The sequence below is a fragment of the Arachis hypogaea genome, chromosome 4 (genome assembly GCF_003086295.3).
Source record: "Arachis hypogaea cultivar Tifrunner chromosome 4, arahy.Tifrunner.gnm2.J5K5, whole genome shotgun sequence".
Taxonomy (NCBI): domain Eukaryota; kingdom Viridiplantae; phylum Streptophyta; class Magnoliopsida; order Fabales; family Fabaceae; genus Arachis; species Arachis hypogaea.
The window spans coordinates 119115589-119187677 of record NC_092039.1 but is presented as its reverse complement, the minus strand read 5'-3'; the positions used below and the strand labels follow the sequence as shown (position 1 = coordinate 119187677).

The 72089-nt window shown below is 35.1% G+C and overlaps 5 protein-coding genes across 6 annotated transcripts; 4 read left to right on the top strand and 1 right to left on the bottom strand.

The window, feature by feature from the left end:
- Positions 1-10074: 10074 nt before the first annotated feature.
- On the top strand, positions 10075-15013 carry LOC112797569 (isopentenyl-diphosphate Delta-isomerase I). Its single transcript, XM_025840579.3, has 6 exons — positions 10075-10645; positions 12291-12346; positions 13132-13223; positions 13803-13905; positions 13994-14131; positions 14491-15013. Exons 1-6 carry the CDS (start codon positions 10350-10352, stop codon positions 14742-14744), a joined length of 939 nt encoding a protein of 312 aa, XP_025696364.1. The 5' UTR covers positions 10075-10349; the 3' UTR covers positions 14745-15013.
- A 1892-nt stretch (positions 15014-16905) lies between these two features.
- On the top strand, positions 16906-19339 carry LOC112797568 (putative 4-hydroxy-4-methyl-2-oxoglutarate aldolase 2). Its single transcript, XM_025840578.2, has 2 exons — positions 16906-17126; positions 18377-19339. Exon 2 carries the CDS (start codon positions 18390-18392, stop codon positions 18888-18890), a length of 501 nt encoding a protein of 166 aa, XP_025696363.1. The 5' UTR covers positions 16906-17126; positions 18377-18389; the 3' UTR covers positions 18891-19339.
- A 470-nt stretch (positions 19340-19809) lies between these two features.
- LOC112797566 (seipin-1) lies at positions 19810-22822 on the top strand. Of its 2 annotated transcripts, none has more exons than XM_025840576.3 (2): positions 19810-20469; positions 21821-22822. In XM_025840576.3, the coding sequence occupies exons 1-2, from the start codon at positions 19876-19878 to the stop codon at positions 22517-22519; spliced, it is 1293 nt and encodes a 430-aa protein (XP_025696361.1). In that variant the 5' UTR covers positions 19810-19875; the 3' UTR covers positions 22520-22822. The 2 variants fall into 2 exon arrangements, with proteins under 2 accessions (XP_025696361.1, XP_025696362.1); XM_025840577.3 differs by having other exon boundaries at positions 19811-20469; positions 21842-22822.
- Positions 22823-50384: 27562 nt separating this feature from the next.
- Positions 50385-54648, top strand: LOC112797564 (WRKY transcription factor SUSIBA2). Its single transcript, XM_025840574.3, has 5 exons — positions 50385-51066; positions 51212-51373; positions 51844-52727; positions 52825-52983; positions 53625-54648. Exons 1-5 carry the CDS (start codon positions 50707-50709, stop codon positions 54358-54360), a joined length of 2301 nt encoding a protein of 766 aa, XP_025696359.1. The 5' UTR covers positions 50385-50706; the 3' UTR covers positions 54361-54648.
- A 1512-nt stretch (positions 54649-56160) lies between these two features.
- Positions 56161-57010, bottom strand: LOC112797565 (protein METHYLENE BLUE SENSITIVITY 1). Its single transcript, XM_025840575.3, has one exon. The coding sequence runs from the start codon at positions 56812-56814 to the stop codon at positions 56500-56502; it is 315 nt and encodes a 104-aa protein (XP_025696360.1). The 5' UTR covers positions 56815-57010; the 3' UTR covers positions 56161-56499.
- Between the last annotated feature and the right edge of the window lie 15079 nt (positions 57011-72089).

Sequence of the window (72089 nt, the reverse complement as noted above, 5' to 3'; positions counted from 1 at the left end):
TACTTGATTAATTTAAAATTTTATTACTGCTTATTATATGGATTGATAAGAACATGAATAGTTCTAACTTCTAAGCAAGTTACCGATGTAACTAAAAGAAACAAAGGAAATGTTGGGTTAACCAAAATTCAAGTAAATAGCTCATTCGTTTGATTAGGTTTAGGTTGGTAAAATATTTTAAATATGTGTTTGTATTTTTTAAAAGTATAAATTTTTTACTTTTTATTTGATAAATAAAAAAAATTATATATTTGTATTTATAACTTTTAAAATATCGGAATTAGTTTTTATGAGCTATTTTAAAAAATAAAAATTTATCAAACTAATATCAAAACTGTGCCATTTTAATTTTTAGGTTTAATTATTGTGTCAGTGTCTATAATTTTACAAAATTTTTAATTAAGTCCATAGACAGCTTTTTGTCAAGGCCTAAAATGACATTAAAGCCTTTTTAAGGCTTCATCCTTTTAGAGTTTTGGGTATGTCAAACCACAACGAAAAACAATACCAAAAACAAAAGTGCATTACAATGAATAAATTTGAATGAGGCCTGGTCCATGGAGTATTTCAGACCCAAAAAGAAGAGTCAATGAGCACCAACAAAAACATGAGCTCTTGTTAGGCCCCTGTAGTTTTCTTCTTTTGGGTTTAGCCTCTCTTTAAATACAAACCAAAGCAAAAAAAAAAAAAAAATTTAGGACAGCAACTTTATTAAATTCTAGTCACCAACAAAAGAAAAGTGAGTAATTTTATACTATTAGATAAATTCTTACACCATTAAAAATATTATTGATAATTATTTGATAGCTATAAATCACAAAAGTTGATGCTCGTAGCACTCCTAAAAAAAATTATGTAAGTTGGCATAGATGAATAAAAATTTGTGTCTTTTAGTTTTAACCATTCCTTCCATATTCGAATCTTTCTAGAGGATGGAAATAAAACTTTATTACTTGGAAGAATTATCTACTTTGTGTCTCTGCAATACTCGAAAAATTATTGAACTTTCGGTCTGAAGAATACCCATGGGCCATGGTTTAAAAAGAGCTTCTAGTATAATATGCATGAGAGAGTGGGTGTATGTATTGTATATTTCTAGTGGTATATATGTATTCTTTACTGGAAAATGCATTGAATTTGAATCCTAGCTGTGACTATGAAATAGTTATATGAACCCGTGGAGAAGAGAATGTGTGTATTTTAATTTTTAAAGTTTAACTTGACCCAAAAAATGTGATTTTTTACTTCATTATACTTGTTTTTTTGGGATAGAAGATTAATGTTTATCAATCACAGTTTAACAAACTAAATTCGTATGACAGTAAATGTGTTAAACTCAATTTGATATTTTATATAATTTAATTTAATATTTCAACAAACTAAATGTTTAGAAGTAAATATATCAATTTAATTTATTAAAAAAACCAAAATGGAACTCATATTTTTATTGGAAGTCAACTAGTTAGGCTATCATGCTTACAAGGAAGTGCACCTATAAATATTTAACTAAATTGATAATGAAAGAACCAACTTAATTTATAATTATGAAACCGAGATCAAATTAAACATATTTAAACACAGAAATCAAAATAATTATCTTGGGAATCAAATTGAGCTTTCTCTCCCATTACATGGCATACTAAATATTAACGTAACAAGTTAAAATGCTGATATGATCAAATATATCATAATCAATATTTAAACCACTATATTAGTACTTAATAAAATAAACAATTAATTATGGACTAAAATATTTTTTTTAATTTTACTAAATCAAAACTAAATAAAACAATTTATAAAGAATAAAACTAAAAAAAAGAATTGAAAATTGATTGAAACCCGAAAAATTAAATGGTCTTCATTTTTTACGGATGATATGGGACTGAATGAAAGGAGACGTAAAAGAAAATGTTAATATTTAATACATCAAACTTCTCTAAAATAAAAAAATAAAATTTTAATTACCATTAAATTAAAGTAATGAAATTTATATATAAAATAAAAAGTATAACTTTAATAATAATTAATTTCTTATTACCATTTTATAATCCTCCTATTTTAAAAGATTTTTTCCTAACTTAAAAATATATTATTAGACCCTCTATAGCCTATTTCCTATACACAAGTTTATATCTCAATTCAAGTGTCCTAAAAAGTTCCCCAAACATTCTTAGAACTTTTCTTTTTATATATTGGATTGAAAATGATAAATCCTTTAAAGATGATTTAAACTATGTGTTATATGTTATTGTAGATTTTTACACAATATTAGCGACATTTTGTTCCTTTATAATTAAAATAATATTTTTTACAAAATGTTAACAACAGTTTATCTTTTATAATTAAAATAGTATTTTTTTTTATAAAACCTTAGTAACATTTTGTCTTTTCATAATTAAAATAATATTTTTTACAAAACATCAATCTTTTATAATTAAAATAATATTTTTTTTACAAAACGTCAATAATATGTTACCTCTTTTTAATTAAAATAATATTTTTTATAATTTATAATTAAAATATATTTTTATAAAATGTCAGTGACATTTTATTATCTTCTAATAATTAAAAAATATTTTTTATATTATCATCATAATAATAATATAAAATACTAAAATAATTAAAAAAATTATATTTTACACTGAAATTATCTATATTTAAAAATGTTAGCCACATTCTTAATGCTAAATTATTAAAATATTAAGAATGACATGCATTTAATTTCTATAAATAGAATTTTCAGCATTAAACAATAAAGTTAACCCTAATATTAATATTTTGACATAAAACAAAGAGGCTTTTTTCAGAGGAAAAAAAAGTTGGTAACAAAATACACCACGAGGCTTGGAGAACGAAGATCAATTGGATCCTCATTCCCCACGAGTTATAATTTAAACTATACTATATATTATATCTTCAAAGATTCAAAAGCATACCATATGAAAATAATCATTAAGAAATTGCACCCTCGTGTCACACGCACCCAAGCTACAAAGAGTGATTGCAATTTAGTGTGATTTTCTTTTGTTTTGTTCCATCGGCTTAAGAAATCATAAAATCAAATATAATCATTAAAAAAAACCTAATCAGTTTTTCTAGAATTTTTAGTAAAATATTTAAGGTCTCAATACTTAATAACTATTAGTCGCTAAGTATTTATTTCCAAACAGTTTTCCCATCAGATTATTTGTGTACATTGAGAGATTCATATGAAAATTTTAACTATTTTTAAAACATATTGTGTCTTTATCAATTAAATAACAATAAAAATTGATTTATCTAATAAAATAAAAAAAGTCAATGACCGATCTTATAATTAAAATGTCTTACTAAAATTTTTTAATAACTTATTTAGAATATTACTCAAAAAGAAGTTGTAAGAATTTTTAAGAGAATTTTATTAATTCGTTCCAGATTTAAATATTATTTAAAGGTTTATCGTTAGTCAATAAATTATTAAATGCACAACAACAAAAATATTTGATAATAAAAAAAATTATTTAAAATCAGCTAAAATTTATCTTATTTAACATTTTTTTTAAGAAAAAACTCAACACAACAAGGTGGAGCATATAAAATAATAAACAACAACCCGACAACTCAAGTGATGACAATCCCTAGTTATCTTCGGCCTTGTCATCAACAACCATAGGGTTCACCACTACTCTACTCATCGGAAAGTAAGAAGGATCTACTAATAATATCCACCATACGTGAACTTTGATTCCTGAAGATTCTATCATTCCGTTATAGCCAAATTGTCCAGATAACAGTAAATAAGTCAATCACCCACCTCCTCCTCTGACCTCTTCTTGCTGCAGCATTCGTCCAGCTTTCAAAGTGTTGTTTGAGTGTACCAAACATGGTCCATTGCCTTCCAATAGTGAATAGCCAAGCACACCACACCTGCCAGAAAATCTCACAACCAACAAACAAATGAAAAGCAAACTTCACAGACTTACCACATAAGACACATGTATGGTCATTTGGGTTAATTACACCTAGTCTACACAGTCTGTCCTTAGTATTCACCCTCCCCACCAACACAAACAAAGAGAATAACTCAATCCTTGGTGGAACGAAACCCTTCCAAATTGCACTTGTGAAGCTATAGCTTGTTATTTCTTCCGGGAGAACCGCTTCCTGCAACACCTGCACAAATGAGTTAGTCGAATAAATACCAGATCTATCAAATTTTCAGACCACTCTGTCCTCCCTCTCAGATGTTAGCTGAACAGACTGTAAAACCTGATGGAGTTGGTTTACTAGTGCCAACTCCCACTGAAAAAGCTATCTCCTCCATTGAAAATTCCATATCCACTCTAATCCATTCCAAAATTTGCAATCCCCAATAACAGAACCTTTGAGGTTTGAGACCTAGAAAAGCCTTGGAAACAACTCTTTAAGAACACCATGAGGTAACCAGATATCCTCCCAGAACCGTACTGTTCTGCCATTCCCTACATCCATATACAAATCTCTGATCATTTTTTCACTCACATGTGGCTCCCTGATTTATAACTGGCAAATATCATTTCAAGGACCCCCTTGTAGGTACAGGCTGACCACACAACATCTCATTCGGATTCAAGTTATTACAGGAGCAGACGACTTTCTTTCACAGGGGACAATCCTCTTTCGAGAACCTCCACCAGTACTTAAAGAGCAAAGTTGTATTCCGAATTACTGCATCTCTAATTCCCAAACCGCCTGCCTTTTTTGGAGCCATCACCACTTCCCATTTTACTAATGGTATCCCATTTTTTCCATTCTCTTTACTCCACAAGAAGCACCTTTGGAGTAAGATCAACTTCTCCGCTACCGCCTTCGGCATCTTGTATAGGCTAAGATAGTAGATAGGCAAACTATTCAGAACAGACTTAATAAGAACCAACTTACCCGCTTTGTTTAGGGTATTTGCTTTCCACAAACTTAACTTGTCTTCCACCTTATCAATCACCAGTTTTCAAGTCTTCACAAGCCTCGCGTTTGGTCCAAGAAAAATGCCAAGATATCGGATTGGTAGAGATTCCTCCTTGCATCCCAGCAACTGACACATCTTACGCGCCCAATGCTGATCACTGTTAACCGGAATGAAGCTAGACTTCTCAAAATTGATACTCAACCCCGACATCAGCTCAGAGCAACGTAACAATCGCTTGTAGTTCCTGATAGTCTCTTTCTCAGTAGGACAGAAGAGAAAGGTATCATCTGCAAACTGTAAGTGCGACAGCTCAATGTTATCCCTTCCAACCAAAAGTGGATAGATGCGGTCATTTCTCACTGCCTCCCTAATCATCCTATGTAGCACATCAACAACTAGCACAAACAGAAATGGCGATAAAGGGTCTCCTTGTCGTAGTCCCCTTTCCATCTTGAAAGGCTTAGTAGGGGATCCATTTATCAAAACCGACATAGACATAGAGCAGACACACTCCTTAATCCACCCCTTCCATATATGGCCGAAGCCCATCTTCTGCAAAACAATATCCATAAAGCTCCATTTGACCCGGTCATATGCCTTTTGAAAATCAAGTTTAATAATCGCAGCACTCTTCTTCCTAGCCTTCAACCACTGCACAGTCTCACAGGCTATCAATGTCCCATCATGAATTTTTCTGCCCTTCACAAACGCACTCTATGTCTCTCCTACTAACCCTGGCATGACCTTCCTCATTCTCCGAACCAATACCTAAGATATGACCTTATATACACAACCCACCATACTAATCGGCCTGAGGTCTTTTATTTCTTTAGCCCCAACAAACTTCGGCGCCGCGCCACCCAAATGATATTCGAATCTTTAGGTAACCTAGAAGACCGAAAAAAATCCAAGACTTCTCCAGTAAACTCCTGCCCAACTTCTTCCCAACATTTCTTGATGAAATTCATATTATATCCGTCACTTCCTAGTGCTTTTGTTGACTCGCAATCCCATACTGCCTCCTTTATCTCTTCAACAGATGGCATCAACTCCAGTTCTGTTGCCTCTTCCACATCTATCTGCATTATTAACCCATCTCGAAAGCCTACGTTAGGTGACACCTCCTGTTGGTACAAGTCCTTGTAGAAATCTCTTATAGCCACCTTAATCCTGGCTTGATTCCTCACTACTCTTCCATGAATCATTAGAGCATCAATACAGTTGTTCCTCATTTGAGCTGAGGCTAAATTATGAAAGTACTGAGTATTTTTGTCCATATTCTTTGCATGCCTAGATCTTGACATCTGCTTCCAATGTACCTCCTTCCTGATATACCACCTCTTACAAGAGCTGACCAGTGCCTTCCTTCTTGCTTCCAAGGTTCCATCATGCACTCTATTACTGACCATATCATCTACTTTCTTGATCTCCTCCTCCAACTTTTTAATCCTCATGTCTATAGACCCAAAATTCTCTCTATGCCATCTGCCCAAAAGAATCGTCATGGCCTTTAACTTGTTCAGGAACCGCACCTCTCCTAGGCTTCTCCACTCCTCTTTCACCATCCTCAAGAACCCTTCATGAGTGAACCATGAATCAAGACTTCGAAAAGGTCTCGGGCCCCTTCCGACCCTTGCAGCTTCCATCACCACTGGGCAATGATCCGATAACCCTCTTGGACCACCTCGTAGCCTTATATCGGGAAACTCTTCTAGCCATTCCAAAGTAACCAACATTCTATCGATGCGGCTACAAGATTGGCTCTTAAACCAGGTAAACAGGCGGTCAGATAAGTCTAAGTCCACTAGTTCCATATCCTGAATCCAAGATTTGAAGTCTGCTGCCGACCCCGTCAAAGTAGTAGCCCCTTTTCGCTCTTCCACTTTAACAACCTCATTAAAGTCTCCCATAAAGCAAAAAGGTACTTGGCATAACCCAGATAAAAAGCTCAGTTCTTCCCACAAAACCAGCTTTTCATTCCTAGTATGCGCACCATACACTAAACAAATAGCACAACAAAAACTACGCTTGATCAGCTCCCCCTCCACGCACAACCATCTATCTCCTTTATAACAGTTGCCTATCTTAAAAATCGTTTCATCCCACATTAACAATAGACCGCCTGAAGCACCTTCCGCCCCGACATACTCCCATCCTACCGCATCATTTCTCCACAGTTGCACAACATCAAATTTAGTTACTACCTCTCTTTTAGTTTCTATCAGGCCTAGCATATGTATATTAAAATTTCGCCTAAAGGTTTTCACCATACTCAATTTTCCAACTCCTGCCAACCCCCTAACATTTCAAGAGCTAAAAATCATTTAAAACCAGCTATACACACCTTACTCTGATTTTTTGGGCGACTTCTTCTAGCTTTCTCCTTTTACTTTGTTGCAATAATTAATAAATGCTAAATAAGGTAAGTTGTGGTTGTTTTTTTTTTGTTTCCCTAATATTATCACACAAAAACATATTCAAACTTTAATATTTGTTTAAGCAGATAAATGAACTGACTACGACTAATTCAAATTGATTATTATTTTTTCTTAATCTAAATGCATGGCAATTAATTTTAAAATACCCAACCATAGTTTTAGGTTTAAAGAAAGATAATAGATTAGATTGTAATATGCCTTTTATCTGAAATTCTGAATACTAGCCTTTTATATACATTGTTCTTTTGAACAAACTAACATACTAATTAGTATATAAGCTATTATAGGAACCGAAAGTTTATATTATAACAAAAATAATTTTAAAAGATATAAATGTAAATAAATCTCTAAAAATTTTAAAATTATGAAACAAATAATTAGATATTAGAAGTATATTCTTAAAAAGGTTCTAAAAAATATATTTTTTAGGTATTATTAAAAAATAAAATATTTTTATTTTTAAAATTAATAATATGACATCATATGATATTTTCTTATTTTTTTTATGTGAATCACCAAAATCTTTTCAAAAGAAATAAAAAATATAAAAATTAAATTTTGCTCCAATTTTTATATACATCTTCTAAATAGTTATCTAAATATTTTTTTAACAATTCAGGTAAAATACCCAAGTCATTTTTTAAGTACAAAATCTATTTTTCACTTATAAAAGAAAATGAAAAATATTAAGGCTAATACCTTTAATGCAAAAAGGAGATCATTGACTAATATTAATTCAAATATAAAGTAAAAATAAATAAAAAATATTAATCACCTATTATTTTAAAAAATATTATCATTTGAGAATTTATTTATCATTTATATTTTTAGAAATTATTTTTTATCATTATTATATATTTTTAAATATCATTTTAATAATTTATCCTTAATTAGACATAAATCTACATTTTAGTATAAAAACTCAAATCAGAATCTACGATAAATTTAAAAGTATTCACATCGTCAAATTAAATCTACCATTTTCCTAAAAGGGCTATCTCAAATACAATCCAAATTATATCACATCAATAAGATCTGTTAATTTATTTTTCGTGGATAAGTTACACATTTTAAGTAATAATTTTTATTTTTATGGCTCTAGTAGTATCGTACGTTAAAAAAATAAAAGGAAAAAGATGAAAACTATTAGAAGCAATTAAAATTTGTCTGATTAAGCTGGCCATTCCATGAATGCCATTTGGCTGTGAGGATTAAAGGATTTGATTCGAAGGGTGCAAATAAACCAAATTTATGAGAGCGTATGGGTGAAAAGGAGGGACCAAAACAAAATTACAATCACAAAATATTTCTGATTTCAATTTTTTTTTTATAGTGATTCTTATTTTTCTAAATATAATTTATTACTAAACGGTCAATTATATTCTTTAGTTAATAAAGCATTAAAACTTATTCTACCATTTTCCCTTCTAATTAGTTAAATATGATTTAACTATATTATCTTTAAATTACTCAAAATTTTAAATTCAACCATAGTAATAAATAAAGAATTTAAATTAATTAAGTGGTCACCTCACTCATTTACTTAAATAAATGTTAAAGATTTAAATTTCATCTTATATATATAATAATTTATTAGTCAATAAATTTTTAAATAAATTTTAAATTTACACATACGAGACTTTGACCTGTCGGATTAGAGAACATCTTAACAAAAAAAATCATGGTGATAAATGAAATATAACAAAAAGAATAATTTACAAAATTTAAGGGGGAGTGGGGGATTTAATGCTTTTGATATTTGAAGAACAAACAAAAAGCCAATATTATTATTAGCACACCACAATTGAATTCTCATTTATGTAAACATTTGAATTACAATAATTTGATTAAATCATAGCTTCAATCCACTTTTATTTATTTAACTTAAAATATAATAGGTCTCTCAAATAAGCATTAGTAACCCAAGTACACAGATAAAATTTTACAAACAAAATTGCTAAAAGCACTTATTACGAATATAAAAATAATTAAAAAAATAAAGTACTTTTTGTGTGCTTTCAGAGCAATAAATATTTTTATTCTCCACTATTTATGTTGTTCAATTTGAGCGATGTGTGTTAGTTTAATATTATTTTCATTTTATTATTTCTTTCAAAATTTAAAATAAAAAATAATAACAAACCTATAATACTAACGTAAAAGGCAATAAATTAGAATAAAAAGTTAGTATGTTCTTGAAAAGCCAAAAAAATTTTAAAATGTTAGTATCCCATATTTGTGTAAAATATATGTACTATTTTATACTTTAAATTTGTATTTTATATAAATAATTAATTTAGTGATTAATTTTATGTGAACACATAATATTTGCTTGGATGTTATTAAGTTAATAGAAAAAATTGTCTAATAAAAAAAATATTTTTTTTATTTTGTAACGTATTTAAAAAAGTGTTAAGAATAAAAATAAAAATACTAAAAACTAAAAAATATATTTTAATAGAATTTATAATTTTTATTTTTTTAAAATATATCTTTTACATAATAAATAAAAAATATTTTTATATTATTATACTCAAATATAATTAATAAATAAAAAATATTTTTATATGAGATATTTAAGTGTTAAATTACTTTTATTTTTTTAACAATATTCTTAAAAATAATTCAAAAGAATATTTTCTTAAAAAAAAATAATTCAAAAGAATATTTTCTTAAAAAATCACCAGATAGGTCCATAATTTTGTTGTGGACATGTAATATGGTGGAATAAATTTTATAAATGGTTTTTGTTTAAATGGTGTTGGTAGCTATAGAATGTAAGCACCTACACAGTTTCGTCCAAAATTGAAAAGGTCAAATGATTAGTTTGAACGAAAAGCAGTTTATTTAATTATAAGAAGAGGGTGAGTACCCCTTACAGGATCCTTAATATAAAGGTGGGTCTCATTTCCGAAATTTCATTAATATTTTTGCGTAAATTAAGTAAAAAAGGAAACAAAACAAAGTTTGATGAGAAGAAGGGGAAAATGGCGCACTCTACGATCGCCGTTACACTGAGCCAGCAACTCTTTAAAAGGACCACTGTCCTCTTCCCTCACTCTTCTTTCAGATCTCGTTCTCTTCTTCCTTCTTCTTCTTCTTCTGTTTCCTTCTCTCCTAACTTTCATACTCCTCTTTCTTCTTCTTCTTCTTCTTCTTTCGCTCTCAGAGCCTCTTCTTCTTCTTCTTCGTCCACCTCCTCCACCGCTGCCATGGGTGAAACTATCGCCGCCGTCGATGCCGGAATGGACGCTGTTCAGCGCCGCCTCATGTTCGAAGACGAGTCCGTTCTCTTCTCTCTCTCTCTCTTTTATTTAATTGAATATTTAATTATATGTTTTCGTTGACTGATTCCTTTTTGTTATTATTTTAATTTATTATTGTTGTTATGATATGAACATGTTTTTGTGTTTTTTGATTTTTTTTTACTGTTGATGTGCGATTTGCATGACTTGTTCGTGAGATTGTGACGGAATGGAAATATGTCACGAATTGAAACTCCTCTCGGTGTTCTGTTTTTTCTGGTTACCTTTTTTATTTTTAAAGGGAAAAAAAAAAAGAAGTAGTTCATTTGAAATGGATGGGAATTTGGATGCATGATGAGTGTATCGGTTGTGTTTGCGTTTTTTTTGGACGATGTCGTTTGTGGTCGAGGTGTGTTGTTGAATCCTGAAATTCAAACACGAGCTGGTTTTTTTTTTTTTTTTTTTTTTTTTTTTTTTATTTCGTATGAAAAATTGATGTAGCGGCATTGGATTGGAAATTTGGAATTGGATGCATGGTGATTGTTTTGGTTTGATTAAAATTGGATTGTTTGCTTATGCTGTTTGGTGTTGAAATTGAAACGGGGAATTTACTTATGCTTATGCTGTGTGTGTGTTTACTGTTGTGACTCTTCATAACAAGAGCTGATTAAAATGTTTTCCTCAGAGTTTTCATATATTCTGCTATGCTGCTGGTGTCCGTTGTCTATGTTAATTGAGTGAGGTAGTTAAAGGCAATTTGTGCTGTCATGGCGCCAAAATATGCACACTGGTGTCAATTTTCCAATTTAACCAAAGTAGTTAACAGCAGATTTCCGCCGTTGCGTGCCAAAAGGCGCGCACAGGTGTCTGTTTTCTTTTAACCATGGTAGTTGAAGGCAGTTTGAGCTGTTAATGCGCCAAAAAGAGCATGCTCCTGTCTTAAAAGGCAAATTGTGTCGTTAAGGCGCCGAAATCCACACTAAAGGGCAAATTGTGCCGTTAAGGCGCCAAAATTTACACGTGTGGCGTGTCGCGAGAGTAATAATTTGAAACCCCCAGGGATCCGAGGAATGAAAGTGAACTATTTGTCTGCTTATCATTAAATTTTCAAATAAATTAAGTACTCAATCTTATATTGTAAAAATTTAAAATTCATAACTTGAGAACTTAAGCTGTTTGTTGCTGACTATTTTTAAAATTATAAATATAGACTCTAATTAGCTGCTTTACATTGAAGTGAACAAATTTAATGGCTGCACTGATTGCGGTGTTTTTACAGTTGTCAATAAGACCATGAAGGTAGAGCTGCCATCTTAGTGAGAAGTTCTACCATTCTGGTCCCTGGCCTATTACCACTTTTCGCGCGCTTTGTAATTGTTTTATTCATATCACGAATTGTGTCAGGATGAACTGATTGCTTGTTTCTAAACTTTAGTGTGTTACTTTTGGAGTTTAAAGAACGGTTTTCACGGTGGGATTTCTGAATGTCTATTGTTTGTGTTGTGGGTAGCGTTTTTACATTCTTGAGGTTAATGCACAATTTTCCAGATCGATATCACTAATGCCTTTTCACTTTGCTTCTCTTTTGACATTTTAAATATTATATACTTCACTTTTACTTATGCATCATTTGTTCTTCATCTTGCTGGAATTCGTAATTGTTGTCTGTTGCAACTTTTCCAGATGCATTTTGGTGGATGAGAACGACCGCGTGGTTGGTCATGATTCCAAATACAACTGTAAGTGAAGCTTCTGCAAAAATGTGCTTCAATTTTATCTCCTAATTCTTGTTTTCTGAAGAATACATAGTTTTATGATGATTTATAATGTTTCTAAAATATGATGTTATCTTATTGCTTGAATGTTGCATCGTTAAATATTCCATGTTGACTCTTTGATATGATTTGAGAAAAAATGGTTAAATATTTTCAATTAAAGTTGTTGGCTGTCATGTAATACCATGATATCCATTTTTGTGAAGCTTTTGATGTGTATAATTGTTATTATGCATAGTCAGCATAGAATTGGTTACAGTAATTGTATTAATTAGTAGATTGTTAGAATGATTTACCAACAATGCGCCTTATTTAAATATAAATATTCTCTTTTACTCTCTGTATTGGTGCATTTTATGATACTTAATCCTGCACCTATGCAAGATAGCAACATGGTTCACCAATCTTGCATTTAGAAGATGTTTGCAAAGTTGTTCATTGTATTGTTCATTATAAACTTATTTTAAGTAATAAAAACAAACTGCTAAGTACATAGGATACAAGCCTAACATATGAATTAAAATTTCATATTTGCTGTATATTAGTGACAATCATTTTGAGCAAATGTGATGACTGGATACCAGAAATTAATGCAATATCTGGCAGTGCCATGTTGAAAAGTAACACTGGTTTCCAGGAAATGTTTTGGTGTTTTTATAACTCAAAAGTTATTTCTGTTGTTAAGTTATGCTGTTCCTTCTGGGCCCACAGCCATGGGTAGTTAATTAGTTTAAGCATCTTCAATTTAGGTCACTTGATGGAAAAGATTGAAGCTGAAAATTTGCTGCACAGAGCTTTCAGTGTATTCCTGTTCAACTCAAAGTATGAGTTGCTTCTTCAGGTATGTATTTCCGTTTATAATTTTGTGTATGCTCATGAATAAAAGGTTTTAAATCTGCATGAAAATGATTAGGTGAGCTAGGGACCAGTCTTGGGTATATGTACAGGGGGATAATTTTATAATATCAAGTATCAATTAATTCAATGGTGCACTTTTACAAGTGATGTTGTGTAGCCTTTTCTAAGTATGACAACTTGAGTCTGATCATTGTTCACTATGAAAACAAAGGATACACAGTCTTCATGGTCACTTGCTAAAAGTTCCTCCAAACAAATGGTTGAGTAACAAGGTCATAACTGTAACAACATTCATGATGTTACTTTAGTTGTTCCATTCTGAAATTTCTGGTAATATACCATCAGATAAATTTTGAATTATTGAACTATGAATAGTGTTGACATTTAAATGTATGTAGTTTGTGAGTTTATTCTTGTGCTATATCTGAATTCAGCCATTGCTTCTTATCTGTATTTTTCCGCATGCCTATGGGTTAGAACATCTGTATGTTTGCATGTCTGTTTTCGAATATTAGGCTCCGTAATTCGATGTCTTGGCTAAGATTCTCTATTTTTTATGAAGCAACGATCTGGCACAAAGGTAACGTTCCCTCTTGTGTGGACAAACACCTGCTGCAGCCATCCACTGTACCGCGAATCTGAGCTTATTGAGGAGGATGCGCTCGGTATGTTGTGTTTAGCTTTTGTTTTGTTTGAAAGACTATGATCTTCTTTGTTATCACTGCTAAGTAATGCTGCTTCTTGCATTTCCAGGAGTGAGAAACGCTGCCCAGAGGAAGCTTTTGGACGAGCTTGGTATTGTTGCTGAAGATGTGCCAGTTGATCAGTTCTTGCCTTTGGGCCGCATACTTTACAAGGCACCTTCTGATGGCAAATGGGGAGAACATGAATGTAAGCTGAGCTTAATTAGTTTCAAGCTTTAGGTTGTGTCTGTTTTACCTTATTATACCTGAAAATCACTTTTTAAAACTGAACAAATCTGTTTATTCATATTTAGATCTTTTTTGCTTTTCCCATGACGTAGAAGAATTGAGTTGTAAAATCTTTTTTTCCCCCAAAGCTTAAACAAATGCACCCTTAGTCAATCTAATTTTGTTAATTTGATCCTAAATCAGGCACGCACTATGGTTGTTTATATTCCAGATTTACCACACGTTTTCCTTAACTTTTTGCTCCAATTCCTTACAGGATAGATGTTCTTTTGTGACATCACTAACTGATATTTTCTGTGTCCTCTCCTACGATTGCAGTGGATTATCTGTTGTTCATCGTCAGGGATGTTAAGGTGAACCCTAATCCAGATGAAGTTGCTGATATCAGGTATGTGAATCGTGACCAGTTGAAGGAGCTACTGAGGAAAGCCGATGCCGGCGAGGGAGGCTTGAAGCTGTCGCCATGGTTCAGACTCGTTGTGGACAATTTCTTGTTCAAATGGTGGGACCATCTTGAGCAAGGAACTTTGGGACAGGTTGCTGACATGAAAACCATTCATAAGTTGAGTTAAAAGAAAAGAAATATATCACAGATGTTTAAGATATGGTATGAGGGGTAGCTATAATTTTAAGCAAATAAAATTTGGTCCTTATTGTATTTGTACCAAAAATATTTGAACTGATTGAAAATGATTTTCGTAGTTGTGGCCAATAATGTTGAATTGTTGATCGTGTCTGTTATTGATAATAACCAGAACTTTATTACCGCCGTGTATCTTATAACTTGCAGAACAATTCTATTATATGTGAAATAAAAATAAAAAAGAAATTAGGATTTTTACGTTTGCCAAGTGTGCTCTGTAAGAAGCTATGGTAGTTGTTCTCTTGATATTTTATGAATCTTTTTGGTTAAAAACTGCTCTCTCTAATCAAAACAACTTTTTTTTAAAAAAAATATTCACGATAATATACTGTATTAACGTGGATTTGATCTTTTCTCGTTTTTGGTTTTGGGTGATTTGCAAATATTGTTGTACATGATTCATGAGTTTTTTAACTATACTAAGGTAAGAACTATACTATATTTCTTCTTCTTTTAGCTTCTTATGAGTTCTATTCTTTTCTTTTGGGAATGCCTTTTCTGATGTAATGGTCTTTTGAGCAATAAAATATCTAATACCTTTGATTAAAAAAAAAAAGGCTATACTATGTAAAATAATAAACAAAGAAAAGGTATCTGTTTTCAACTAAACTTGAGAGTTTTGAAGAATAGGAATTAAATGAAAGATAAGAATCGAATTATAAAATAAATAACTCCGAAGAGTTCTAGCAATAGAATTTCATATTGCTTAGAAATAAAGGTTTTTATAAGATTGAGCAATTCTTACCTTTAAGGCTATCATTGTAGCCGACTAGAGAATTTTTTATTTTTACTTTTTCCCGGAAAGCATGATTAGAGATCTATATCTTTTGATGTTAAAAGATAGTTATTTGAATAAAGCATGATTAGAGAGATTCTTTCTTTGTGGGACAGTGAATCAAGGAGCCCCGTGATCACGTGTGCAGATGCAGATTATAATCTTCATTTTACAGCTTAGCATGTTTTTGTTATGAGTAGTAGTTGTGTTGCAGTGACACCCACCCTAGTAGTCTGCTGAAATTTAGAAAAGCACTTGTCTAGTGACCCTTTTCTATTATTATTATTTTAATCAAATAGCAGACGCCTAAGCCACTAAATTAATTCAGATAAGCCCCACTTTAAACAAATTCTAATTATTTAATTAGTCAGCGAGCTTTTTCCTTTGCCGGTGGTGATTAGCAATCTTAAACATATGAAATGTCTTTGTTCACACAATTAAAGTATCAATGACTTGGAGTTTGTTCACACCTGTACAGGTTTGTGTTAGATATATCCCAAATCAATCAAGTGATCAACAACTCACGCTATTGTCCACTCTTCATTTGTTTTAATGTTTTATAATATCTTGTGGTGACTTGTGACAGTGATATTTTACTGTTACTAATAACTATTCATTGTCATGTAAATTTGATATGTTTGAGATCATATTTAACTTTAATTTGGGTGCTTGAAGGAATAATATATTAGAAAAAATATCCTTTCTTAATATAAATATTTTTTTCTATGATTATGATGATCTCCACTGATCAATAAATACTTGAAAAATATAATATATAATCTAAGAATCTGGCATAAAAACATTAGTTAAGAGTATAAATAAATAAAAATTGGTTTTTTCAATCCATAAATACATAATTCAATAACAACTGTACTTTTATACAAATATATGTATGTTTTTAGCATATAAATAATAATATTTAAAGAATTTAAAAAAATGAAAAAATTAATTTTTTTTGGTCAAATTTATAAAAGAAGAATACTAAGGGACAACAATTTTTATGTTTTGTAACTATTAATTAGCTATCAATAATATTTTTAATAGTATGAGATTATATCCAATGATAAAAGATCATTCACTTTTTTTTATGATTAAGTGCTAGTAATAAAACACAAAAATTACTGCTCCTAAGATTTTTTTGTTACAAAAAATTCACATTGTATATAATGCTTTTCTTTTTTTAATTAAATCTATTATAAAAAAATACTTCCTTGTCCTTTGAAAAAGCATAATAGTACGGTTATTAAGTTAATATTTAAAAATTATTAAATAGTTTAATAAATTTAACTAAATCATGGTCTAGTAATGGTTAACTAACTGCACGCTAATCTTCGCCTAACATTAATACAGCATGAGACTACTCAATAATGTGTTCTTAAATATTAGACAGTGATTTAGCAGAGAAGGTAAAGGTGGGCGGTGTTGAAGAATCCGAGAGAGAACTCTATTTCTCTATCACCAACAATCCCATCCTCATTTCCGTACACTCTCACTCTTCTCTCTTCCTCAAACCGCCGCAGATCTATTCCCTAATCGGTGAGTCTCTATCTCTCTCTGGATCCCTCCTCTTCACAGATATTTCAATCTTTTGTTGATTGATTTATCTCTCTCTCTGTGCTTGTAATTTGATTTTGATTTTGATTTTCATTTTTCTCAATCTTGATTTATTTATTCTCAACTGATCGCATTCATCCCAATGCTAAATTCCCAAACATTCTTACTAATTACGCTAATTTCCTCCAACTCAGAACCTTAATGGAAATGAATTTAAGCTCTTTGGTGGTAGTTTATGTGTTTTACTCGTTTAGGGAGATACATGGAGAAAAGAAACTCTCAGGCACGCAACTAGAATGTGACATTTCTAGAATGTGACATTGACTTTGTAAAAGAGGGGTGATCATTGTAAATATCACAAATCAAAAGGTTTCATGTATAATATTGTCTAATCCGAGGGAGATAACTGTAATTTATCCTTATCATGGTTAATATTTAATACCAATCTAGCTTTTGATATACACCTTTTTTTCTCCCTCTTTAGAGTGAGTCACTCGTTCCTATGTTAATTGCAGTGCTTGTATGTACTTTGAGAATTTCCTTAGCCATAGGCGAATGTGTGGGCTTAACACACCCAACTACATTGGATCGGATAGGTTCTGATACCATAGCAAAGACCATATTCTTGGACTTGTAATAGGCATTCCTAGGGAAGGGGGAGTGCAGTCCTTAGTCAGCAGAGCTAGCTATACTTTTTGGAAATAAAGCAATATGGATTTTGTGTTCTATTTTACTCTTGCTAGGGAGTTAGGTAATTTAAAGTTGCTTTATTTCACAACACACTCTCAGTTTCATTATAGAGCTTATGCCATCAAGTGTTGTCTTAATGTGATGTTTCCGCTATTAGTTGATTTATTTCTGTTATTTTGTTTTACCTGATAGTAATCTTTGCATGAACTTTATAATGAATTTCATGATATTAATTATAAGATGCCACAGACTTTTGATTTTGAGGTTTCTGTATGCAACTTGTCCTACATGCTTAAAGAGAGAGGGATGCTAAAGTCATAGTCTTCACTATTAAGGGTGTGTTTGTGAGTTCTATTTTAAAGGAAAGAAGGAAAGAGGAGGAGGGAGGGAAGGAAATCCTTTCAAAACCCCTTTCCTCTCCTCCTTTCTCCTCTAAACATGCTAAAAATGGCATTTTATAAACCATTGGTCTATGGTCATCTGTTATCAACTTATCATTGTCTAAAATCTAAATCTTCCGTGCGAATGTTTGTTATGCCTAGGTGCTTCGGGTAAATGGCCTTGGTCACCACAGCCGAAGTGTGTGATGCAAACCCACAATTAATTTTGAGTGGCGAGCTTCGTGCCCTTCAGCCAGTTTTCCAAATTTACGGTCGTCGACAGGTCTTTTCCGGACCGATAGTTACCCTGAAGGTGTTTGAAGACAATGTTTTGGTTCGGGAGTTTCTTGAAGAGAAAGGCAATGGAAGAGTGCTTGTTGTCGATGGTGGCGGGAGCTTGCGCTGCGCAATATTGGGTGGCAACCCTGTAGTACAAGCGCAAAACAACGGATGGGCAGGTATCATTGTGAACGGATGTATAAGAGATGTGGATGAGATCAATGGCTGCGATATCGGGGTGAGAGCACTAGCTTCCCATCCAATGAAAGCTAACAAGAAAGGCATGGGAGAAAAGCATGTTCCTATAAATATTGCCGGGACAAGAATCAGTGATGGGGAATGGCTTTACGCGGACACGGATGGGATTCTGATATCTCGAACGGAGCTGGCTGTCTGATTCCCAAAGCTCATGATCACTGCCTCCATTTCAAAATATCCATCAATCTGGATAAAGTGGTACATTGGAAAATTGAATGTAGTAGTGTAGATACATTGAGTTTTTCTATCTAACCACTTTGTCTAAATTGACAGATATTTTCAACAAATGTAAGGACTATATTTATAGGCATCTCCTTGGCCTGATGTAGTGCTTTCTGTGCTTGTGTTCTTGAGCCAACAGTTTCCCAGTTTCCACTAAATTGTAACGTTATTAATCACCCATGATAATGAAAGTTGGTTGAAGTGTTTGTCCACTTTGACCAAATATAGAAGTACTCTCAGCATTCTGGAAAGATTGACTTTGGAATCAGTATTTTGTCCTAAGATGATGATGATATGTAGCAGATAATTTTGCCCCCTCATTTTAGCGGGGTTTTCTTTATTGTTATTATTTAGAGGCTTGAAAAATATCATGTCTTAATATGCTTCCAAACCAATGGCTTTACCATGAAAGCCAAAGCTTGAGACTCTGAATCAAGCCATAACCCAGGGAAAACGCCAAAGCTTGGACATTATGTTTCACATGAAACAATCGCTAGTTTGAAAGAAGTTTTGATATAGCTACTTGTTTAGTCATACAATTAGTTTAGTAATACATGCTTGATTCTCATTCAATAAAGTCTCAAATTTGAATCTTTTCACAGTGAAAGAAAGAGAGAGAAAAGTTTACTCATTGAATGAATTAACCAATCACAACAACGTAAACATTCTCGACTCAAACAAGGTGGTCTCTGGAAAGGGAAAATATTAAGGTTACGTGGCTTGTTTCTGTTTCTCATGCAGATTGCCACGACATCACCTTGGGAAGACACGTGTGCTTCCACACCATGCAAGAGTGCAGCATCTGTCATATGATCATATCTTTTTCTTCTCCCTTTCATTTCACAAAACAAATCACACAACTCTCTCTTTCTTTCTATTCAAACAATTAAAACGCTTCAACAATGGAGGAAAACCAAAAACCCTTTCTTCTTCTTCCAAAACCATACAACTTTGTATCAAAACTAGTAAACTTCCACGCAGACTTAATCTATAACTGCATAGTCTGTATCTTCTCTCCATTCTACTCACTCTTGTCCTTTGCCTCAGAGTTCTTTCATCAGGAAACCAAATACACCGCCGTAGAATCATCAGAACTTCATCAACAAGCTCATCATGGAGGAGGAACCACCACAACCACCACCACCACCACCACCACCATCACGGGGCTCTTCTTCAAGAAACTTGGGCTTGGGCTTCTGAGTGCTGCATACTTGTGCATAGTTCTGTTCTTGGTTCTGATCGTGGCAACGGTTTTGGGGGTTTGTTTGGTGAAGCTGTGGGTGGAGGAGCCGGTGGTGGTTAGAGAGAATGTGCATTTTGATTACACTGAAGAAAACCCTTCTGCTGTGTTCTCGTTTGATGGGGGAATGAGTGGTTTTGTTGGAAGAACAAAGAGGAATAAGCATATAAGTGTGCCTGTTGGTCATATGTTTCATGTTTCTTTGCTTCTTGTCATGCCCGAATCTGACTTCAATACACAACTTGGTGTCTTTCAGGTTCCTGCACTTTCTCTCAATTTTCATTCACATTCTCAACATATATCAACATAGTAATAACTTAATTAGAATCCCAGTGTATGCATTCCATTTTGTTTCAACATTGTGTTCACATGTCAATAAGGAAGGAGGATGAAATTAAGGTGAAAACTTGAACACTTATTTTTATGCGAAATTATTAGTTAAAAGCTATTAGATAATAATTAATAATTTAGTTTCGTGAAAACTCAGATCCAGTCGACTTTACGTAAAGTTGATAACTGAGAGCCGTTAAATAAAAATGTAGTCAAATCAGTCAAATTATCTAACGGTCTCATTTATTAAGTTTACATAAAGTCAATTACAAATGAATTTTCACCTTTAGTTAAATATATCAAATGAGCCGACCGTTATTAACTAACAATTTTCCGTGAGAAGACATATGCATATGAATCTCCATCTGAAATTAAACCTCATTTGTTTCTTGTCAGTTAAGAATTGATAGATAATTTGGCATATAGATAATTGCACGAGAATTTTTCACTTTCATCAAATGTACTTTAGCTTTTGGATTATCTTAAGAGAAATCTTTCTTGAATATAGCTTTTTCACTTTTATCATATAACATTCATTCTTATTTATTTGAAAAATGTTTTAATTTTTTTTATTTGTTTTGCATTTAAACTAATAGTATAGAATTTTTTATTTTTCTATTAAAAATAAATGTTGACTCAGAGTCAACATTACCACCGTTTACTATCACAAGTGCAGGTCCAATATCAATGGCCCAATTCTATGATGTTCTTTTATTTTGGTGTTTAAATTGTTTTATTTTTTTTTTTGGTAAATTAGGCAAAAGTACCTTAGCAGCCACCTATCACCTATCAATGGATTGTTCATAATATATGTCGACATAGAATAAATAAATGATAAATCCAAAAAAAAAAAATTTTAATAAATGATTGGTTAGATAACAAAGATGTGTTTGTGTAGACACCAACAAAAATTGGGTGAAGTTCGCAGCTATCATTTATTCATTTTCAAGAAGTATGAAAAATATTAAAGGACGATTAAAATTTATTTTTTTAATTATTATTTTTAGTTATCAACTCAATTTTTTTAAGCTAGTAATGACATTCAAAAACAATGGCCCTCTGTTCAAGTATTCCATAATTCATACCATGTGATGTGATGTAATTTATCCGTTTAAACATTTTGAATAAGAGAAGTATAATATCATAATTTTTATACCTAAAAGTTGTTTTTAGCTTATTAGTGTTTTCTAAAACTAGACCCATGCTACTTTACATTATATGTCACCCTAACAAATTTATAGTCTAATGTATATTTGCTGAAGAGTTAGCTACACTAGTTGTTGTTGTTTGTTGTGCAGTTGACAGCCGAACTCCTTACGGGGAACGGAAACGTGATAGCAAAATCGAGCCGGCCATCGATGTTACGGTTCAGAAGCTCACCGATTCGACTAGCCCGGACATTGATGATGGGTTTACCTCTAGTACTCGGAGTGTCCGACGAAACCCAGAGCATCATTGTTGATATCTTGAGGCACAAGGAAGAGTATAGAAGAACCAAGGCCATTAGAGTAACCATGCATCCAAGATCAGGAACCTCATCACTTCCACAATTGTATGAGGCTCAAATCATGATCAAGTCACGGTTACCTTGGTCCAAAGAAGTGGTCCGGAATTGGAAATGGACCTTTTATGTTTGGGTGTCAATTTATGTCTACATTGTTCTTCTCATGTTCCTACTATGTTGCTATAGGAGACTATTGTTTCTAGTCACACCGGATTTGTTCGGCCGCGGCGGCGAACTCCCAAGGGAAGAGCCTCCTAGAGAGCATGATGAAAGTGAGATTTCTGAGTTGTTGAGGAAATTGAGGAGGAGGAGGAGGAACAAGAGGAAAGCTATATCGGATCATGATGATGATGGTGATGGTGTTGAAGAAACCATTGTTGGATCTTCAGGTGAAACCATTAATACAGAAGATGTTACAGGTAGTGTTCCCGTAGAACAAGTTGATGAGGACTCTGGATCGGTGTGTTTTTAAAGGCTTAATTTTTAGAGTAAAAAATACTACGAAAAATGTTAAAAAGTTATCAAAATTTATTATTTTTGGCGATTATTTTGGCCGTCAACCCAATTTCTGGTTTCTTTAGTACAGTAATTGGAAAACATATTTTTAGTTTATATTTTTAAACATTGACAGTTAATTGTTAGCCAAAAAAATAAATTATGTTAGCTCTCTAGCATTTTTCAATATTGCGACAGAGTTAGTGTTTGTAACAAAAATAAAGTCGTTCTTAATTCGCGACTTTTGGATGAGTATGAAGAGATTATGTCATTTGAGTTATAGTTGGTTGATAAAAGTGAGAATAACTGTGTTTATAAACTTATAAATAAATAAAAGTTATTCGGTGGTTACTAAAGGCTTAAAGGGTTAATATGTTTAATTAAATTGTTTAATATGTGCTAATATTTTGGTCATTATTTTTGGGTGAAGCTATTTTTGTGTTAATTATAAAAACTAGATTGAAAATTTACGCTAAATTTATCTAAACAAAATTAGTATATTCAAAAAGTAATATATTATTTGTAGGCGTTACACAAGTCAAATGAAAATAATGTGATATTGAAGGGAAGGGTGGAAATAGGCCAAGATAGACTTTATTTCTAACAAGTTAGACATGTAATACGGTTTATTAGTCTCATTTAACGTCTGTTATAAGTTATTTACTGAATATTAAAAATAAAAATAATAGTCTTTAAATAATTAAAAAGTGTGATAATTTAAAAAAAATAATAAAATAAATAAATAATCAAATAAAATTAAAAAAAGTAAGTAATTTAGTGAATAATAGTCTTTAAATGAAAATACGATTTGAAGTCTTTAACATTATATTTTTCAGTATAATAAAATTATAATTACGTATTTTATAAGTTTAGGTCCCAGTGTGACCGACTAAGGTCCAATTTAGATACATAATTTAATTAATTTTAAAAAAAATAGTTTAAACAATAAATATTTATATTAAAAATAATTTATAAATAAATTATTTTATATTTAATTTTTTAGTTTTAAAAGTGTTTATTTAAAAAAAATGATAAAAAAATTTTTATTATGAGAGGAATTATTTTTTTAATTTTTTTATGAGTACTTAAATAATTTTTTAAAAAATTATAATTTGATTTTAAAAATTGCACTAGATATTAATACTACTATTTTTTATAAGTCAAAAATTAAAAAAAGTAACTTTTAAAGTTTCTCAAATAGGTCTTTAATCACTTAAATAGTTTTCTAAATTTTGAAAATTGCACTAGATATTTATACTACTACTTTTTATAATTTAAAAGTTCAAAACATAACTTTTAAAACTTTTCAAACGGTTAAATAAAAAATAAAAAATGTGGATAAAAATTTATGAAAGTTTAAAACTCTTAATAATCACAAATAAATATTCACAAAATTAATTTTTGTGGATACGAATATTGAATACTCCACCTTTTCAAAATTTACATAAATTAAAAAACGATGAGACATTTCCATTCTCTCAGTATGCAAAATGGGAGCATATAAAGCGCTATTAATTTTTGACAGTCTGTTGAATGCTGAAGAGACCTACAAGTTCAAAATGAATAGCCTACTTCAAATATTTCATAGTGTATGGAGGTGAGACGATTTAGGGAGAAGTGAATCGCGAAGAGTATGGCTAGAGTGTTTTGGGGTTCCGTTACATATTTGGTCAATGGATACGTTCAAGATGATAGGAAGACAACGGAGGGAGGTGGTTGGGTGTGATAAAGTCATGGAATCGTGTACCTCATTTAGTATTGGACGTGTTCTAATTGATACTTGTGTTACGGATGTGATCAATGAATATATCCATATCACATTAGGTACCAGTGATTTGACGTATTGGTAAAAGAGGTGGAACAGGAAGTATATAGCTTACAATGTAGCTCGGAAAATGTGGCGCAGGAAGTCGAAGGTGGCGTTCACCGGAATAACGGAAGAACAAGGGTCTTTGATGATGTAGCTATAACGTCGCCAATATTAAAAAAATTGATAGATCACGGAGATTAGACAGTGGTAGTGGTTACGGAGGGACAACGAAAAGAGGTTGAAGATGAGGATAGAATGGTAAAATCTGAATCAATTTTAAACGAATGGAGTTTTGATAATTTAAGGCTCAATCAAACAAGTTTGGTAACGCATCAGCCAATTAATGTTGGTACTGAAGGCTTAGCAGATTTTGGGGGATATAAAGAGAGTTATGAAGCAGATTCTGAACTTACCATCCCGTGAAATTATAAGTGTAAGTTTAATGGGCTGGTAAGAGGGATAAAAAATAATAAAGGGGTGAGGGATAACAATTGGGCCTATAATGTTGATTTTCAAAACAATTGCGATTTGGGCCAAGGGGGGACAAGTCCTGTACCACATGGCCAGGAGGGAGGTGTGCTTAGCTGTTCTAGGCTGGTTCAAGGCCAGCTGGGTCAGGTTGGTAGGGATCCGGTGGCAAGGACCGGGTCTAGCACTTCTCCAGTGCTGGTAGGGAGGACTCCTAGACCTGGAGGGTATGTTAAGGAGCATGAACGTAGCCGAGCCTCTCACACTGCAGATAGTGTGGCACGACGTCGGGTAGACTGGGTGGTGGCGTTGGTCTCGATAGCGGGCGACTGTGCCAGCTACAAGGGAAGCGACCGTGGTGTGTGATGAGCGGATAATTTATACGCTTTTTGGCATTGTTTTTAGTATGTTTTTAGTATGATCTAGTTAGTTTTTAGTATATTTTTATTAGTTTTTAGTTAAAATTCACTTTTCTGGACTTTACTATGAGTTTGTGTGTTTTTCTGTGATTTCAGGTATTTTCTGGCTGAAATTGAGGGACCTGAGCAAAAATCTGATTCAGAGACTAAAAAGGACTGCAGATGCTATTGGATTCTGACCTCCCTGCACTCGAAGTGGATTTTCTGGAGCTACAGAAGCCCAATTGGCGTGCTCTCAACAGCGTTGGAAAGTAGACATCCTGGGCTTTCCAGCAATATATGATAGTCCATACTTTGCCCAAGATTTGATGGCCCAAACCGGCGTTCAAAGTCACCCTCAGTGATCCCAGCGTTAAACGCCGGAACTGGCACCAAAATGGGAGTTAAACGCCCAAACTGGCATAAAAGCTGGCGTTTAACTCCAAGAAGAGTCTCTACATGAAAATGCTTCAATGCTCAGCCCAAGCACACACCAAGTGGGCCCGGAAGTGGATTTTTATGTCATTTATTCATCTCTGTACACCCTAGGCTACTAGTTTTCTATAAGTAGGACATTATACTATTGTATTTTCATCTTGGTTCTTCTGGTTCCCTCTCTGGGACCGAAGCCAATGATCACTCTTGTTCTTATGTATTTTCAACGGTGGAGTTTCTACACACCATAGATTAAGGTGTGGAGCTCTGCTGTACCTCGAGTATTAATGCAATTACTATTGTTCTTCTATTCAATTCCGCTTGTTCTTGTTCTAAGATATCACTTGTTCTTCAACTTGATGAATGTGATGATCCGTGACACTCATCATCATTCTCACCTATGAACGTGTGACTGACAACCACCTCCGTTCTACTTTCGATTGGGTGAATATCTCTTGGATTCCTGATACACGATGCATGGTTGATCGCCTGACAAACGAGCGCTCGCCTGACAACCGAGCCAGCCATTCCGTGAGATCAGAGTCTTCGTGGTATAGGCTAGAACTGATGGTGGCATTCAAGAGAATCCGGAAGGTCTAACCTTGTCTGTGGTATTCTGAGTAGGATTCAATGACTGAATGACTGTGACGTGCTTCAAACTCCTGAGGGCGGGGCGTTAGTGACAGACGCAAAAGAATCACTGGATTCTATTCCGGCCTGATCGAGAACCGACAGATGGATAGCCGTGCCGTGACAGGGTGCGTTGAACATTTTCACTGAGAGGATGGGAGGTAGCCACTGACAACGGTGAAACCCTTGCATAAGCTTGCCATGGAAAGGAGGAAGAAGGATTGGATGAAGACAGTAGGAAAGCAGAGAGACGGAAGGGATCAGCATCTTCATACGCTTATCTGAAATTCCCACCAATGAATTACATAAGTATCCCTATCTTTATCTTGATGTTTTATTCGTATATCACCCATATCCATTTGAGTTTGCCTGACTAAGATTTACAAGGTGACCATAGCTTGCTTCATACCAACAATCTCTGTGGGATCGACCCTTACTCGCGTAAGGTTTATTACTTGGACGACCCAGTACACTTGCTGGTTAGTTGTGCGAAGTTGTGTTTATGCCATGGTATTGAACACCAAGTCTTTGGATTCATTACCGGGGATTATTTGATTTGTGAAAAGTATTGATCACAATTTCGTCCACCAGTGTGCTAAGAGGTAGAGGCAAGTCAATGAGGACGTTATCCCAAGTTGAAGTCGTCCAAGGCCTGTCGGTGGGGAGCTGGAGCTGGACGATGCTGGTGCGGTGAAGAGGACGGGAGGAAAGGCCAAACCGGTGGTGACAGGGGGCAATCGAACAAAATTTGAGCCTGCACAGGAATCCAAAACAGAGGCAGGAGGATATATGAAATGGGTGATGGAACATAATGAACTTTCTGAAGGAATTGAAGGCGTTCTTGTTACTGGAACGAAGCAAACATGTGAAGAGGACATTTGTGTTAACAAGGATAAGAAGGTTGCTGAGGCAATGTTGTTACCTGAGGGGATTCAACGAGAGGAAGACACGAACGGAAGAGTTGACGACGAATACGGTTTTGGGGATTATTATCAAATCAAAGGTGTTACTGATGTAGGTGAAGTTAACGAAAGCCTGGGGTTCAATTCGTATGATGGCAGAACCCTGTTGGGGCAAAATACGAGAGAGGGCTATGGAGACACAAAAAACCATATGGAGGAAGAAGGGCAGGGCAATGATGATGATGACAGGGGTGACGAGCGTGTAAGCTTGGAAGAGCAACAATTAGACTTGGGATTTAGCAAAGGAATTAGAAGCAACACTATGCAATAAAGAAGACGACATAATGGCTATCCTCCAAGAACAGAATGAAGAAATTGCTCAGAAAAGAAGATTGGCAAAGCAGAAGGCTAAAGCAAGATGGAACAAGCCTAAAAGTCACAATCAGGTGTATAATAATATTTTAAAATGATTATTAGTTCCTGGAATGTTAGGAGGTTAAAAGGTGATGGAAAGTTGAGAATGGTTAAAGACATTAAGAAAAAACAAAGGTTGAATATGCTAGGCCTGATAGAGACCAAAAGATAGGTAGTAACAAAGTTTTATGCTTTGAAAATTTCGGGGAATGCTTGTGTGGGGTGGGAGTATGTGGAGTCTGACAGTGCTTCTGAAAGATTGTTGTTAATGTGGGATGAGGGTTTTTTTTAAATGAATAATTGTTATAAAAGTGAGAGATGGTTATGTGTTGAAGGTATGTTGTCGGAGAATTCTATTAATTTTTGTTTTCTTCTTGGTTTATGGTGCGCATGCTAGAGATGAGAAACTTGTTGTATGGGAGGAGTTGAACTATATATGGCTAGCTTGTGTTAGGGACCCTATTATTTTTTGGGGGAATTTAATGAGATTGCACAGGTGGAAGAAAGGAGAGGTACTGATAGTTTATTTTTGTCAATACAAGATTTCAAGAATTGCACAAATGACATGGATTTGGTGGACTTGTCAATTACTAACTGTAAGTTTACATGGTTTAGAGGACGGTCTTGTAGCCGTATTGACAGAGCTCTGGTTAGCTTGGAATGACTTGAGGCGTTCCTGGATACTCGCTTAAGGGGGGTCTACGGGGCTTGTCAGATCATTGCCCTATTATAGTGGAAGACAAAAGGATAAGGGATGGACCGCGACCGTTCCGAAGCCTAGATTTATAGTTTACACATGAAGGGTTTCTAAGTATGGTCAAGGAGGAATGAAGAGGGCTGGGAGAGATGCAATTCACTGATAAGCTAAAGGATTTAACGGGTCCATTGGGGAGATGGCACAGAAACAACTTTGGTCACATGGACAAGAAAATTATGAAGTTTGAGGAAGAGATCAAGAAGATTGATGACATGGTGGGTAATAGGACATATGATGGAACAGTGGAAGCAAGAAGGAGGACGTTAATTACGTGCTGCAAGAAGTGGTATGTGAGGAAAGAACTACATTGGAAGCAGATGTCGATGTCTAGCCATGCGAGGCACATGGATAAAAACACAAGATATTTTCATAACTTAGCTTCTGCGAGAAGGAGGAATAATGGGATTGATGCTCTGGTTATTAATGGAAGATTGATAAGGAATCAAGCGAGGATCAAAATTTCTATCAGAGAGTTTTACATGGAGTTATATCATTAAGAGAAGTCTCCTACGGTGGGGTTCAGAGACGGGCTGGTGGAAAGGATCGATGATGAGGATGCTATGGCTCTAGAGAGGCTACCAACTCCTGAGGAGGTTAAGGAGGTAGTGTGGGATTGTGAATCGTCTAAGGCTCCAGGAAGTGACGGTTACAATATGAATTTCAAAAAGAATTGTTGGGATGATATTGGCTCTGAGTTCATGGAAGCAGTATTGGGTTTCTTCTAGTCTTCAAGGTTGTCGACAGATGCTAAGAAAATCAAAGATTTGCGCCCAATTAGCATGTTGGGGTGTGTGTATAAGGTAATCGTGAAGATGTTAGTTAGGAGGATGAGAGCATTTATGCCAGGACTAGTAGGCGAGACGCAGAGTGCATTTGTCAAGGGTCGAAAGATTCATGATGGAGCCCTTATCGCGTGCAAAACGGTTCAGTGGATTAAATTGAGGAAGAAGGAAGCAGCAATAATAAAGTTAAACTTCCAGAAGGCTTATGACGGAGTAAAGTGGAGCTTTGTAGACCTAGTATTGTAGAAGATGGGGTTTAAACGAAGATGGAGGGGATGGATTATGGAATGTGTGAGTTCGTGCTCCATGTCAGTTTTGATAAACGGCTCGCCTTCTAAGCTGTTTAAGATGAAAAAAGGCCTGCAACAAGGTGATCCTCTGTCTCCGTTCTTGTTTGTTCTCATTGTTGATGTCCTACGTAGAATGCTTGGGGAGGCTGTTAGGAACGGTCGCATATCACCGTTGTTGGTTGGGAATGATCATATTGAGTTGTTGCACCTCTAGTTTGCTGATGATACTATTTTATTCTGCCCTCCTGAGGAAGAGACCATCAAGAATTATAAGAGGCTGCTTCGTTGCTTTGAGTTGATGTCAGGCTTAAGCATTAATTTTGATAAATCGAGTTTGATTCCCATTAACTGTGATGAGCAGTGGGTACAACATATGTGTAGTGTGTTAGGCTGCAAGCAAGACACTCTTCTAGTTAAATATTTGGGCATCTCATTAGGTGCGAACCCACGGTTGGTTAAGACGTGAAAGCCAATAATAGACAAAGTGGAGGAAAAGTTGAGCCTCTGGAAAGCGAATGCGCTAAATAAATTCGGTAAGTTGGAGCTTATCAAATCTATGCTAAATAGCCTTCAGGTGTATTATTTGAGCCTATACAAGATGCCAAAAGCTGTTGCAGAGAAACTTATTTCCTTGTAAAGAAGATTTCTATGGAGTAAGGAGGACGGGAGGAATGGTACGGCATTGGTTAAGTGGAAAGGGCTCTATGCTCCTAAGAGACTAGGTAGGCTGAGAATTGGGGATGCTATGGTTTGCAACACATCCCTTCTATTTAAGTGGTGGTGGCGGTTCTCAAAGAAGAAGTGTCCATTGTGGAAGAAAGTAGTTTACTCTTGTAAAAACTTGAATCCAAACAAGCTTCTATCCTCTCAGAAATTGCCTGATCGGGGAAGGGGGTCCGTGGAAGGATATTTGCCAGTTATAGTTCAAGAATCAAGACGTTAGGCAGAAGATGATTATTGGGTTGTCTATGGAGGTGGGTGATGGGAGACAAACTCCGTTCTGGGAGGATGTTTGGATTCTTGGAAGGTTCTTCAAAGATTGTTTTCCAAGGCTCTACTCTGTTTCAAACAAAAAAGATTCCATGATAGGGGATTGTGGGTTTTGGGATGGGTTAGTCTGGATATGAAACTTTCAATGGAGGTGAAAACTATTCCAATGGGAATTGGAACTAGTGAACCAGCTTCACCATACTTTAAGGCTAGTCAAACTTGCATATGGCAGAGAGGATAGAGTTGTGTGGAAATATGATAAACAATGTATTGTGTTGCTTGAAATGGCTGATAGGCAAGCAGTTACAAACAATACAAGTGGATCTGAGGTAGGGAGCATTCCTACTCCACCAAATGTTGCTGCATCAACACCTTCTGAGTCAGCAAGGGGAGGGGAATCAGTGACTAATCCAGCCTCAAGTGATGCTCCTACTGCTGGGACAGAGACACAGACAGGCCAGCCAGGTAAACGAAAGACTAGCAGGCACCCTTCTATTGTTTGGGATCACTTTAAAAAAAATGCAGAAGAAACTAAAGCTCAATGTAAACATTGCTTGAAATGGTTACAATGTCATAGTCGTAGGGATGGCACTTCTAATCTAAAAAAACACATTGGAACTTGTGCGAAGAATCCAGATAATCAAGTTGATAAAAAACAAAAAACCCTTGTGTTCACAAATTCTAATTTAGATGAGCCACCAACATTAAAGGCAGTAGACTTTAACCAGGAGCGGTGTAGGCTTTCACTTTGTAAGATGATAATAATTGATGAACTCCCATTTAAGTTTGTAGAAAATACTGGATTTAGGGACTTTTGTGGTGAGATGCAACCTCAATTTAAAATCCCAAGTCGTCAGACAGTTGCTAGAGATTGTATGCAATTGTATGTAGAGGAAAAGACCAAACTTAAATCCCTCTTAGAGTTGAACCATCAGATGATTTCCCTAACCACTGACACTTGGACGTCTGTTCAAAACATGAACTATATGTGTGTAACTGCTCATTACATTGATGATGGATGGACGTTGAATAAGAAAATATTGTCTTTTAACTTGATTGCTGATCATACTGGTCCTACCATAGGAAAAGCGTTAGAGAAGTGCCTGAAAGATTGGGGTATTCGGAAGCTTTGTACTGTAACTGTAGATAATGCTAGTGCCAACTTTGTTGCTGTGAATACTTTGGTTAGAATTATGCGAGAATGGAATGGTTGTACTATGTTGGGTGGGGAATTTGTCCATCTGAGATGTGCTGCCCATATTTTGAACTTAATTGTTTGCGACGGTTTAAAAGATTTAAGCTCTTCTATTGCTAGGATAAGAACTTCTTGTAAGTTTGTGAAGTCCTCCCCATCTAGATTAGCAACCTTTAGGAGGTGCGCACTTGAGGCAAACATTACTAGTCGTCAAATGATTATTCTTGATGTGCCAACTAGGTGGAATTCTACCTATATGATGTTGGAAGTGGCTGAAAAGTTTGAAAGGGTATTTGCTCGGCTTGCGAGAGAAGATGCTCATTTTGAGAGATATGTTGACGATGAAGGGGGGCCTCCTAGTGATGAAGATTGGAGTAGAGCTCGAATTTTCATGCGGTTTTTGCAAATTTTCTATCATGCAACTCTTTCATTCTCTAGTTCTTTGAATGTCACCTCAAATACTTTTTTCCATGTATTGTGTAAGATATTATGCACTTTGAAATAAATGGATTGTAAGTGATGATTTGGTGTTGCGTGAGATGGCATCAGCTATGAAAGCTAAGTTTGATAAGTATTGAGATGATTCTGATCACCGTTACTCTTCTTCCTCTTTCACTTCAAGTGAAAAAGCCAATAAACCATCTTTAAATTATCTAGTGCTTGTTGTTGTGTTCCTTGATCCCCGTTATAAGTTGGAATATATTCAGTTTACTTTGTCTGAGATGTATGGTGAAGGTGAAAAGTCTTCAAGGATCTTCAATAAATTGAAGGATATTATTGCTAAATTGTTTGAGCAATATACCATATGGAATCCTCGCCCCCCTGAAGATACTCAAGATACTAGTTTTTCTTCCGATACTACACCAAATCCTAGTTTAGACACGAGTGACATTGATAGCATTATGATTGAAGACCCTATGAGCAAGTGGAAACAAACACAAAGGATAAAGTTAAGTGAGCTCAAGAAAAATGAGATGGATAGGTATTTGGAAGATGAAGTGGTGGAAGATTTTAGTGGATTTGACATACTGAGGTGGTGGAGAGGAAAGACTCTGAGGTATCGAGTTCTGTCTTGCATGGCTAGAGATATATTAGCTATTCTTGTTTCTACTGTGGCGTCCGAGTCAGTTTTTAGTACCGGAGGTCGTGTCCTTGACCCTTATCGTAGTGCTTTGAGTCCCACCACTGTAGAGGCTTTAATTTGTACTCAAAATTGGTTAAAACCTGCTAAGATTTTGGTTGAGCTTGATAAAGGAGATGCTGCGGTTGATTCAGGTATATAATGAATTGGTTCATTTATTTTTTGCTCTTCTTTATTCTTTATTTTATCCCATTGGCTTTGACATATTTGGTTGTTTAATTGAAAAGAATTTTCTGGAGTTACTAGTGCTGGAGATCCTGAAGTTCAAAGTCAATTACATCCTCCTGAACCATCTTAGGTATTATAAGTTTATAACTAAACACTTGTATTAGTGTATAATAACTTAGACTATTTTTTGTTCAATTTATTCTAACATGCTTTACTAATTTTTCAATATGTATTATTTTAATAGGAATACACTATTCATGTTTGCTGCTGATGGCTGCTGCCTGCTGATTTAAGAAGGGATGGCTCAAGTTTAATTTTTAAGTAGCAAGAAACTTCATTCTCAATGTTCTTTCAACAATCTTAGATTTTGGTGTCTTATAATCTTGGATCAAGTTGTTTTGTTTCTGCTGATAGTTGATAAGCATTTGCAAATTCAGATTGTTTAGATTTTAGTGGGGTACTATGTTGCTGTTTTACTTTAAATAATCTTGGATCAAGTTGTTTTGTTTCTGCTGATAGTTGATAACTTGATAAGCATTTGCAGATTCAGATTGTTTAGATTTTAGTGGGGTACTATGTTGCTGTTTTACTTTAAATAATATTGGATCAAGTTGTTTTGTTTCTGCTGATAGTTGATAACTTGATAAGCATTTGCAGATTCAGATTGTTTAGATTTTAGTGGGGTACTATGTTGCTGTTTTATTTTAAATAATCTTGGATCAAGTTGTTTTGTTTCTGCTGATAATTGATAAGCATTTGAAGATTCAGATTGTTTAGATTTTAGTGGGGTACTATGTTGCTGTTTTATTTTAAATAATCTTGGATCAAGTTGTTTTGTTTCTGCTGATAGTTGAAAAGCATTTGCAGATTCAGATTGTTTAGATTTTAGTGGGGTATTATGTTGCTGTTTTATTTTAAATGAGGCTTTTAGTATTTTAGTGCTTGTTGTTTTCACTTATTGGAAGTGTTTGTTGGAATCTTTGTTATTATATTTACTTATCTGTTAGTTTGTATGTTTTAGTAATTTAGTTAGTAGTTGTTAAACATGTTATTTATATATTGAATTATTTTATTTTTGTTATTTAGAAAAAATTTGATTAAATTTATTTTAGGAACAAGTAGGTTTAAAAGTGTGAAAGAAACATTTTTTATTGAATTTTTTACCTAAAAAGATAATTAAAAAATGAGCTTCATCTTGCGGATATATCCGCAATCCGATCCGATCCGATCCGCAAATGTGCGGATCGGATCGGATCGGATCCGACACTGAAAAATGCGGATATTGTATCCGATCCGATCCGATGAGAATTGTGCGGATCGAATCGAATTTTTGGCCATATCCGATCCGATCCGATCCGTGGACACCCCTATTTGTAAGTGCAGTTAAGATTCTGCATGATAAGTCAAACAAATGAGATCAGACACGTAAGGAGAGTGACTTTGGACTCTGAAGTGAATTTTAGTCATTTTGAACCTGACTTTGAATTGTGGTCTAAGATATGAATGGTGCCCCTACTCGAGGCTGAGTTCTTGTAAGTTGGGTTCGATCATTCAATCAAGTTGTTCTTTGGATCTTACTATTGTCACTTGAGCAAGTCGATCACGTCGGATTTCCAATGCGATTTAAGAGAACAAGTTGGGAAACTTGACATGATTTTGAAATTGATGTGGCGTTACGTTTTTGTATTCTGAAACTGTACGCACGTCTTTTCAATTACCTTGGTAACTACGCACGTTATTTAAAGTGAGATGATTTTACTTTTTTGGCCCATATTCACATTTATCTATTCTTGGCCCTTCTTCTTCTTCTTTTTGACATTCTTTACTCCCTCTTCTTCATTGTTATTGCTTATTCATGTTTCATCAAGCGTGTTTTCACTTCATCTACTATCTTCTAAGTTTTGATGTTAATATGATGCTAATACTTTAAAAATGAATGGATGTTGAAAAAAATAATTCCTTATGAAAAAATGATTTCTTTCTATTTATTTGTCTTTCTTTTGGTTGTGGCTAGTTATGTTGTGGGATTTTTACTCTTGTCAGAAATGATGGTGTTGCTTTTGGTGCGGCGGCGCTGTCGCTGTCTTCACTATGAGTGTTGTTATGTTGAGTGTTTTGTATGGTGCCATTATTGAATGGGTGAAGATGATTAGTTTTTATCCTTTTATCTTGAATTATTTGGTGAGACCAACCTTTAATGCCATTGAACAAGGTGCCCCTGAGTTTGAAGATAAAACTCTCGAGGTCTCTTCTACCGACCTCCCATCTAAGGTCGTTCCTTTTGATGCTGTTGTTGTTTATCTTTTTCTTTGTTTTTTTTTTGTTTGTATATTGTTTGAGTTGTGGACTTTTTGAACAAAGATATTATAATATTTTGGATATTTGTCCCCTTTTGTTAGGAGATTTTGACTTCAATTGCACTAAGTAATGTTGCTTTGTTTGCATGCTTCTAATCTACATCTATTATTGAATAGCATTGTTAGCTTTAATTTTGCTAAGTGTTGTGCATGCTTTTAAAACTCGCATGCTTTCGATTTGTAATTTAGCTTGTGGATTACCTTGTAACTTGTATCTTTTTACCGTATGGTTTTCACCTCCACACTTTTAATTCGTCATCTCTGATTTTGTTATCTCGTTTAGTACGAGTTGTTTTAATTGGAGCATTGTTTTATGTTTTGATTTTGTTTGAAATATTTTCACAATCCTTTCTTTTCTTTCCAACTCATTTTTGTATGAGTTGTTTGGTTGGAAGATTATTTTCTTGTTGTTTTCGCTCCTACCCTTTTTGATTTGTCATTTTGACTTTCTCCTAACTCATTTTTCGTACGAGTTGTGGGATTTAGAATTATTTTTACGATTTTGAATTCACTTCAATTCGTTTATATAATATGTCATTGAACTCAGACCTCGTCGCTTTATAGCCTTGACTCTCAAAGTTAGTGAAGCTATTTTTGCACTTTTTCGAGCATGAGTTTAAGTCTTGTAGGTCGAATTCAATGAGGTCTCGTATAAATGTAGATAACTTGCTTTATCAATCTTTTGAAAGAAATTACAATAGATAGCCAGTTGTACTAAGAGCTTTTTACAAGTGAAACTCTTAATCCTTACTTTGATGCGCGTAATGCCTTCAGTAAAATCTTGAAGTCAGAAAAAAATGTGCATTAGGGAGTAAGGTTCACTTTCTATCTGTAGTATTTCTTTAGTTGTATACATGGTATGATCTAGGTAGATCATTTTCAAGCAAGTCGAATATTTTGTAGTAGTTCTTTTCAAATTCTTGAATGACTTTGTTGGGATTTTTCTATTTTGTTTCTAGCTTTCTTTCACTCGAATTTGGCCCAATGTCATTTCGAATCAGAAAAAAGTCGCCAGTTGATAAGCTTCTTCTTATGACATTCTCAATGCATTTCATACTTCATAGCCATTTTTTTTGTTTGGAAGCTTCTTCTTGAGGTTGTACTTTAGGGAAGAGGTCAGTTTTTTCTCTATATGCTTGGAGGTTTTCAAGCTCATTATAGAGTCTAACTTTTAGGCTTTCTTCATTTGACCCCATTGGAATCATTGCTTTAATATCGTGACAAGTAGAAAGATAAATCCCCATTTGTGGGATGGGGAGTTGTCTAATGTGCTTATGGCCTCTATTCGAGCTCTAAATTGTTGAATTTTTTGCTTGTGGGGCTAGTTCTTAGGTTAAAACTTTTGTTGTAGCATCTATGTCCTTCTTTTGACCCCCGTAAATATCAGTTATCCCCTCCTTTGTTGAAAACTTCATGCATAGATGAAGGGTGGATACCACAGTAACTAGTCGATTTAGCATTATTCGACCTATTAATTCATTGTTGGTAAATGGGGTGTTTACCACGATGCTGTTAACACTGACGGTATAGGCTTTAGGACTTTTGCTGAAGGCAGTATAAAGGCTTATGTACCCAATAGGTCAATTTGGTGTTTCTCCTAATCCGAATAGAGTGTCTAGGTATGTCTTTAAGTCATTTTCTTCTAATTTAAACTCGTCAAAGGCAAATTTGAAAAGGATGTCTATAAAATTTTTTGGATCCACCAATGTTTTGTGGAGGCTGGCATTGGATAGGACTATTGTTATCACTAAGGGATCATTATGACCAGGGTACCCACCTTTAATATGTTCTAGTGCAAAGGTTATAGTGGAGGTTGTGTTCTGTATAGTCTTTCTTAACTTGATAGGCTTTTTCGAGATATCTTTTTTGAAACAACTTAATTGTCTACCTATAGAAAATTCTCTCATGATGGGGTGGACACATCGATCTGGGGTGCTTATGGGATCTGACAATCTTTCTCAATCTTTGCACTCCTATTTTATTTTGTGGTATTTTTCTATGTACATGAGTTTATAGTTATTTTGCCAACTTTATTGAGGCTTCATGATGTGGGAGATTTCTTACAGATTTATGTAATTTTCATCTTTTTGTTGCACTTCAAACAATAAAGTCAATTATCTTTTTTATATGAACGGTGAGAATGGAGCTATGAGGCTATTAACGAGCCCCGTAATAACTGCTTCAGTAGGCAAGTTTTAAATCTTCAAATATGCTTTGTTGAATATTTTCATGTAGGATCTAGGGGATTCTCTGACCTCTTATTTGACATCCAAGAGGCTTGGAGCATATTCAGCTTTATCTTTTTGAATGGAGAATTGAGTGAGGAAGCTCTTGGTCAAATCATCAAAAAGAGTGACCGACCTAGGTTGTCAAATCACTTCATCGCTACCTTGGTCAATATAGTCGGGAAGGCTTTGCACCGAGTTGCATCAAAGGCGTCAGCTAGATACTTGCGACTCTTGAAGTTGCTTAGGTAGTGTCTCAAGTCGTTTGTTCCATCATAGAGGTCCATATCTGGGCTTTTAAAGTTTTTAAGGATCTTCACTCCCCAAAGACGTGGATTCTCGATCAACTTGGGATCTCCTACCCCTAAGGTTGGATTCCAATCTCTTTAATTTTTCTTCAAACTCCCTTCATTGTCGTACTTTCTGTCGTATGGCTCTTTCGGACCCACTTATCATTCTAGTTCGATCTCAAGTTGTTCTAACTGATCTTGATATCCATGAACAAACCCATAAGTTCTGTGGTGTTTCGATCTCCAAATCCGCCAAATCTATAAATTTCAGAGCCTATTCCTTGTCTTTCTATGTTTCTTTGATCTATCTTTTCGTCAGTGCCTTTCCTTCTCTCTGGGTATGCGTTGGGTTGGTCTTCTTTATGGGGTTCCGAATCAAACGTAATGTGTCCTATCTTTTGGGTGGTTGTTTGCAATGGTTGCGTCTAATATTTCGAGACTTACCTTAAACTAGTATGATTTGGGACTGAATGTGAGGTCCAAGTCCTTTTTGGTGGAATGCTCCGACGTCTCCTCCGACGATATGATACCATCCGAGTTTTTCAGAGAGGTTGGGAGTGGTATCTATAAAAAAACTCCAATGCTTAAGTTAGCAAAGATTTTAAGTAGGTTTTTTTAATAGATTAGATTTGAGAAATACATTACTTTGATAGAGTATTTATGTAGTAAAAAAAATAATTTTGTTATCTTTTTTATAATTTATCCACCTATAATAGTAGGTGGTTATTTTCCTCTTATTTAAGAATTATTGAGATTTTATATTTAAACATATTAACATATTTGTAGGTGTAGTTAAAATCTTTCATGTTAAATTGAACAAATAAAATCGAGCACATAAGAAGAATGACTTTAAACTTTGACGTGGACTTTAGTTATTTTAGACCTGCCTTTAAATTGTGAACCATGATATGAACCATAATATCTAATTTGATAAAATAAATGTATGTGCTAAATCACATATTATAAATCAAATCAAAGTACTACCATGAGGCCATAACAAATCCTATAATATTTTCTAAAGTATTTACAGTGGACAAGTTTATTTTTCAAGTGATATATAATAAATGTATTTAAATTTAATAAGTAATTCAATAATCTCATCACGGAGCCTGCGAAAAATATAACGAGCATGAAAGCTTATGTTCATATCTTTACCCTTTATTTTTATTTTTTATTTTTATTTTTATTTTTTTGAAAGAGAAACTCAACACAAGCAGTGGAGCAAGAAACAATAAACAAAGAAACAAATAACAAAAAATTAAAATATCCGAAGCACCCGTTATGGCCATAACACCTCTATGTCATCTCCGGCATTGCCATTAACAACAAAAATGGTTTGCACCTAACCACTCAATGTAGCTCTGAAAGGACATGTTAATAATCTCCTCTACTCCTTTTTCTTTATTCTGAAAGATCCTACAGTTTCGCTCAAACCATATGTTCCACACAATGGCACAAAAGCACACCATTCATCTCTTGCACTCCTCCTTCCTATTTGATAACTCAGTCCAACTCTGAAAATGCTTCTTGACCGTACTTGGATATGTCCATAGAATACCAACATATGATATCCAAGCACACTATACCTGCCAAGAAAAACTTCATCCAAGAAACAAGTGGTGACTATTTTCATCATCTCTGTTACATAAAAGACATAAAGTATCTTCTTGGTTGATAACCCCGAACCGACTTAGTCTCTCCTTTGTATTGACCCTACCAGTCAAAACAAACCAAACAAACAACTCCACTCTAGGTGGGACAAGTCCTTTCTAAATAGTCCTAGTAAAGCTGTAATTTGATATATCCTCTGGCGCCATTTCCACTTACAACACCTGCACAAATGAGTTAGTAGAAAAAATCCTGCAAGAAACATCTCACATAATTACATAAATCATATAAACATAGAATAGAACACCAGCATCTCACATAATTCATATAAACAATAACATGAGCAGAATTCTTTAAAAAACACAATAACAGTAAGGGTAATTAGAACAGGTTACTATTATGTATTGAAAATAAGTCAAAAAATCAAGTCCAAACACAGAATAGAGAAATAGAGCATTTGAATTCAGCAGGTTACTCATGAAAATTACCTGATCTCACATAATTACATAAATCATATAAACATAGAATAGAACACCAGCATCTCACATAATTCATATAAACAATAACATGAGCAGAATTCTTTAAAAAACACAATAACAGTAAGGGTAATTACAACAGGTTACTATTATGTATTGAAAATAAGTCAAAAATCAAGTCCAAACACAGAATAGAGAAATAGAGCATTTCAATTCAGCAGGTTACTCATGAAAATTACCTGAAGACTGAAGTCCTGACTCCTGAACGTGGCGATGAGATTAGGGCCTAGGGGTGAGAGATTGGGGGCTTTCAACCAGAGAGGCAGAGAATCCAAGCAGTTGCTGCTAGTGTTGCTCTGAACAGCCTGCTAGTGTTGCTCCGACCAGCACAGGCAGGAACGGCGGGGGTGAACGGCGACCTGAACGAAAGAATAGGTGAGACCCTCAGAGATTGGGAGTCACGGGGTGAATGGCGGGGTGAATGGCAGACGGACAGAATGGGTGAGACTCTGAGAGATTGGCGGTCAGGGGGTGAACGGCGTGGTGAACGGCGAGGTCAACGGTTTCAAAAATTGGGGGTGAATGGGTGACAGTGACTGACTGAGATTGGGGTCTGGAGATTTGGGTTTCACTTTGTCTCAGGCTTTCAGCGCCGTGAAGGAAGGAAGCAAGAAACAAGGAAGGGAAGGGTCCGAAGGGAGTCACTAGTCAGGGACGAAGGGTGAACCGTGGAGTGTGGTCTGTGTCTGAGTGTCTCTGTGAAGTGTGAAGTGCAAAATGAAATTAGGGTTAGGTTAGGTGGTGGCTGCAACACAAAGTATAAGTATCTAACATATATATATTTTTTATTTTTATTTTTTAATTATTTTGTGCGGATCCGCGGATCTGCGGATCGGATCCGCGGATATAGCACATAAATCCGCAATCCGATCCTTAATAGGTGCGGATCGGATCCTATCCGATCCGATCAGTCTGCGGATCGGATCATATCCGCAATTATCGGATCGGATGCGGATAAATATCGCGGATCTGCGGATATGATCCGATCCATGGACACCCCTACTTACAAACATGCTCATATATTCAAATATGAGATCTTAACAATCTCTAGATAAAATAAGAAATAACCACCCACTATTATAGGTGGATAAGTTATAACAAGATAACAAACTTATCTTTTTTACTATATAAATACCCCATCAAGTTTAGGTATTTCTCAACTCTAATCTATTAAAAAAATTTATCTAAAATATTTGCTAACTTAAATGTCGGAGTCCCTTGCATGTACCACCCCCAATTCTCACTTAAAGACCTCAGACGGTTTCACAACTTCAGAAGAGATGTTAGCATCATTATAAAAAGGAACTTGGACCTCACGTTTAGGGCCAAATCACTAGTTTCAAATAACCTTCGAAAATGTAGTATATATTTTTAATAAATGTAATTAATTTGTCCTACATAAAGTAATTCTAAATTTATTTATTATATATTTAAATTTTTATAATTTAAGACAATTTTAACACATTGACATTATAAAATATTTTACACATTTTGTATTTATTTTATTGGATGACTATTCAAGCAGTCAATGTTATAGATAATTATTTTTGTTGATGTGACATTATATAATTAAATGCACATGTAAAATTATTTTATTCTATTAGTATATCAAAATTAAATTAAAAAAATTAATTGTTAAAAAAATTAATTCAAACTATCACAATTTCATAAAATATATTTTATAGGGCAAAAAACCTAAATAAACTAGGCTGAGAAATTTTTTACCCAAATCAGCCAAAACCAAAATTTTTTCAGCAATCAACCAATGACCATAATAATGTAATTCGAATCAACATGATTCGAACCAAGAATGCAAGTAATTCGAAACAACTTGCTTCGAAATACATATAAAATGAATTTCATGTAATTCGAATCAACATGGTTCAAATTATGCATTGTTAAATCGAATCTAGTCGATTCGAACTACTAGGAAGAACGACCTAAACAGAATTCAAATTAGATCGATTCGAATTACTAAGAAACAAGAAGCAAAGGTTAATTCGAGTTTACTTGATTCGAATTATGTATATATAGTGCGAATTAGGTTGTTTCGAATTATTATGTTCCAGACCTGTATATATATGTGATGAACGTGAGTTGCTCTCATTATTGAGGGGTCATATGGCTGGTGAGGACAGTTTTATAGTGTTGGTTCACCATAGAGAATCGATTAAGAGAAAAACTCGTTCCGGTGTCAAGTTCACCGATAAGGATCCTCTCTGTATTATCGTGAGTTCTACGACGAGCTATGATGACCTTGCTAGGTCTGTACTGCTGAAACTTGGTCTGAATAGTGTGAAAAGGGTTAAGAAGTTTTTATATCGCATTCCAATCACGGTACTCCAAGATAGCGTGAAGTATGATTGTTTCATGATTGGGAGTGATGAGGACTTGCAGGTCATGTTTCTTTGTCGCCGACAGTTTCCCGAAGTGAGGACACCGGAGCTGTTGGCAAAGCTGGTTGATGTGGTGTCCAGCTCAGGGGGTTCGAACCGGAATACTAACACTTTAGCGACGGTTGCCGGTTTTAGCTCAAGACCTGCCGTTGCATCTTCCTCAGTCCTTGCATACGAGCCACCCGCCCCGCATGTCGCCTCCCCTTCGTTCGCTGTTGATCTCAACGGCAGTGTTGGCGACGAAGTTAGAACAACGAAACTTCTACCTACCTTTGTACAATGTGCTGCACCGGCTGGGGCTGTAGATGGATTGTTTGATGATCTAGAGGATTATGATGTCGAGCCGGATATGATTGCTGATGACAGTGGCGATGACATTGGAGCAAGTAAGCCTGCCGGTGCGGGTGGTGGTTCTAGCTCTGGCACACAGCAGTACCCTCCACATTTTTCATCTTTGGACCTGGATGCCATGAGGCAGGCGGGGGTACCTGGGGAGCCTGTTGGATTTGGCGCTAGAGATGCAGAAGGGTCAGCTGGTATGACAGAGTTCCAGGTTGGTCAACAATTTCAAGATAAGGAGGATGCCCTGTTAAGTGTGAAGACTTATAACATCCGCCGAGGTGTACAGTACAAGGTAGTGGAGTCTGATTATCGCCGTTATGTTGGCAAGTGTTCTGAGTTCGGGAATGTGTGCACATGGTTGATTCGGCTGAGTCTCCGGCAGCGTAAGGGCATTTGGGTGGTCAAACGGTACAATGGATCGCATACTTGTCTGGCCAGCTCTATCTCCAGTGATCACAGGAGTTTGGATTATCATGTGATATCGGCATTCATTATGCCAATGGTTAGAGCCGATGCATCCGCCAGCATCAAGGTGCTCCTAAATGCAACTGCCTCACACTATGGGTTTAGGCCTACCTACAGGAGGGTTTGGATGGCGAACCAGAAGGCTGTTGCCCTCATTTATGGTGAGTGGGATGAGTCTTACAACGAGCTCCCAAGGTGGGTGTTAGGAGTGCAGGTGACCATGTCTGGTTCTATTGCAGTTCTTCGGACTAGCCCTGTTCGAGTTGGGGGACAGCTGGATGAATCTCAGGCTTATTTTCACAGAATGTTTTGGACTTTTCCACCGTGTATCGAGGTATTTCGTCATTGCAAGCCGTTGGTGAGTATTGATGAGACCCATCTATATGGCAAGTATGGGGGTACTTTACTTGTTGTGATTGCACAGGACGGGAACTCTAACATACTCCCTGTTGCATTCGCACTAGTCGAGGGTGAGAATGCTGAGTCGTGGTTATTCTTTCTCTCCCACCTCCGCCAGCATGTTACACCACAGCCGGGTCTGCTCGTTATTTCTGACAGGCATAACGGCATCAAGGCCGAGCTTGAGGCTCCCGACGGGGGCTGGCTACCTCCGGCTGCGTACCGGGCTTTCTGCATTAGACACGTAGCAGCAAATTTTGCCCTAACCTTCAAGGGTAAAGACGCAAGGAGGCTTCTCGTGAACGCTGCCTATGCTAATACCGATGTTGAGTTCGATTACTGGTTTGATATTCTTCGATCGGAAGATTTGGCGATGTGTGATTGGGCAAACCAGATTGAGTATTCATTGTGGACACAGTAATTCGATGAGGGCCGGAGATTCGGTCACGTGACGGCGAATATTTCTGAGTGTGTGAATTCAATCCTCAAGGGTGTGAGGAACCTTCCTGTATGCTTGTTGGTGAAAGCAACGTATGGTCGGTTGGCCGAACTTTTTATACGCAAGGGGAGAGAAGCCGAGGCCCAGCTGGGTACCGGACAACAATTCAGTCAACACCTAGTTAAATGTATCGATGCCAATTTGAAGATGGTAAGGTGCTTCACAGTTACTTTGTACGACAGGGATAACTCCGAGTACACGGTCGCAGAGACCACTCCTACTGGTTCTTTCTCCCTGGGCAGCTACAGGGTCTCATTCGGATCTCAGACATGTGATTACGGATACTTCCAGTCACTTCATTTCCCTTGTTCGCACAGACTGGCATGCTGTGCGTACTCACGAGTTACTTGGCACTCCTACGTCCACCATGTCTATCGCCTCAGCAACGTTTTTAGTGTTTATCAGATGGGATTCAGACCTCCAATCCCAGAGGATTTTTGGCCACCATATGATGGGCCAACAGTGATTTCGGACCCGAAGAAGAGGCGTGCAAGGGAGGGTCGTCCCAGGTCTACTCGGATACGGACAAATATGAACGAGACGGATCCAAACTGGCCTAAGAGATGCAGTTTATGTCGACAACCCAGACACACTCGTCGGAGCTGCCCAGAGGTTGGAGGTAGCCAAGGGATACAGTCGTAGCTGGTTAGGATTGGTTCTGTGTTGTTTGATCTACTAGTGTCCATTGTTCGGAGTTTTAGTTTTTAAGGGAAAAAATGTTCTAGTTAGAAATGCATTGTATGTCTGTTATTTTTAACGACTATGAATATTTTCATAATATAATATTAAATGAAAAAGTACATAGTAAACACATTAAAAGTACGTAACGGAACTAATATAAATAAGTAAAATAAACTAGTTTTCATAGTGGTTGATACAATTTAATCTCTTAGAAACAGACACACACATCAACTGATAAACTAAATGACCCCATGATACAACACTGATAACCGAAATACATAAACATAAGTATGTAACATACAACGAAGTAACAAACATCACAATACAAAAATCATCTAAACAGGTGCGATCCCGTGAAGCAACGTCGTGGGACCGTGTCCTATGACCTCTCCGGATCAGCGGGTCCTCATCCTCTATCTCATCCTCCTTATCATCCGGGGTGGCTGTGCAAGCCTCGTAGGGTGGACATGTAAAGGCCAGGATGACGAAAGCCCTGCAACTGAATGTGACCCAGCAGTAGCTGCGGAAGGGGGTGTACCGTCCAGGGCAAAATAGTCAGCTGGAGGTACGGATGGAGGCTCATTCAGATCTACATCTAAATGTGCCTGTGACCCCGTCATCTGACCCCTTCGACGACCAGCCTCATCCTCCTACATGATGGCAGTGATCCCATCTAGGAAGTTCTCCCCACCGTACTTCGCATCAAGACTATCACTGGCAAGAAAGTCTGAAAACATGGTATCCGGACTCACCCATGGTATACTCTCCTGAAGCATCTGGTCGTGACCGGGGACAACGACAAAGTAATCTCCGAATGGCCCCTCTCCTAGTCCAGCGTCAACAGGTGCCGAAGGATCTCCCAAACCAGACCCATACCACTCTCCACCAACTCCGCCAGCATCGGGTATAACAACCCCCTGAGCAGCCCCTCCTGGAACGGCATTGTCACGAGGATCACCTCCAACGTGGTGGTCTGCAGGCCCTCTCCGTCTACCCCCCACGACTTCTTCATCTACCACGACCCCTACCTGCATGGTCACCATCCTCCATAGCCTGGTCCAGCCACCTCCACTCCCGGTCGCTACGTCGTGTCCCAACACGAGCTCTCCTGTCAACCCGACGCCTATCAGGTACGTCATCGACTCGGTCCATGTCGGGAACTCTACCGACACCCTTTGTGTTGCCTCCACTGGAAAAGGAATGTCTCTAGGATCCCTCAAGTACATCTCTGGTGACAAGAACCTCTTTTCGTGCTGACGCCACCACTCTAAGAAGTCATGTAAAGGACCCGGGTCGGCAACAACGTCAAATCGAAGCACGTGGTCCGCATGTGTCTCCCAGTGAAGATGCCAGTGCTGCAGATGGTGCGGGAACCAACGATCACCCCCTCTACTATCCTTCGACATCAAGAAGTCGATGTTCAGGGCGGGACGGGGACAAGCCTGTACGCCTCCAAACTGAGGTAACACCCTATCAACCTGGTGCCACTCAACCACCGCAAAATATATCAGCGACGTCACAGAACGCCATAAGGCCGTATGACGAGGCTCCAACACCTCCGGATGGACAACCTGGACGACGTCGGGTGTGCTATATGGCATCCATATAAACTGAAAAAGGCATCATGAATACATTAGAAGAGAAATTTAGCTATAACTAAACTTACATTGACTAGGCAAAGGTTTTTTGCATACTCACATCTTTAGGCTGTAACATGTCGATCCTCAGCCGAGTCATCTGCACCTGACGTCCCTTTTCGCTAACACCAGGATTGTAACCTGACCACCTACGAAGGTCGTTAAGATACGAAGTCAGTCATTAATGTGACGAACTAGTATAACATTATAGGCGAGAACTTAAATTCATAGAATAAGTAAACATAATATAATGACATATTCGTACCTGGATGCCAGGGGCCAGCTAAACAAATCATACCCATTGGGCCGAAATTTAGGAAACTGCCAAAAGATCCAAGACTGAAGTAACTGTAATGGCCCAGCTAACTTCACGAAATGTCTGTTGGCCACTCGGCACATACACCGGTACAACCATGCAAGCGCCGCCGACCCCCAACTGTAGCCACCAATCTCTTCAAGCCTAGCCACGTACGGTAGCCATCTGATGTGAATACGATTGCCGGACTTGTCTGCAAGCAGCTGGGTGCCCAACAACATCATGATATAGGCACGGGCAAAGCGCCTAACTGTCGCCTCATCGGCCCCCTCGGGGCACTCTCCAAAGGTCTCCTAGAACCAGCTGCAGTTCACAGGGAACTTTTGAATTTGGCTCGGGGGAGGTAACACACCGAGCAACTCCTGGAACCACTGCCAAGCTGGCCGGCCACCCTGTATGTATACGTGGAAATCCGTAAGGCAACCACTGACATAATATCCGTCCACTAGCAAACCCAACTGATACGCCACATCCTGAAGTGTGATGGTGCACTCCCCAAAAGGCATGTAGAAAGTGTGCGTCTCCAGACGCCACCTCTCGACGAATGCACTCACAAGCGGCTCGTCTAGTCGGAACCATCTGTCGTTCAGTCTCGCAAGATGGTATAATCCGGCCATCTGCAAGTACGGAACGTACCGCTCATCGAGCCGCATTCCCTGCTGGCGCCGCATGATTAGAACAGATTCAAAAACCGGTTACAAATACAAATCAGGACATAAACATCTAATAAATACCACTTGCAAAACGAGATGTATCAAACCATTAGCAAAAACCCGTTGTCAAACTGCATCCAAATAACCACTAAAAACACAGCAGCCTAAAACCGCATACAAAAAATAACTAGCATAAAGCAGGGGCAACTCCACTTACAAAAACCATCGGCCAAAACCGCTAACATAAACCATCAATAAAACCGCATAAAAAACCACTGCACAAAACCACATGCAAAACCTCTTATATAAACCACTAGCAATACCACTTTAATAAACCACTAGCAATACCATTTCAATAAACCATTAACATATAGTAACAACAAAAACCACTAAACAAAACCATCAGCAAAACCGCATAGAAAACCACTATACAAAACCGCATGCAAAACCACTTATATAAACCACCAGCAATACCACTTCAATAAACCATTAACATATAGTAACAACAAAAACCACTAAACATATACCACTTACAAAAACCACTAACCTCGTCGTTGATCACCCCGGCGATATGAGCGACTCCATCCAAACGATACAGCCTTCCCGGATCGTCCCCCATCGCGTCAATATGCCTCTCGCGTCTTTGCCGAACAGATTCTGGGTCGTTTTCTCTGGAATTTGGTGGGGTATGAGGAAGAGAAACTGATTCGAATGAGTTTGGTTCGAACTCCTTATATAGGCAACTCACTAGTAATTCGAATCAACTTAATTCGAATTACATAATGTCACCAAAAATGAATAATTCGAATCAACATGATGATTCGAACTCCCTAAACTCACGCAACCCTAGTAATTCGAATCGAGTCAATTCGATTTACGCTTCTCTAATTCGATACTATTTGATTCGAATTACATGCAACTCCATTTAAACGTAGTTCGAAACAAGTTGTTTCGAATTACTTGCATTTTTAGTTCGAATCATGTTGATTCAAATTACATTAAAATGGTCATTGGTTGATTGATGAAATAATTTTAGTTTTGGCTGATTTCGATAAAAAACTTCTCAGCCTGGTTTATTTGGTTTTTTTTTGCCCTATAAGAAATAAGGATATTGTAACATTTTGATTTTTGATATAAGATTATATCTTTAATAAGCGTGCATAGCAGACAAGAAAAGCGCACACACAAACTCTCACACAATTTGATACTTAGACATAAAAAAGAAATATTTCTTATTATAATTAACTATAAATAACATTCTATTATATATTACTAATATTTATAGATTTTTCATTAATCATATACCTAATACAATATAATATATATAATATCTTCATATTTTTTTGGGCAAATAATACATAGTATTTAATGGTATATATTTTTTTATCATCAATTACTAGTCAATGATAATTTTATTAGAGAGATATTATGGTAAAGAATCTACTATTGGATTTACACTAATTAAAATTGCTTAGCATAGGTCATTCCCTTCTTTTTATAGATGAAATTAATATAGGCTCTTCCCATTCAAGTAAGTTTTTGGTACATTCTATCGTACAAAATGTTTGGAAAACAATAAAAAACAGTTTAAATAATCTAAAATTATTTTATTTAATATTTATTAATTATTATTAGAATAATTATATAATTTAGTAAAATATATAATTATTATTTTAGAGGTTTTTTTTTCCAATTGAGATTGCTTTGCTTAGTTCATTCCCTAGATTTTTATTGATGAAATTAGTATAGGCTCTTCCCATTCAAGTAAGTTTTTGGTACATTGTATTATAATATAAGGGTCAAAGTCAAGTAATTAAATAATAGTAATAATAATTACATAATAATCCTGCCATTTCTGTATGCTAATTAATTTCATGCAAAACAAAACTTGCAATTAAAAGCCATTGAGACTAAGGTGATAAGATTTGCCACTAGTGATGTGAATATAGATAGATACACAATAAAATACAATAAACAACGACAAAGATGATAATTAACAAATTAATTACTAGTATCTCATTGGTTATTCTTAAAAAGAAGATTAAGATAAAATAATATTAATTAACGTTATGAGATATCTAATATAAGGAATGAAGATCCGGAAATGGCTGCTGATAGATTTGATGAAAAGCAACTAAATCCCGCAAAGCAAATGCTAAAATGGGTAGGGTTTATTCACATGTGTCATTTCTTCCGATACTAATGTCACTTATTTTTGTTACAACCATTACGTGTGCTAACTACTAACACTTTTCTCTCCCTCTCATACAACTATTACTTTCACTTTCCTTCTTTAAATTATGCACCAACCCACATCAAATTATATTAGCAAACAAATAAACTAGATTTGTGCATGGACCACTAACTAACAATCATTATATATAACATTGATATTGATTCTTTACTGTTCTAGAAGACTAAATTAACCATCAATTAAGAAATGATGGGAACCTATATGGTACAAGAGTTTTAATGTTTTATTGTTATCTATAAGATATATATGTGTATTAATAAGAAGTTAACATAACAAACAAAATTTAAAAGATAAATTTGTTAATGTGATAATGTATAAGTAGGTATTTTCATAAATTTTTTACTATAAAATAAGAATACGAATTCGATCATGTATTATCACTTAAATGCTAAAATAATTACCTTTTACATTCGCAATATCAATAATCAATGAAAGAAAAAAAATTGTGCTAATTTTTGGTTTAAATAAATTTTTTATTCTTATAAGATATTTTTTTTTGTCATAGATATTTTATAAATTTGGTCGTGAAATTTAAAATTTGTCTATTTTAATCTTATGATTAAAACCAAAATGAAAATTTTATTTAGAAAAAAGATGAGTAATTTCTTAAAACCAAAATGGAGAATTTATTTTTTTAACTTCATTTTATTCTTTGATTCCACCAATAAAAATAAAGTCCAAATACAAATGAAATTCAATTTTAGTTTTAATTCGTTTTATTATTCATTTATTCCATAGAAAAAGCACAAGTCCCTATGTGAGTAAGTGTATATATAAGTATATATATAGTGGCATAAGGTGAGGACCCAAATTTGTCAATTACAAACAAGTGAAGTGTGTTTTGTGTATGTTTGTGTGTGTGGAAGAAAACAAAGATTGCATTGCAGAACACGCTTCTTCACCTTCATTGGTTTCAGCTCCACTCTCTTCTCTTCTCTCTGGAGCTGAACCGAACCCGAACCCACCCCACCACCACCTTTCAAAAAAGATTCATACTTTTCTCATTTTCATTTCTAATTCTTAATTTTGATTCATACCCACCTAGTTTTAAGTCATTTCTGACACATAAACAACATCAAAAACATATCTTGATTAACTTTCTTCTGTGAATAGACAAAAAAAAAACATGGAAGATGACAACCACCGTAACAACATAGATAATAAGAACATGAACACAACCACCACCAACAACAACAACAACAACGTTAGTAGTAACAATTGTAGTGATTCAAAAAACATGGATTCTGATTCAAAAGGTGGAATCTTTCCGGCTTTTCCAGTTAAGAGAAGCATAGCGGAGAGAAGGGGTTTCAATTCCAATGCAGCAAGGATCAACACAGCTAGGTTCAGAACAAACACAATCACAACAAGCCCTTTAGCTTCTCCATCTCCGGCTTCTTGTTCTGCATCACCATGCATCACTATACCTCCTGGCATTAGTCCCACTGCATTGCTTGATTCTCCCATCATGCTCCCCAATTCTCAGGTTATTCGGTTTTCTCCTTCTTTTTATATTTTTATTTAATTTTTTCAGTGATCCTTTTGATTATTCTGTTTCAATTTGATCAAAAGATCCTTTCTTGTTGGGTCTGTTGTGTTTATTTATTTATTTATTTTTCTTTTTTTTTTAGGCTATGCCTTCTCCAACTACTGGCTCATTTCATTGGCTAAGTTCTTTACCACTTGATCAAGGGAATCTCAATGATGCTCCTGATTCTTCCCTCAAGTTTAAGAACAATGCCACCCTTGCCGATCCTAATCCTTTGCCTCCTTACTCTGCGTCTCTGAATCAGGTAATTTTCTTACAAAATAAAATAAAATAACACTAGTATATTATGAAAAGAAACGGTGGTGTGTTGATTTCTTATCATGTGATTCAATTCTGTGTTGAATTTTCATTTTTGTTGCTAATGATTTATTTCTGTTCATTTCTTTTTTCTTTTTTTAATAGTTTGATTTGATACGAAGAATGAAAATCACTTTTCTTCAGTTGGATGTGGTTGATGTGAAGAGCAGCGTTTGTGTTTGGTTTACGTCCTTAATGATAAAGCATTATAGTTTACAACTTGAAAATTTTGACAATTTTGATACTAAATTGAAAAAAAAAATCCAGTTGGGCATGTGTCCAGTTCTTTTAGCTAAATCAGGATATGATCAATTGATCATCATTCTCTCATTTGTGATATGTGAAAGATTTCTAACTGGTATTTTTCTAAATTGTAATAACAATACATTTATCATATGGTAACCTTGAATTCTTTAGGTTTCTAGTAATTGGCACATGGTAAAGGGAGGAAATACAGACTGTCAATCAATTGTTCCAGTTCTGCCGCCGATAGATTTTTCGTTCCCGGAAGAATTTTCAAAAGGACAAAACGCAAAAAGTATTGAGTCCCGTTCATTCAATGATGTGAAAATGGTAAATTGTTCACTTGTTAATGTTAATAAAGTTGAGATGATGCAAATATCACATTCCGATGAAGCTGGTGATGAAAGCACTCTGCCGAAAAATGTTACTCTTGGTGGGGATATCGGACGGCAACCTGTTATGGAGAAAGACCAGAAAGAGACCTTGCTTGCAACCGGAGTGGTAAGGACCTCGGAGGATGGTTATAATTGGAGAAAGTATGGTCAGAAACAAGTAAAAGGTAGCGAGTATCCTAGGAGTTATTATAAATGTACTCAACCTAATTGTCAGGTCAAGAAGAAGGTGGAAAGATCCCATGATGGCCAAATAACAGAAATTATTTATAAGGGTACTCATAACCATTCAAAACCACACCTTGGTCGTCGAGCGTCAGGGCTTTCCACTGATGAGATGTCAGACATGGGTGAAGCTGGTGAAAACTATGCTAAACTTGAAGGTTCAGGTTGGAAAAATGTTCAACCGGGAGCAAAAGACACAAAGCACGGTTTGGATTGGAAGGCTGACGGTCTGGAAAGAACATCCTCAACTTCTGTCGTGACTGAACTTTCGGATCCTATGTCGACTAACAAAGGTAAACCTTTGTGTGCCTTTGAAGCGGAAGACACTCCCGAACATTCTTCCACACTTGCCAGTAATGATGGTGATGAAGATGGAACCACTCAAGCACTAGCACCAGCTGAGGATGATGCTGAAGATGATGAATCAGATTCCAAAAGAAGGTTTTAAACTCCATCTGATATTGTTTGCAACTTTTCATGTTAGCTATAACAATTAGAAACACAACCTTTATGATTCTGCATTATTTTTCTATTGCAGGAAAAAAGAGAACTACTTGGTTGAATCAACTTTGCCTTCTAGGGCTGTTCGTGAGCCAAGAGTGGTGGTCCAAATTGAGACTGAGATTGACATACTCGATGATGGTTATCGATGGCGCAAGTATGGACAAAAGGTTGTCAAAGGAAACCCAAACCCAAGGTATCAATTCTTCCTTTGTTTATTTTTACACATTGGATATGGTTTTGTTTGTAATGTGTCTTAATATTGGATGGTTGGTAATTTCAGTTATTTCGTTGGCTTTTTAACCTGATTTAAGGAAATACACCAAGTATACTAAGTTCTAATTTATTACAATTTGTTCCTTTTTATTTGTCACTGCCACTTTTTCGTACAGTCTAACATTGTTGGATCAATGAATTTGCTTGCAATTTATAGCTTGATCTGGTGATGCACCGAAAGTGATAGTGGCAGGTAGATTAATGGGAGCGGAGTGAGTTATTGTTATTTCTGAAAGCTGTAATTTTTCATTCTTTGCCATTGTCTTTTCCTCTTTACAAGTAGAAAGTTTCCATTCTTTGTTGACGCGAGTTGCTATTGTTTGATATTGTTTGTAGATATTCACTTATGTTGGTAGTTCTGTTAAGTCTTCATTTCATTATCTGAACTGGTGCATGTTCTAAGTAGATCAATGGTTTGTTCTTCAGGTATCAATTCATTCTCTATACATTTCACTCGCATCATGCTTTTTACATTAGATCTACACTTGTAGCCGAATTGAGCAGTCATGGTATACCGATTGCGCATTTGCTGATTTGCATTTTCTCGTGAATTTCCTCCAGGAGCTACTATAAATGCACAAGTGCCGGATGTCCCGTGAGGAAACACGTCGAAAGGGCTTCGCACAATACGAAATATGTAATCACTACATATGAGGGCAAACATAATCATGAAGTTCCGACGGCCAGAACCAACAATCACGTAAGCTCGAATGATGGTGGTTTACCTCCCAGTGGTCCTAATGGCCAATCAGCTCTTGCATTACCTGGCAGTGCTGTTATCCCGAAGTCTGAAAATCATCAAACTCTTACGTCTCATTTTGATCGAAAACCTGAATTCGGCAGCGACTTTCTTCGGCCGAGTTTGGTCGGAGCATTCAGCAACAATTTGAAGTTCGGTTCTTCCCCCATGTGCCAGATGAAGTATCCTTCCTTGAGTAGCACCATGCCTTACAGTTCGTTTGTACTGAATCCCGATCGCTGCACTGCCCCACAAGCTGGATCTATTCCCTCAGTGTATCCCGACTTTCCAATGCCGCTTCCCTTGAATCTTCCCTCATCCGGAACCTTCTCTCTTGCTGGACTAAACTTCAACTGTGCAAAGCCAATGAATCCAGTGCAGCCTTTCCTTTCAGGGCAACAAGTGAAGGATATTGATACTGGGTTCTTGAGGCCTAAACAGGAACAGAAGGATGATGCAATATATGGAACATGCTTACCTCCAGTTGATCATGGAAATTCTTCATCAGCAGCACCATCATCCATTTACCAGCAAGTCATGCAAAATTTCCCTTCATAAATTTTTGTCTTAACTTCTGTTAGCAACAGCAAATTCAATTGGTTTTTTATTTAGTGTTTTTTTTTAAAGAAAGGTCATAAATTATTTAGTTTTTTCCCCCTTGATATTTGAGGAAACAAACTGTGGTGTGCTCTTTTGCACAAATCGAACACCTGTATTTTGTAACTAGTTCTTGGTAGGTTAACTGTTTTGTTGTCCTATCATTATAGTTTACATTTTTCTCTGAATATTTATGGAACAGAGTTTAGTCTTCTTAATACAAAATTGCATACCAATATTTGTATCAAACTGTTGGTGTATAATTTTAGCTTCTTTTTTCTAATTTTTATATTTGGATTTTCGCTTTGAATGCTTGAGCTATTTAGGGTATACAAACAAAAATATAGATTCACATGAGTACATGAATGATAAGAATCAATGTATGAATGGGATCATACATTTAGTACAGGGGCCTTAGAAACTATTAACATTTTCATAAACCACTTCTTTCTTTTAATCTTTTCTGATTTGGGAAGAATACATAATGCTAGAGCAGAAATGATGTAAGAGATCTTTTTCTTTCGGCCTACACTGCTAGCAACTTAGCATGTTTCATCTACTTCCTAACTTGACTTGAATTGGGGGTTAAATTCTTAATTTTGATTGCAATCCACACAATTTTCTCTTTTTAATTTTTGCTTCATTTGTAAGAATAGATATTTAGATTTTACAGGGTGAAATTTCTGAGATGTGTTGCACAGAAAAAGAGAATTTAAATTGAGGTGATTGGTAAAATGATAAAATGAGAGGTTAATTATTATTTCATTTGTAACTTCTATCATGAGTGAACCCTATTATATTAATTTGAGAGTTTTTTTTTTTACCAACTTTCTTACTTTAGAAGAACTTAATGCGAGCCTATCCAATTATGAAAGAGTGGAAGTTGACTTAATGAAATGTGCAAGAACACTGCTTAATTGGGAATAAAAGGTCAAACAAAATCTAATATTCCTAACATACCAGGCGTGAGACTGCAGGTGAAGGGCATGATTAGGTTAATACATGCCATAGGAGATAGGTATTTGGTCTGGAAATTCCAATACCTTGCCCTACTCTAAATTGTAGGAAACAAGTCCCCACCAAGAAATGAAAGTCTATGCTAAAATCATTGGAATGATAAAAACCAGGTGTGATACAAGCATTTAATAGCACAAGACCCTACACAAATATAAATTCCCAACCAAATATTTGTCAAAAACAGATATTGATAGGGAAAGATGCCACAAGACCCTACACAAACATAGAACCTTATTCTTATTCCAACATATCAAATTATCAATGGCACTAGAGGAGGAGAGGAAGCACCCACCATGATTCCATTCATTGACTCGAGATATTTTGATATAATAAGAATAAAAAAAAGACTTAGTTATCATACAAGCAAAATATTAGCCATTTAGCATTTAATTATAAAACAGATGAATCACAGAGACCCCTTCAAACACACACTATATCATCTAAAAACAGTCTTAACATTAACAACACCCGAGAAAAACAATTTAAATTTGAAGTTGATTTCCATTACTAATATAAATAGGTTATATCAAAAGTGAAAGGAGACTGTACAAGCAAATTCTCCCAAAACTCTTGTTTACTTTACACTGAAGATTTAAGCACAATGTGCTCAACGTTCATGGAAGAATTTATGTTCAAAAGGAGATGTCAAAAGGGAAAAAAAAAGTTGATACTTTTTAAGCATGTCATTGGATTTATTAAGATCATCCACTAAAATTAAGAGAAATATATTATGAGGACAAGAAGTTAAGCTCAAAAACATCTTAACAGCCATTATGAGTTAACTAATATACATTCCAGGCTTAGAAAAGAAGGGCCTCAAAATCAATAACCACCAAAGTTTAAATCCCTTCAAATCAAAAGAACCCCTTCTCTTCACATAGTACATAGACCATTATCATCATCATCATCAAAGTAACTAAGACCAAGATCAGGAAACACAATTAAGCTTAAGCATACCCATAATATCAAATCACTCGATATCCCCCAAAAGACACCAACTTTAAAAGAAAAAAAATGGAAAAACAAAAAAGTTTCGATCAAAAGAGTGAGGGGGTTCCCAAATTGGAGAGATTTCATATTATTTTATTTCTTTAGGCTTCCGCGAACGCCGGGTTTAGGCTTAGAGGAATCACCGACGTGGGTGGCGTGGAGATTAACGATCTTCCCCTCCTCGAACGGAAGCTTAGGGTGCTTCGCATCGTGGTGGATCTGCATCGATTTCATGTCCGGTGCCGTCGCTTTGCAGAGCGGGCACTCAAACTTCGCGTGACCTCCCTTTTCTATCCCCGACCGGTCCGCCAAACCCGCCTTTCCTCCGCCGCGGTTGGTGGTGGCGGCGTCGACCTTCGCGGCGATCTCTTTCGCCGTGTGCTTCTTTGGCTTCGCTTTCCCTGTCATGGCGTAAATCTAGGGTTCCTTTGTTCTTTTTTAGGGGAATCGTTCTATGCAGAATAAATCAGTCGTTGTGGGTTCTTGATTGGTGATCGGATTTGTTAGAAATTAATCGAAAGTTTCGATTTTGAGTTAGATTTTCGGGGGCTGTTTTTGGAGGGGAAGGTAAACCCTAAGGATGAGAAACCCTAATTTTGGGTGCGTGGGCATTTTGGATGAGTGAGTTGGGTTATTAATAGGGAAAACGGATAGGAATGGAGGCTTATCTGTGAGCCATTTCGTTTTCACTGGGTTTTTTTTTTTTAAATTTATGTTTCTTTCTTTTAAAGAAGACACTTGACACGTGTTAAATTTTCATTGGATAAACTGATTGCTTCTACCAATGCCTTTAGGCCATATATCATTCACATGCCTTATGATTAACGCAGGGTATTAGATACATAGATTCTAGCACGACCTTAATCCATAGCAATATGTAAGGGTAGTCTGATAACGAATTTTTGTTAATAAATAGTTAGTTGTTTAAAAATTTACCTAGTGTTATGATAAATATGAATGTCGATTTTTTCCGTCAAATTATTTTGGGTGGTTCAAAAATTTAATAATAGATGATATAAAAAGTTTTTAAGATTAAACTGCACATTTATAAAGTTATGAAAAGAAAATATTTTTACACGTATAAACAGAGAAGGTGTAGTATATGAATTACATAATCAATAAAATTCTCTATTTCTCTTTTATACTAAAATACTCTTTTCTTTTTTTTTTTTATATCCGCTACTATATATATATATATATATAATTTTTATTATATTGAGATATTAATTATAATAAATATTAATACTAGAATCTTCTACTTCTACTTCTTTATTTTATATTTATCTTTATTTATTTATTTTACAATACGTTATCAGTACGATACTCTGATAAAATTTTAGGAAGACTCACGTAACAAATTTTTATTATGTCGAAACTCTCATCTTGGGATATATCTGAAAATAACTATTTATCATAGATATTAAATGCTGAAATCGATCTTTATTCAATGGATCTTGGAGATGCCATTAAAACTGAAAATAATGCATCTCAGAAGGATAAAGCCAAAGCAATGATCTTCCTTCGTCGTCATCTTGACTAAGCATTGAAAAATGAATATCTCATATTAAAAGATCCTGCAGACCTATGAAAAGACCTTGAAGAAAGGTACAATCTTCAAAAGACAATGATACTTCCTCAAACCTGATATGAATGGACGCACTTGCATCTATAAGATTTTAAATCCATAAATGAATATAATTCAGCAATGTTTTGAATCACCTCACGAATGAAATTATGTGGAAAAAAGATAACTTATAATGACATGTTAGAGAAAACTTTCTCGACCTTCCATGCATCGAATGTGCTCCTGTAGTAGCAGTATCGAGAAAAAGAATTTAAAAAATATTTTGAGTTAATTTCTTGCCTTCTTGTTGCTGAACGCAACAATGAGTTGCTTTTAAAAAATCATGAAGCACGCCCAGCTAGCGCCGCCCCATTTCCTGAAACGAATGCGGCAAATCATTACGCCAGAAGAGGTAAATGGCAAGGTTTTAGTAACAAGAAAAATTATGGAAGGAAGAAGAATTATGTTCACAAGAAAAGATCTCACCAGAAGTGGGATAAAGAAAGAAATACTGGGCAAAATAAATCAACAAAGGATAAATATTTCCGTTATGGTGGAAAGGGCCATTGGTCGCGTACCTATCGTACCCCAAGGCACCTAGTCAATTTTTATCAAGCATCTTTGAAAAAGGACGACAAAGAAAAAGAGACGAATTTTGTTTCAAATAAGGCTGAAAATTCCACCACTGTATCTGATTTCTTTGAAGATCTTGAAGGAAATATTGGTCATTTGAGGAATGATAGAATAGTTTGATTTGTGGGAATATTAAGTATTCATGTAAATAAATAATGCAAAAAACTTATTGTTAGGTTTTATTTTCTATGCATTTGAATTTCAAGTGTTATGTATATAAATAATATTTGATAAAATATTTATGTTTATGAATTTCAAAATTATTAAATGTGCCAAGTTCTAAAATAATAATAAAATTTTTAATATATGATACTATGTATAGTATTTTTTAGAAAAATAATTAGGAAAATAATTTTATGCACATATACTTTTACTCATTTTATTATTATTATTATTATTTGTCTTTGAAAACAAATGGCAAGGATATATAGTGAAGATGTTTGCCCTGCGGATAATGCAAGTTCGCATACTATTCTCAAAAGTAATATATATTTTATCCATCTTGTGCCAAAAGAATAATATGTTAACACTATAATTGGCTTAGGCAATGTGATAAAAGGCTCCGGAAGAGCTATAATTTTATTTTCTAGAGGAACAAAATTCATAATAAATAATGCATTATTGTCTACTAAGTCTTTAAGAAACTTATTGAGTTTTAGTATATTTGCCGAAATGGATGTCATTGAAACAATGAATGACAGAATCATGAGTACTTATATATCACAACTCATGATTTAAATAAAAATATTATATTTGAAAAGTGACCCTCACTTTCATCTGGGTTATATTATACCAAAATTAGTGCAATTCAATCACATGCCATTGTAAATCAGAAGTTTACTAGCTCAAATGAATTGATAACTTGGCATGATCGATTGGGTCATTTGGGAACAACCATGATGCGGAGAGTTATTAAAAACTCCCATGGGCATTCACTAAAGAACATAAAATTTATAAATCTAGTGAATTTTGTTGTGTTGCATGTTCTCGGAAAAAGTTAATTTTAAGGCCATCACCAGTAAAGATTGGATTTGGGTCCCCTTAATTCTTAGAAAGGATTCAAGGCGATATATGTGGACCTATTCATCCACCATGTGGATCTTTTAGATATTTTATGGTCCTAATAGACGCATATTCGAGATGGTCACATGTGTGCTTATTGTCTTTTCGCAACCTAGCGTTTGCGAAATTACTTGCTCAAATTATTCGATTAAAAGCACAGTTTCCAGAAAATTTTATCAAAGCAATTCGTCTTGATAATGCTGGTGAATTTACTTTCCAAACCTTTGATGCTTATTGTATGGCTAGTGAAATAAGTGTTGAACATCCAGTAGCTCATGTTCACACACAAAATGGGTTAGCAGAATCACTTATTAAATGCCTCCAATTAATTGCTAGACCCTTACTTATGAGAACAAATATCCCAACCTCGTCTTGGGGACATGCTATTTTACATGCCGCAACACTTATTCGCTTGAGGCCAACAAGTTACCATAAGTTCTCTCCTATGCAATTAGCTTTTGGCCAGTAGCCAAATATTTTCCATTTAAGAATATTCGGGTGTGCGACATATGTTCCCATTGCACCATCTTCTCGCACCAAAATAGGACTCCAAAGAAAATTGGAGATATATGTTGAATATGATTCTCCCTCTATAGTGAGGTATCTTGAGATACAAACTGGAGATGTATTTAAAGCCCGATTTCCAGATTGTCATTTTGATGAATCAAAATTTCCAACATTAGGGGGAGAGAATAAGCTTCCTAAGAAGGAACTTAGTTGGAATGCATCATCCTTGATGCATTTAGATCCTCGATAAGGGCAATGTGAACTAAAAGTTCAAAAGATCATACATTTGCAAAGAATAGCTAATGAATTACCTGATGCATTTTCTAATACAAAGAGGATAACCAAATCCATATACCAGCTAAAAATTCTCAAATTCGAATAGATGTCCCAGTTAAACAAGTGGCCACTGAAACAAATTCACGCCATAAGCGTGGTAGACCTATCGCTTCCAAAGACAAAAATTTTTGAAAAAGAAAAGAGGTAAATACTATTCTTGTTGAAAAAGACATAGTAAAGACACCTGCAATTTTCTAAAATTCTAATATAGTTTTAATACCAGAAGACGTTCAGGTACTTGAAAATTTTGAAAATGATGAGATGTCGATAAATTATGTCTTTACAGGAGAAAAATGGGACCGAAATAAGATAATTGTCAATGAAATATTTGCATATAATATGGCATTAAATATCATGAATGATAGTAAGGATCTTGAGTCAATAACAGTTGAAGAATGTCGACAAAGGAATGATTAGCCAAAATGAAAAGAAGCTATGAAAGCTAAGCTAGATTCACATGCAAAACGTGAAGTCTCTGGACCTGTAGTCCATACACCAGAAGATGTAAACCTGTTGAATACAGGTGGGTATTTGTGAGAAAATGAAATAAAAAAAATGAAGTTGTACGCGACAAAGCTCGACTTGTGGCACAAGGTTTTTCACAAAGGCCCAGTATAGATTATGAAAAAATATATTCCCCTATAGTGGATGCAATAACATTGTGTTATTTGGTTAGTTTATTCGCATATCATAAACTACATATACATTTATTGGATGTAGTAACAACCTATTTATACGGATCATTAGATCGTGATATCTATATGAAAGTCTCTGAAGAACTAAAGATATCTAAACCATCTAATGAATATTCGCAAGGGTTATACTCAATCAAATTGCAAAGATCATTATATAGTCTGAAGCAATATGAACGAATGTGGTATAATCGTCTTACTAAGTATCTGACCAAAAAAGGATTTAAGAATGATGATATCTACCCATGTGTTTTCATAAAGAAATTTGCATTTGGATTCATTATAATTGCTGTGTATGTTGATGTTTTAAATATCATTGGAACTCCTGAAGAGATTCCAACAATTATAAAAACTCTAAAAGAAGAGTTTGAGATGAAAGATCTTGAAAAGACTAAATTTTGTCTCGACCTGCAGATTGAGCATACAAAAAATGATATCTTTATTCATCAAACAACATACACGGAAAAGATGTTGAAGAGATTTTATATGGACAAGTCGTATCCATTAAGTATCCCAATTATCGTAAGATCTTTGGATGTGAAAAATGATCAATTCCATCTTAAAGAAGAAAATAAAGATATTCTTGGTCTTGAAATACCATATCTTAGTGCCATTGGAGCGCTAATATATCTTGCTAATAATACACGACCTAACATATCATTTGCGATAAATTTACTAGCAAGGTATAGTTTCTTTCCAACCAGAAGATATTAGAATGGAATCAAACAAATTTTTTTATATCTTCATGGAACAGTTGGTATGGGATTATATTATCCCTATGGATCCAAGTCACAACTAGTTGGCTATACAGATGCATGATACTTGTCTGATCCATCCAAAGAGATATCTCAAATAGGATACTTGTTCACATATAGTGGTACAGCTATATCATGGAGGTCCACGAAACAGGCGATAGCAGCAATATCCTCTAATCATGCTGAAATACTAGCGATACATGAAGCTAGTCGCGAGTATTTTTGGCTCAGGAATTTGATATAATATATTCTGTCATCATGTGGACTGATTGATTATATGATAGCTCCAGCTATTCTGTTTGAAGATAATACAGCATGCATTGCTCAATTTAAGGGTAGATACATCAAAGGAGATAGAACAAAACATATTTCTCCCAAATTCTTCTTCACTTATGATCTTCAAAATCAAGAAACCTTTGATGTCTAACAGATCCGCTCAAGTGATAATTTGACAGATTTATTTACAAAGTCACTCTCAAAATCCTCATTTGAAAGATTGGTACATCAGATTAGGATGCGCCGATTCTGAGAAATTTAATAATGCCGACAAGAGGGGGAGACTGTACTCTTTTTTCCTTGGTCAGGTTTTTGTCCCTAATGGATTTTTCTTGACAAGGTTTTTAATGAGGCACTCCCCATCACAAAGGATATTGTACTCTTTTTCCCTTGGTCAGGTTTTTGTCCCTAATGGATTTTTCTTGACAATGTTTTTAATGAGATAGTTCCCATCACAAAGGATATTGTACTCTTTTTCCTTCACTAAAGTTTTTTTTCCCATTTGGTTTTTCTTTAGAAGGTTTTAACGAGGCATAATTCTAAATGGACATTCAAGAGGGAGTGTATAATGATAAATATGAATGTCTATTCCTCCATTCAAACCATTTTGGGCGGTTCAAAAACTTAATAGTAGACGGTACAAAAAATTCTAAAGTTGGACTGCACATTTATGAAGCTATGAAAAGAGAATATTTCTACATGTATAAATAGATAAGGTGTGGCCTATGAATTACACACAATCAATAAAATTCTCTCTCTCTTATACTAAAACACTATTCTCTATGCTTATTATATACGCTACTATATATACTAGTAATATATATATATATATATATATATATATATATATATATATATATATATATATTGAGATATCAATTATGATAAATATTAATACTAGAGTCTTTTACTTTTACTTCTTTATTTTATATTCATCCTTATTTATTTAATTTTACAACACCTAGCACTAATTATTTTCTGTTTATCATATTTTTAGTTTTAAAAAATATTATTCTTACACTAAAATAAGCTACTAATGTACTTGTATATAAATACATATATTATTTAATTTATTTTTAACGTGTATTTATATTCTAATATGTATTTTATATTAGTGGCTAATTTTAGTATACACGTAACATAGTCGTTTTAGTTAATATAGTATCATTAATTTTTCTTCAAAAAAGATCTCTTTATGTGGGTGTTATATCTATAGCTTTCAATCATTTGACTAAATTCCTAAAATTATTCTGTCAGATTTACGACATTTACTATTTTAGTTCATCTAATTCAAAATTTATTATACTTATCTCTTAGATCTAGCTTCGAACATCTAGACTTTTTTTGACGCTGAATTGACCAATGAAGTGCTGGACTATCTCTAAGTTAGATTCGTTCTACGACCCAAATTAGTCCCACCCTTTTATAATCCTAATTTATCCTCATTTGTGATCTCTATTGCATTCTTCTTTTTCTTCTTCTTCTTCTCATTATTTTCATTATTACCCTTGATATCTGATACCTAACATAGTATCAGAGCAAAGCTTCGATCCAGAAACAGATTCACCAAAAATCACATCTTCTAAGAACCTCCACCATGACCAACAATCTTTCCCTTCTCACAAATAATACTTAGAAGTTCATGTCAATTGGTGACAAGTTTGATGAAGCAAGCTTTTTCACTTGAGAATAACTTGCTTTATTCACAATAGGAACTTAACCAATGATATTGAGGATCACCTCAAGAAAGAGTTGGTCCTATCAATGTATGATTCTAAAGCAAATCGTGCATCCAACACAGCTTTAAAGAACTACAAACAGTGAAAACAACGTGATAATCTTCTCACTATATGTAGGCCTGGCAGCATGGATCCTATTCGCGGGTACCCAACCCGACCCGACCCGATCGGGTAGGGTTGCCAACCCGATCCGCTGCGGGTAGGGTTAGGCGCGGAGCGGGTAGGGTGCGGATTGAGCCTCAACCCTACCCGCACCCTCCATAATATGTATTATATATGTTTAAAAAATGTTACATATGGGAGTTGAACCAAGACCTTAAGCATGTGCAAAAAGCTCCTAGCCACTAAACCAAATTTATAAATTTGTAAACTTTACTTATTAAATTTATCAAAAATTTACAAAAAAAAAGGAGAGATCAATTCAAAAGCAAGAGAAACCTTCAGTCAAACAAATAAATGGTGTCGTTGTATGTTTAGGGTTGAAATAAAGAAAAAAGCAGCCTTCAGTCCTTCACTTTCTCCTCTTCGAACCATGGAAGCCTTCGCACACTAAGCTCTAGCCCCTTTGCCGAACAGCTTCGTCTTCGTCTCACTCACCGTCTTTGTCTGCACTCTGGGTGTTCGTCGTCTTCGCCTGTTTTCTGCTCGCCGTCGTCCTTGTCTGCCCTCTGCTCGTGCCGTCGTCTTAGTTTGGTCGCCGAAGGTCAGCATTGCATGCTCACTGCTCTCTGTTCTTCATTTTTTTATTTTTTTCATGCGCTTTGTTTCTGGCTTTCTGCTCACTGCTCTATTCTCTCTTTTTTAACTGCTCACTGCTCTGTTCTTCATTTTGTTGTGTTTGTGCTACTTGTTATTGAACTGTGTTGTGATTTTGTATTTGTGTTTGTGCAGATTCATCTGGTGATTCTGCTCGACGCCTCAGATCGAAGGTCAGTGCTTGCTCACTCGTTCTTCATTTTTTTAATTTTCTTAATGCTTTGCTTAGTATTCTGTTGTGCTGCTGTTTTGTGGGTGGGTTGTGATTATTTTGGGTTCTTCATTCAGATTGAAAGTTTTACTGAGATTAATATAAACGTTGCAACATGAATGATGGTCCAGCTTTAATTTATACTGTCATATATTTAAATGTGGCATTAAAAAATAGAATGACGTTGAATAAACACTTTTGTAGGCTTATTAGTTTGAAAATGGCAGCAGAAATCTGAAAATTAAAGAGATTATTCCAAGAAATAATTAATAAATTTTGAAACGATATGACATGAATGCACGTTTCCTTCTTTCAAATTTTTTAGTTTTCCAAATATATTATATATGTTAAATATGGGTATTAAAGAAATGTTGAATTTTTAACTGCCACTTAATTTTTTAAATAAACTTTTGGATCTTTCTGTCAATTTGGAACTATCTAATTGTTTTTCTTAGCCCCTAGCTAGAAATCATGCACAAATTAAATCATTGAATTATGGATAATTTACTACCATTTACCAATTGAATTGACCTTTCACAATTCAAAATCAAGGCACATGGACTTACATCATAATTGAGTGGTTGAATTAGTGAAAGATGCTTAAACTGCTTTGTGTAGTGATGTGCTGCTTTGTGTAGCTTACCATGATGTTATGTGCTGCATCGTGCTTGTTTTTTCCTGTATGTTATCGCTGTTTATGTATCTGCATCTTTTTCAGTGGATCTGAGTTGTACTAGTCCTTTTTATTATTATTATCTTTTAAGTTTTAATAGATAAATTTATTAACTAAAGAGAAAAAATCTAATTCGATCTTCTACCTGCCCCATAAAAGTTTATAAGGGTATTAATAAAATTATAACTAACTTCTAAATAAGTGAAAAAGTGTATCAAATAATTGAATCCCATTCAAATTCTTTTCGTAAAAAAAAACAAAACTTAATATTTTTTACATTTTTCTTGTGGATTAAATGGGAAAATGTTGACTGTAATTGAATTATGGAGGATTAATTATGATCCAAAGTATGAAGGAAACTAGGATACTTTGTAGTTGTAATTTTTATGTTGTAGACTTAGCTATTTTTCTAATGGAAGTTAAGTTGATATAGAAAGGAACTTTTTTATTTTATTTTATATGTATGTGTGTGTAAATTGTATATCTGACTATCTGTACAAAGTGTATTTAAACATGTCACACATATATATTTGTAGGGAATTCACTTCGAAATGTTAAGTACCAATATGGATGTAGTGGCACAAGATGTGGCTGCAGAAGAACAACAACAAGAACCTCCGGTGGAAGCAACTGCTAATTTTGTTCCAGATGAGTCCGTTTCGATTGAAAATAGCAACAAATCGAGTGTGAAGAGTGTTTATTGGCAATACTTTACTCGATTTCAAGAGAAAAAAGATTGGAAGGCAAACTGCAACCATTGCAAATCTGTTCTTGGAGCCAATCTAAGAAATAGAACTGCAAATTTGAAGAATCACGTGCTCTACTATTGTAAAAGGATCAAATTAGCAAACTCTAGGCAATCAACAATTGCTGATTCATTGTCTAAACATGCAAGGAGTGTTGCGGATACTTTTGTATTTGATCCATGTTATACAAGAAGGTGTATTGCCAAGGCCATATGCATGCATGAGTACCCTTTATCTTTTGTGGAACATGTTGGAATGAAGGAAGTATATGCATCAATGCAACCAACTTTTAAGGTGCTTAGTCAAAACACAATCAAAAAGGACATTTTTGAAATGTATGAGTTGGAGAAGTTTAACATGACTAAGCTAATGGATGGAAATGATAGTCGAGTAGCAGTTACAATCGACATGTGGACTTCCAACCAAGAAAAAGGATACATGGTTGTCACGACACACTACATTGATAGTTCATGGATTTTGCAAATGCGTGTATTAAGGTAATCTTCTAAATTATACTTCTAGTAATTGATATGACTTTTAATATTTTTTTTTACTTGAAATTAATTTATCTTTTAGATAATAATCAAAATATATTTTTGAACAATTTTCAATTTTACTTACGTTCCCGCTCCTCATACAAGTGAAGTGCTCTCAAATGCATTAATGAAAGTTTTGTTAGAGTGGAACATAGATAGAAAATTGTCAACTATTACATTGGATAATTGCTCTACTAATGATGCTATGGTTGATGAGTTGTTGGGGCACTTAGACTCAAAATATTTGTTGTTGGGGGGTTCCATGTTGCATATGCATTGTTGTGCTCATATTTTAAACCTAATTGTGAAAGATGGTCTAAATTTGGTTAAGGAGAGTGTGGAAAAAATTCGTGGTAGTGTGGTATATTGGACTTCAACCCCTAAAAGACATAAAATCTTTGTGAGTTGGTGTAGTAAGTTAAATGTTCAATTTACAAAAAAATTAGCTCTTGATTGTCCAACTAGATGGAACTCTACTTATGTGATGTTAGAGACTGCATGGTTGTATCGAAATGTGTTTCCTCGATTAAGACAAAAGGATCCTAATTACAAAAGTTTGCCAAGCAATGAAGAGTGGGACCTTGCTAAAGAAATTTGTGGTAAATTAAAGTTGTTTTATGATGTGACACAATTATTTTCTGGTAATCAAGTTCCAACAGCCAACATTTATTTTAACAAAGTATATGATATAAATGTTGCCTTCAAAAAATGGTCTGCATCTCCAAATCCATTGATTAGTAATATGGCATGTAGTATGAGGGTAAAATTTGATAAGTATTGGGAAGAAACTCATGGCATGATGGGTGTTGCTGTCATTCTAGATCCTAGGTATAAGCTTGCTAGGCTTGAGTATAAATTCTCAATGTTATGTCAAAATCAAGATGAGTGCTTAAGTAAGATTGAGAGGATCAAACAGATATGCTATGACTTGCTTTATGAGTACCAACAAAATCCGTCTAATTCAAGTAATGCATTTGTGGATTCTACACAAGAGCTACAGATGAATGCAGAGCAAGATGATAATGCTGCTTACCAGTTGTATATTAGACAAAAGAAGAGAAAAAATGGTTCATTTGTGAAGACTGAATTTGATCATTACATAGAGGAAGATGTTCATCCTTTGAGTGCCGACTTTGATATTTTATCTTGGTGGAAAGTGAATGGAGCTAGATTTCCAACACTTCAAAGAATTGCGAGAGATATATTTGCCATCCCTGTATCTACAGTTGCTTCTGAGTCTTCTTTTAGTACAAGTGGTCGAGTAATTGCTCCTCATCGTGGTAGTCTTCATGAAGATACTGTGGAAGCTCTTATGTGTAATCAAAACTGGTTGTGGGCAGCATATCGTCAAAGAGGTTATTTATGATTTAACTTTTCAATTTGTTTATGGTAATGTTAAATTTATATATAGATTGATTAATAAATAAATTTATCATCTTTGATTTTTAGGTGAAAAACCTGATTATCAACCTGCAAATGATGATGATGATGATGATGCTGAATCTGAAGTCATAAACTAGTGATGGTGTTGTTGCAACAAATGGAATGCTCATGGAGACATGAAATTAAATAATTTTATTTATGTTTATGTTATTTACTTAGACAAAGACTTCTATGTGTAATTTAATATTTGATGGTTATGTTGTGTATGAGATACTTGTGTTATTTGTGGGATAATTTGTGTTGTTTGAATACTTGTGTTATTTGAATGCTCATGGGATAACTTGTGTTATTTGATGGTTATGTTATGTATGAGATACTTGTGTCATTATAATAATTCTTTTTATCAACTCGCAGATAGCGTCGGATACCCACGGGTTGAGTGCGGGTAGGGTTAGGGTTGGGTTCAAACACTAACCTACCCTACCCGTTGCCACCCCTAACTATATGGCTCCTTCAATTCATGGATGAATCTTTTAAAACAAAAATGATTGATTATAAATTTGCTTATCAGATGTGGGAAAGAATTCAAGAGCATTTTGCAAAATTTTCGAAGATTAAATCAAGCAATTGAGAAAAGAATTGGAAAGCATCAAGAAAGAAGGAAGTTCAATTGGTGAGTATCTCAAGAAAATTAAAAAAATGATTCTTTGGTTGCTATGGGTCATTATTTAACACTTGATGAGCACTTTGAAGCCATTATTGAGGGTTTGAATGAAGAATATACAATATACATCTCGATGATGTCAAAATTAGACTTTATGAGTATAACACCCTTTCTATCAGAATGTCACGCTTCCAGCTGTATCACTCTGATAGCGAATATATTACAACAACTTCTATATACTTAATAATAAAATAGAAAAATAGAAGCCTTTAACTCGAAACCATATCATTGTTTTCTTTGAAAAATAAAAAATTCTTTTTCTTTTTATAAGCATACATATATAAACAAATTCAATCACAATCTTCACACACACACACACACAAGACTTCTTATACAAGTAACATACAAATATACTAAACATACATATCATTACAAATCACGATCTCTATCTCTTACAAAAATATATAACAACGCGAGGGAAAAACTATAACTAAGATATATACAACACAATCAGATGCACAGAAGAAACTCCTTAAACTCTTCGTTCATCTTAAAAAGAGAAATCTGTAGGGAGTGAGAACCTAACCACACGGTCTCACCAGAGAATTTCTAAAATTGTTATAAGAGGATACATATAAAGAAATGAAGAGATTTCAAATGTAAATCAGATCCTATGAATCTTTTTAAACCACAATAATTAATTATCCAAAATTCAAATTCCCTTTTTGATTGCAACACTTTCAAAGCTTAATTAATATCGCATAACATAATCAAGTACTGCCTCTGGCCTAATACAAAATCAAATCACGGCCTCTGAGCCAACATATAATCAATCAACACTTGGTTTTAGAATCATCAATCCATCACCAAAACTCAATCTCAAAACAGAATCAATCACATGCAACAAACAATGCAAGGAAAACACAATTAGAGAGTAGTTACAGCAAACACAATAATTAACAATTAGACAAAATTCATCAGATAGGCAAACCAAAACACTTAAGCACACCCAAACACTAGCAACCAAATGTAATATGATGCATGCCTATCCTACTGGCCGTGAGCTCACTTATTGATTAAAGTGCTAGAACCCGACACATCTGGTAGTTAATTCGGATATTGTCTTGGTTGCGCATCTCCAGGAGGAATATAAAAGAAGGATAGTGCTTTTCAACTTTCTCCTGGAGGTATTACGAAGGAGTGTGTCTTTTCACCTTGCAACCAGAGAGAGCTGTGGGGGAATCAATACGAAGGAGAGTATTTGTCCACCTTCCCCACATCCACACCACAATAAGAGAGGGAATCATTCATCTTCAACTTACCAATCAATAATCATTATCGATTTCAAACACGCAAATGGGGTAAAATCACCGTCCTTGCTAAATTGATCATTCAGGCCACAATCAGACATAATCATTTACTTTAATCAATCATACTCATAATCATAATCAAACCATTTCTCTTTAAATTAAACCACACGGCAAAGTCTCTAGACTTTAGGAGGGAGACAACCAGTATCATTTTCCTTACTATTCAATTTAGTATAAACTTATGAAAATTTTGGCAAGACCTTCCCTAAAACTAGGACTTTACCACCCTTCAAGGTTCCCTCCAAACATCTCTCAAAACTTTCTCAACCATTTCTAATATCAAACCATTTTCAAATATCAAATAACTTCCAATCTCAAACCATTTTCAATATCAAATCATTTTCAATATCAAATTATTTTCAATATCAAATCAATTTCGATATCAAATTATTTTCAATAAATAAAGAAAACCAATTCAACAAAGTTAACCAACAAACCAAAATTCCCAGCCTTTAATAAATCAATCAGGCAAACAATTACATTCATCCAAAGCAACTCAGTTCATTCCATAAGACTCACGTAATCATAAAAATATATTTTTCCATATCAATATTGACTTGTAATAACTCTTGATAATAAAGTGGTTTTAAGAAAAAACCCTACCTCGATTGTCGAAACTTGTAAGACTAAACGCAGCAAACCCTATTTTATTTTGGTTCATAGCAGCAGCATCAGTTCCAACCATTCCCCGCAACAGCAAAAGCCATTAAACACGACATGCAAGTACCGTAGCTCAACCCTAAGACATTAACGTCGCAAAATTCTCAGTAACTTATAACAGAATATCAACGGTAAGAGTTTTGGGGCAAGAAAACTCACTGTACCAAAAAGATTCCAAAGAACAGAATAACAGCGGCTCCCGTAGTGACTTCTGGCGATGTCAACGTTGTTTCCGGTGACCAGGTGGTGCGGAATTTACAACCACAAACTAACCGGCAAGTGCACCGGGTCGTACCAAGTAGTACCTCAAGTGAATGAGGGTCGATCCCACGAGAATTGATGGACTAACCAACAATGGTCAAGTGATTTACTTAGTTAGGCAAACAGAAAATGGTGTTTGAGAATTCAATTGCATTAATCAGTAAATTCAGTAATTCAGAAAGCAAACAGTAAACAAGTGGTGAATGATATATGGAGAAACAGTTAAGGCTTCATAGATATCTATCTTCCGGATTGACTTTTCTTACTAACTATTTTAATCATGCAAGATTTAATTCATGGCAAACTGTATGTGACTAAACCCTAATTCCTTAGACCATTTTAGTCTCCTCTAAAATTCATCAGCCACCAATTCCTTGGTCACTTAATTCCAATTAGAGGGTGAAGTTCAATTCTAGTTTATATGCCACAGAAATCCTAATTACCCAAATATAAGAGGATTATATGTCACGTATCCCGTTAAGTCCAGATAATTAGAAATTTAGGAGAAATTATTTTCAAGCTGTTGTTCAAGTAAAGAGCTTTTCCAAGTTATACAAGAACTCAATTAGAACACGAGTCATACTTCCATTCCACCCAAATTCATAATATAAAGAACGAAAACAATTCTTGAATTATAAATCAGTACATGAATTAAAATAGAAAAATAATAGTATCAATCCATACAATAGACAGAGCTCCTAACCTTAATAGTAGAGGTTTAGTTGCTCATAGTTCATAGAGAAAACTAGGATTCAGGTAAAAACTGTAAAGTGCAGAATGGCATAAGAAAAGAGAGAGAGTCTAGCCCGAAGGGCTGATTCTTTTCCCTTTTATATCTAATCTTAATTAATGTAAAATA

Coding starts and splice junctions, on each gene's coding strand:
- LOC112797564 (XM_025840574.3), top strand. CDS start 50,707: ATGGAAGATGACAACCACCGTAACAACATAGATAATAAGAACATGAAC. Junction 51,067..51,211: donor TCATGCTCCCCAATTCTCAG/GTTATTCGGTTT, acceptor TTTTTTTTTTAG/GCTATGCCTTCTCCAACTAC. Junction 52,728..52,824: donor GAATCAGATTCCAAAAGAAG/GTTTTAAACTCC, acceptor TTTCTATTGCAG/GAAAAAAGAGAACTACTTGG.
- LOC112797568 (XM_025840578.2), top strand. CDS start 18,390: ATGGCCTTGGTCACCACAGCCGAAGTGTGTGATGCAAACCCACAATTA.
- LOC112797565 (XM_025840575.3), bottom strand. CDS start 56,814: ATGACAGGGAAAGCGAAGCCAAAGAAGCACACGGCGAAAGAGATCGCC.
- LOC112797569 (XM_025840579.3), top strand. CDS start 10,350: ATGGCGCACTCTACGATCGCCGTTACACTGAGCCAGCAACTCTTTAAA. Junction 13,224..13,802: donor AGTATGAGTTGCTTCTTCAG/GTATGTATTTCC, acceptor TTTTTTATGAAG/CAACGATCTGGCACAAAGGT. Junction 14,132..14,490: donor CAAATGGGGAGAACATGAAT/GTAAGCTGAGCT, acceptor CTACGATTGCAG/TGGATTATCTGTTGTTCATC.
- LOC112797566 (XM_025840576.3), top strand. CDS start 19,876: ATGGAGGAAAACCAAAAACCCTTTCTTCTTCTTCCAAAACCATACAAC. Junction 20,470..21,820: donor CACAACTTGGTGTCTTTCAG/GTTCCTGCACTT, acceptor TAGCTACACTAG/TTGTTGTTGTTTGTTGTGCA.